A 70,864-nucleotide genomic window follows, 5' to 3' on the forward strand; every position below is an offset into this window, starting at 1 on the left:
GTCAGAAAAAAAAAATAGAAAAATGCAAGATTAACATTTCAGTCAGCTCATTGGCCACTTGAGAAACCTCTAATTGTCTTGCTTTTTTAAAGATAGGCCAACTTCAGAAACAGCTCTAACATTTCTAAAACAGAAAGGGGCTGAGAAAAAACTAGGTGAGTCGTGTCTGACCTGGTTTTATTGCACTGCGTGGTATGTCAGCCAACTACAAAGCACCAGGTTGTGTACAAACCAGAGACAAAACAACAGGCTGTAGTCTGCAGTTCAAGTTCCTCGTCTGGTTTTGTTTCCGAAAGGCTTGACGGTTAGGAAGTCATCATACGGGCTCACAGCTGTTCACCCGGCAGCTCTACTTAGTGACCACGGCTGCGGACACGACTGCTGCCTTCAAAGGCGGCCATCGATCAACGGACGAGCTTCCACAATGTGGGCTGCTAGAGCCATCTAGCGATAAACTGATAATACTGCACGCCTCCGCGCGCTCTGGCTTCTTCTGCTTCTGCTGTAGTTTACCGACCACGCTGTGGTTTGCAAGCTAACCAGTGACCTTATAATTCCGTATAAATCATTACCGAGCTGTTCCGTAGGACATACAGGTTACTTCAGCAAATTTGCTCATTGCTCACAGTGGTTGGTGCAGATGTTACGGAACAACAAAATACTGAAAAAAACAATGTTTTAAACTACTTTGAAAAGTTACTCGTGTAGTCTTACACTTCCTAGCTTCCAATAATAGGTTAATAGAATGTAAACCACATATTATTGTTCTGTTAACTTACTATTAGAAAATCAATTTACTCAAAATGATGAGGCAAACATGTTATGCTACTTTTTAAAAGTTTAAACAGCGAATCATTTTTACAGTCAAAACAATGCATAGTCGAACATTTTTAGCCTTAATTAACACTTTGGTTGCATTGTCACCTTACATACACTGTGCGCTTGTTTGTACACTCTTAGCAGAAAGGGTTCTAAATAGCACTGAAGAAGGGTTCTTGGACTCTTAACAATAGTGGAACCCTTTTTAGTGCTATAGAACCATTTGCAAAATTATTTTCCAACATAGAGAAGAACCATTTGACCATACAAAGACACGCATTTAGATGGTCCTTTGAGCGTTTGTGGTTCCATACAGACCTATTGTCTTTAACAAGGAACAAATTTTGAAACAGAAACATGTACTGTTGGTATCCGAAAAGTGAAGGTAAAACATGTATTAAATATATTCTTTAACGAAAGTCTAGGTCTACTGATTCAGTTTTTGCACCAGCTAATAGTTCTTTTCTATCTTTGATAGTTTCTACAACTAGGAAATTTTAAAATCAGGACGTTTTGTAGTTTTTAGTTTACAGATCGCCGTGTCTTATTTAAGATCAGCCTCTAAATCGTTTTCTGACAACAAGGAGACCAGTGTTCGTTCTGGCAGGCTGTGAGAAGAGTATTTTCCATCACATTATTACTGCCTTGCTAATGGAGCTCGACTCAGATGCTAAATTACCTACCTTAGCTATTAAAATGTCTTATATACATTATATACACGACTTGATTGCTGTGGACCTAACCAACACATTTTCTTGTTTACAAAAGTAGGTAATCGGATAAACACACTCATTTTAATGTATTTTCTGATGTTTAAACATCACAAACACAAGACATTAAACAAGTTGCTGTGATGTAAAAGTTGTGTAAAATACATATTCTAAATAAATTCATCTACGAGATAAGATTCATTACAACAGTAGCCACAATATATTTTCAATCTAATTATAAAGGAAAAGTTATTCGACTTATTTAAGTAGCTTGTGACTTGGTAAGCAACCGATTTATTGCTGAATGTAGGTCTAAATCAAAAGCTAAGGCCAAACACGCTAACTCCAGCTAGGATTACTGCGTACAGTTTCAGCTGAGTCAGAAATAAATAGCCTACAGTTCGCCTAACTGAAAGTATATGGTAAGTAACGAGTGGAGAGGTTTCGGGGGCTTTGGCTCAATAGACTGATTTGGAAACAGGATGTCATGCCTAACGATGATGGAGGCTGTTAGAGATTCCATGCTTTAGTATACTGTTAAGTGTTAGTTAGCTGGTTTTAATCTATTCTAAAATTAATAGATTTAGGTGGATTAATTATCTAGTTTAATATATTCACTTGTAGTCCCAAATAGGCACAAAATATCAGAGAACAAACGCATGTGAGAGTAAAACACTGAACCTATAAATATAGTTAAGCATAGGCCTATAAACTCAGGCTTCAAATGCACTCGTTAAAGCACTCGTACGCATTGCGCTTAATTGGGGCATCTACAGAACATGTCAAGCTTAAGTTTTTTAACAATTCAGAATATGTGAAATGCTGGTTTATTTGTCATTGGTTAGCATACAGTATCAAAAAATAAGAAAAAATAAGAATGTTCATTGCAATCATCTCATGAATCTTTTTAAAAGCACAGCGTAGTATTTGACAACTTCATTATTTATTATTTATTATTATTTGTTGATAGCCCAGCATAATTGTCGATGTCCTAAAGCTCATTTAATTTTGAATAAGAAAGATCCTTGTCTCAAAGCATATTCCAGGACTTTAATATGTGTAAATATACATAATAAATGGGTAATTATGTCAGCAACAATAATAATAACAAATACATAGAACTGGTATGCGGCTTGCTTGGTTAAAAACTGTTTTGGAGAATTAGTAACCACATCTAAACATTATCGAAGGTCAACCTAGTTATTTGCATGTCACATGACCACCAGCAGCCAATCACATTTCAGGTTGTCAGAGTCCTGTAATTAGTCCGGAAAAATATAAAAGCTTCGCTGTCAACTGTATTGGTTGAGTGCTTTGCCCTACTTGCCTGGTCTGGATTAGCAGAGGATGATGGTTTTAATTAGTGTCAGGTGTAATCTCACGTATAGGACTGTAAGGGTGGTCAAATAAACATGGAGCTGGAGGAATTAGGCGGGGAAACAGCCTCGGTTGCCAACAGAAGTTTTTATCCGTCTGCTTTTGGACAACACTCGAATCGGTCTTCCTCAGGAGCCGCTGTGTACCCACTGTCGGAAGGAACAAGCTCTCTGAGCCCGGAGTGTTTCACCCCTTATGTGTCTTTTCCCAGCTCAGCGACCGGTGCCAACACGCAGGTCACCTTTGGGTGCCACTTCGCCAACAGTTGCTACACTTGCAAAGCCCCTCCAAGCGCTGCGTTTCAGCCGAGTGGCATGAACCACGGTGCCAATGGGAATGTAGGTGGACATTCAGCTGACAAGCAGGACACAGTCGGGTTCGGCAGGGCCGCGCTTCGCTGCGGTGAAGTCCCGGGTAGGGTTCGGGACTTAGGGGTCTATCAGGGCTACACGGGTCCCTACTCATACCCAAGGATCCCTGGATACATCGATGTGCCTGTAGCGCAGCGGGCAAGGACCAGAGATCAAAGACGTGAAAGTCCTTTCGCAGTAGAAGGCTACCAGCCATGGAACTGGTCGAGCAGTTGGAGCGGCCAGGTTTATTGTCCTAAGGAACAGACGCAGAGCTCGCATATCTGGAAATCATCACTAACAGGTAAGATCTGTAGCCTAACTCACATCTCACCTCCCCTTATTAGCCAGGGCCAATCGTAAAGGTGGGCTTTTCTGGCTAAAGTACTTATTTGAAGCACGGAAATTACATGCATTCAACGTGGGTGGTTTTGTTGAACTTAATGTACTGTGACGTATGCTACGCATTTCATTTCAGTCAAATAGAATATTGTGAGCATATAAGAACCAAAAATTAAATACAGCAACTGCGATGAACGTCAACATAGTTTAGTTTGTAAGCCAAACAACACTTCTCTTCGTTTTTTGAGTGTAAGGGTAATAAGTCACAAAGTAAATACAGAAATAAGCCATTACAAATATATACAAATATATATATACAAATATATATATATATATATATATATATATATATATATATATATAAGTCTTCAGTAGTTTGTTGTTTGTGTGCAGAGGACACAGCGCTGTCTCGGTCTGACCCTCGGCGGGTGAGGAAGAAACGGGTTCCCTACACGAAGCTACAGCTGAAGGAACTCGAGCATGAGTACACCATTACAAAGTTCATTACCAAAGAGAGGAGACGGCGGATAGCCTCCTCCACCAACCTGTCAGAGAGACAAGTGACTATATGGTTTCAGAATCGCCGTGTGAAGGACAAGAAGATCATTTCAAAAATATCTAAAGACTTTGAACCTTATCAGTGAATTAACAGCTGAAATAATGCGAGATCTTGCCGCCGCTCTTCAAATTCTGCGGTGCATTATTTATGGTAATGTGTGTGTCTATGTGTCCAGTCCTTGTTTGGTAAGGGTTATAGGTTAATCCAAATGTTATGATAAACAGATCTAAATGTATTTTAAATATTCTGTCGACCACTATCCGTTTTACAAAAGCACATATCACAGTTTCGGACATTAAGACTGCGACAGAAGACCATTCATTTGTTGATGCTTTTAGTCTTCTATGGCAAGACTAAACAGTTTCTGTTAATAGTTTTTTTTCCATAGAGATGTTTAAAGCGCACTGCTTCAGTTCACTGTTGATGCACCACAATAATTAGAATGAATTATCGTAAAACCACAACTTTATAAACTGGGAGTAGCCTGTGTGTTAGACGATACCACAATCATGAGGAACAATAAGGGGACAATGTATTACATGAATCATGACGCTTGTTACTGCTAAAGAATGGATGTCTAACACCTTAAATTTAATCACACATTTTTGGTAAATTATTGTTATTATTAATAATTTTATTGTTATTATTACTATTATTATTATTCGTAGTAGTAGTAGTGTGATTTAATCATAGTACTAATGCGACTGACAACAACAACAACAACAATAAGAAGAAGAAGAAGAAGAAGAAGAAGAAGAAATTATTACTTTTTTGTCAAACAGACCAAGACTGAGCACCGAGCGCGATTTGCAAGGTGGAGACACAAGCTGGCTTGGCTTCTGTGGTCTAGAAGAATCAAACAGTTCATATTTTACTGTAATGTTAAATGTGAGTCTCCTAAAATGTTCTTGTTTTGTTTGGATTTGTAATCTGACGGATCCGAGTCGGGAGCATTCAGTTCTGAAATGCTGAAATTCCAGTACAAGTATGGGCTAAAGCACGGCTACTGAAGTTCAGGCACGAGCTTTGTCCCTCCCCCCAAATCAAACTCCATCAGCCTTTAAAAGCCTTCTCGGTTTCTGTAAAGCGTTTTTTAGGACAATTTTCAATCTTTTACTCGGAGACTGAATCTTATCTTTACCGTTGACCTTGACACGCATTCTCAGACACGACCTTGACTGAAATGAGACTCATGAATAATGAAACAGCCCCCATTCATGGAACTGTCGTGCCATCTACTGGTCATGTTGTGCAACTACAGTTCAGCAGTGCTTTAACGAAAATGCCTTGCTCGTGTATGTTGGAAGTTAATTCAGGCGGCAGAACTGTATAATGTTGGGCGAAGGAAGGTTTCTCTGTGATTTTCCGCATTGTTAAGACATGAAATGCTCTGAAACAGAAACGCTGTAAAACAGGATTATGATGCTGTACCCACCGTTTCCTGTGGTCACAAAACACTTCCCACTCACACGCTGGTCCAGACACAAAGCGGCCGAGTGGCCATAAAGCATGCGGAAGGACTTAGCAACGGCTAAACCCCTGCAGAAAGCATCCTATATCATGTTGATGTTCTTCATCATTATCATTACAACAACAACAACAACAACAACAACAACAACAACAGTTTCGTCTCATGTCCTACATAACTGTAAAGGTTCATTCTGCCTGCAGATGCAGTGTGACATTGTGATAAAATGCACTTGGACTTGTTTTGGTAAATGTGAGTCTGGACTTTGACCTTGAACTATCTGATATTTTTTATACGGTCAGTGATTATGACTGTCCTTTTCTATGAAATAAATGCGATGCCTCAGCTTGCGTCATGCCTCTGAATACCGAGCAGATGGAAGAATCTAATTTTAATGGTTTGCATGAATTTACTAGACTCATAAAAGCTGGGAGGCCGAACTGTCTCTGCTCTTTCCGGCGCCTTTACAATTGTCATTTAGTCAACTGAGGATGGGGATACTTGGGCAACGTTTGGGAAACCCGCCTATAAGGTAAGGCAAGAAACATTTGAACATTGAACCAGACATTAAATTAAAGCACTCAGTTCGCTCTAGAGGTCCTGTAGTGTCTAAATATTTAGTCTATTGGCGAGTCGGCTTCTGTTGACCATTCACATTTTTCTGCTGTCTCAAGTTCAACAAAAGCCGTGGAGCCTTGCGTGCTGAATTCACCATCTGTAGACGAAGCTCTTACCGTTAAATTATATTTAAAAGTAATACAATTCTGTGTTTCAGGTGCTTAAATTATTATACAGAGTAATGCAATATCTAGCATGATATTATCGAGGCAGAGAATGGTCTGGGGTGGGTGGTCTCATTAATTCGAAAATGAGGAAAATACCGAGAGAAACACAAACTGTGCCGCTAACGTAGACGTTTATTTTATCTTAGGCTGAATTGTTTATTTTTTGCACTGACCTGTTTAACGAGATTAATCTGTGAAACGAGATAAATGAGTCTTACAATTTTTGTAGTGAGTCTGAGGTCGAACTAAATCGAAATCTTATAAGAACTCTTTAGATACTCACTTTTTAAATAACTATACCTCATAATGAGACCGTAAAATATGCAATACAATCATAAATGTAAAATTTTAGGTGAGCCTAAATGTTTGAGAGAGAATGACTGAGCAGGCCGTACAGATATAGTCACAATTTGCCTTTTTATTAACCTTCAGAATGTACCACATAGACTAAATAAACGCTAAACTGTACACAGATCTGTGAAACTACAGTATGTAAAACATCTTTTAGATATAAAGAGGTTAAGCATTTTAATGTAGAAATATTAAAAATAACTGAATAGGCCTACATTGATGAGAATAACACGCTTATAAATATGAAATAAACGAGGAATAATTCGAGGTGTGTGCTTGCTAAATAACAAGCACATATTACTAGCGAGGTGCACGGACATTTGTGTAATAAGGAATAATACTGATACATACACCATTTCTAGGCTATTTATTTGGTCCTTATTCATTATGTATTCTGTTAGAATCTATCATTTATTGTGTTTGCTTTCTTTCATTCTTTCACTTTTTTGTGTATTAAAATTTCTATCAAATATAAACAGACTATAAAAGATAATTAGACTAAAAAGGTAATAATTAAAGTATTTTTTCTCTCTCTCTCGATATATATATATATATGTGTGTCCAGAAAATCTCCAAAATGGTAACTTTACAGAAGAAGAAAAAACATACTTTACTTTTAATGTACGTCAATGGAACCAGACGTTTTTCTAAGTAATGTTGAGCCGTTTCTTTTCGTCTATTCATCATGAAATTAACACACAACGTAAAGAGCAACAGGCATTTTCAAATAATGCCAAAAACTGAAAAACGACAAAAATGGAGATACGAGGTTTTGTTCCGACAACAACATATATAGGAGAGGGTTAAAAGAGTTTTCTACACGGTTGACAGTCGTTACTTACAAGTAACCTAATTTTGTAATAACAGCATAATAAAAGCCAAAGAGAAAGGCTATTCGACTACTAAGTTTGTTAGGAATGTGGGCCTTTTAGTTATTACGAGAATTCGAGTGTATCTCAAATGTGCATCTGAGACATTATTTCGAGATAAATAAAAAATTGAAAAATAATAATAATAATAATCAAATTCCTACTCGCAAGCTTTGTTGTTGTTAATTTAATGTGATCATTTACATTCAACGTGCTGTAGGTTTTAATACATTTTTTTTTTTAATAATACACAGTTTTCTTGTGAAACCCACTGATTTTTCCCCCTAAAATGACGTAGCTCCTACGTTAGTTACGCAGCAGTACTGCGGTCAGGGCGAAGGCGGGGCTGTTTTGCATGTCACGTGACTGCGCATTAACAAATCAACAATTATCCTGGCTTTATTCTTTAGGGGTAACTAAAAAAGGTAGTAAGAATCGTTTGGGCGAGCTTCTTGGAAATGTGCGAGCCCAATCTTTTCAGTTCTGGCTATGTCGGTCCTCTTTTGAATTTTCCCTCTCCGGACTCCTTGCGTTTCTCAAACTTGCGGGGCAATGGAGCCCATCACTCCGCGCTCCCGCACATCTACGGCAGGAGAGAGGTGTGCTCGCTCCCGTGGACTTCCCCAAGCTCGTGCACAAGCCCGCCACAGAGCCGCGCCTTCAGCGGCTACTCTCAGCCGTTCCTCACCAACTCAGTGCCTGTGACCACCAGCACGCAAAACCACAGTAAGGGTCCGCTGGGGGACTCCAGTAAGTACTACTTCGAGGATGCAAACCACAAAGCTGAGGTGCCGGACAAAGAAACGACAGCTTTCGCCAGAGAACATGGACTCACGGCTCCTGCCGACTCTAGCAAATATGAGTTTTCAGGCTTGGACAGACGGTTGCAAATCACGGTGGCACAGGCTGAGCTGAACTCCTCTGACCAAGCAATAGCCGATGACACTAAACAGTCTGCACACACCACTGTCCCAGTTCAAGGCTTTTCGAGTGCGCAGAACACCAGAGCAGCCTTCTCTGATGGTACGCAGCTTCTTCTCTGACCTGTTATGGACCTGTTATGTCATATTATGTCACAAAATGCTCATTCGTTCCTGATACAGTAGACTTGGTGTGATGTTTATAGTGTTTAGTGCATTAGGTTGTTTTACTTGATTTGTACAGCTGGCTTGTTAAAAATATACACCAGCAATCATTAGGACGAGACTGAGAGCACGCTGCATGCATGTGGTTATTGAAAGAATGCAGGCTGACCATTCATTCTTACAAAATAAATAAATAAATAAATAAACAGTACACTCCAAAAAGTCAATTATTGTATCAACTTAATTCAATTACGCACACATTTCAATTCAATCAAACTGAGTAGAGTCAGTGCACACAGACTTTGTTACCTCAACATAAAGTTCAATCGTTGATGGAAAAAATTGAAACATTTCAGTACAATTTATCTGTATTTAACTGGAATGAAATTCTCTTTCGATCAAGACAAAAAGTTTTCGTATAATGCATTGTACTTTCATTTATTTTTGTCCTTTTTATGTAAACCAGTAACTCAAAGCCATCACGATGCATTTATTTAATGGCGACATATTTTCAGTTTGTAAACAAACCCGTTTTAGTGCATGTTCAGGGGTAGAGACCTTGAATACACAGTCTAGGTATAAACAACCATTGTTGTATTTGTTCTTTTTCTAGGAGTGCCGTGGTGTCCCGCACAAGTGAGAGTCAGAAAGAAGAGGAAACCTTACACGAAACCACAACTGGCTGAACTTGAGAAGGAATTCATGATGAACGAATTCATTAACCGGCAAAAACGGAAGGAACTATCAGACAGGCTGGACTTGAGTGATCAACAAGTCAAAATCTGGTTTCAGAATCGCAGGATGAAGAAGAAAAGACTGCTAATGCGCGAGCATGCCTTCACTATGTACTGAACAGTAAATATCAAGGCTCCCTTGCTGGTGACCTCTGTGCCCCAAGTCTTCCGTGTCTCACGCGCTCCTCACCTTGACAATGATTTACCCGAGCGGTTTACTTCAATGCATATGTGCTTTTTAACGCACTTTAGCTAGTCTGGAAAGCATGAATTTAAAAGCGGTCCACACTGTTGGACTTCTGGCGTAAATGTTGATTGGACACAGTTTACGTAAAAGCCATTCATTCAACTTCAATTCGAGATCTAACACTTTCGACTAACGTCGAGAAAACTCTGGTAGAATGTGTAGGGTTTGTGCGTGCTTTTTTATATACATAAACAAAAATGTGGCCTATTTATGAGTTGTAATGTATGTCTTGCATTCTAATAAACAGTTTGATTACTTGCACATGCTTTTTGGTGGATTTTGTGTTTAGTGCTGAAGTGAGTTTCAACTCATGTTCGTTTATGTCCACAGTTGGGCAATTTTCAGAAAATGTTCTGTATCAGGAGTTTTCACACAGCCTGCATAACCGTGTTTACCTTCTAGAGAATAAAGATGATCTGACCTGTTCTAAAAGCATTACGCGATGCAGGGATGCGGGTTGTCTTCAAACGCTTTTCTGTTTTAATAGAGTTTAATAGTGCATGTAATCGTTATATATTACCCCACTTTCTTGTCTATAGTTACTACGGTTTGTGCGACACTAATAATAATAATAATAAGAAGAAGAAGAAGAAGAAGAAGAAGAAGAATCGTTAATGTTTTATGTTTGTTTATTTGAGAAATTATAATGTAATTACAGAAACGTAGCTCGCTGTCGTCTGTGTACTAAAAGCTTCATTTAGGAATGTATAGTCATATATATATCCGTTTATCCATTTATAACAATTTCGGCTGTAACAAGTTTTTGAAAAGAATAACAGCTCACGGCTAATAAGGGGAAAATATTTATCTATTTATCTAATGAATGTGGTGTTTATGATAATTTAGTAGTGATATTTATTGTCTGTGTAAAATCCACTCCTACAATTAATATTATTAAAAAGTTTTGAACGTGGTCTGTAATGCGCTTTGGAACGAGACGCTTCGTCTGTTAGTTAATCGTATGTAGAACAAGGCTACATTTGAAGTGCGAATTTGTTTCAGATCATGTTTCAGTGTGAGATTATTATGGATTATTTGTTCAGTATAAGTGATTTTGTTGGGCCAGAAGGCTACACTAAATTATAATCATTATTTTTTATTATAATAATAACAGAACAACATAGCATGGCAGAATGTCTTCTATGGAATTGCTTATTAAAGTTAATATTCCTGCAGTTACAATGAAGATTACAGATTACACGAGAGTAGATTTTGGGACTGGCACAAAAATATTGGAATAAACTCGCCAAGCACACTGGGCCGCTATTTTTGAGTATTTTCGCAGAGTTTAAAAGTATATACAGATTTAGATCAACGACATTTATTTTGTTTGGTCGATCATGCATCACACCTATCTAAAACTTTTGTTTCTCTTAGCTTCATAGGCCAAAATGTTTATTTGTGCAACTGTTACAGCTTCAAGAAAAAACGAGCCTGCTGATGATATTATTACATGACGCAGCGAATTCGTGTATTGGTGAACACTGATGTGCGCATCGCTCCTCCAGTTTAGAAATGTTAGCATTGCGCAAATCTGACAGGACTAACGGATACTGTGAAACATGTTAAACATACACAGTAAATATTACCTGGCGCGTAAATTAAATGTAAAAAAGGAGTCTTTACTCCTTTCACTCGTCTTTCTAATAGGAGCAGAGAGAGAGAGAAAGAGAGAGAGAGAGAGTAAGAGAGTAAGAGAGAGAGAGAGAGACGCCGCCTGCTCCGCGCGCCAGATACGGGGGCGCCAAAACAAAGTTAAGGTCAAGTTAGTCTCTATTCTAGCACTAAAAATCCGTTGTCTCAAATACGCATCCACTTTAAATACACAACACGAAAAGCTTTAAAACGCGTACACTTTTATAGAAAAACGACCTACGTCTAGAAAAATGAATCATTAATTAAAAAATCTCGCAAAACAAGGCCAAACGCCTCCACCGGGTGGTTAGCTGTGTTTAAGAAAATAACAGGAATGTCTCGACCGCGGCGAAAATCATTTTAACTACGCTCGAATAAAGTGTATTAAAACTCGTTGCTTTTACTTAAACATTTTATCCACAGTAAATTGGACGGCTGGCCTTCAGATTACATTACAGTGAGTAAACAAGTGAGCAGTGCACTCATAGTCTGCGTACTCACACTTAACCCACCCAGCTGCAAAGAATCGCACAAATATGCACAAATGTACTGTGCAGAATTCGGTTAAACAATTACAGAAAAACTGAAGTAAAGCCACGTGCTTTAGTTTACGAAAGAACAAATATAACTGTGGCATTCAATACTTCAACCTACTCAGTGCATTACTGAGTAGCATATTTAAAATAGGATTGTTTTTGTATAAGCTAACACAGACACACAAAGAACGTGTCGCTGATTTGCATGCGTAATTACGCAGACATTTGGACGTTCTGTGACATTCAGAAACAATTCGTCTAATTCGTGTTTTAAAGCTCTGGTGGCTCTAGTGCAGCCGCTACCAGGTTCTTCCACTCAGCTTGCTCACAGGACATTTCAGCTAGAACGCATCCTTTTGTCTGAGCGGTGTCTGAGTAATAAACTGATTTGGCTGCTGACGGTTATTGGAGATTGCGAGCTGTGCATCGTCTCACACCACAGACGTTCAAAGCCAGAACAGTTGTTTTGTACTTGGCAGTGTGAATCCAGTGTCTCTCCCATTCCTGGATACTTTCTGCTTTTACGATGAAACGACCAACAAAACAGGCTCAGAACTGGAATTTGGATTAAGGCACATCGAGGCTACTCAAAGCTTGAAGTGAGTAAAAGTCATATTATTATTATTATTATTATTATTATTATTATTGTTATTATTATTATTATTATTACCATACGCTTTTGTTCGTATGTTAAACACTTCGGCGATAAAACACAACAGGCAAATTTAGATGAACGGCTCGGAGACAGCAGAATCGAGAGAAGTTTGCCCTGTAGCTAAAACAGGATTTTGCTCCAGTTAGAAAGCTTATGCATGCATGAATGCGCCACGTTATTCTAACCGTTAAAAAGTCTTTAGATCTCTCAAACGAGCTTTGTTTCTTTCTTCGGTCACTTTTCTATATTAACGCACTTTTTGAAACTGTTATGTAAAGATGATGCAAGAGAAAAGGAATGTTTTGGGGACTGCTGTAAAACCAGGGCTCCAGGTTTAACGAGGACCAAACAGAGTGCATAAAATTATCTTCGTTTGTGAGGTTAAAAAGCATAGAGGATAATCATGTAAATGTGTAGAGGGAATAAAAGTTAGCTGTTAGCGTTTATGCTGACTGGTGGACGACCCATAGCTCGTCAAATGTGAAGTGTGAGGGCTTGTGTGGAAAAAAATACATTCCTAAACATTACCGAATGGAACTTAACGTCGTTCATGAGCAACGTAATGCACTGACAAAAACGCCATTATATACGTTCTTTATTGCAACGGGCAGCGCATATATCAGGATCGAGGTCTCCGATGCAGTATTTCAGCGATTGTTTACTAATGCCTTGTTATGCACATGGGGAGAACGGGGGATCAACATGGGAGTTTCAAAAAATGCAGGCAACCAACCAATAACCTGTGGTGTGCGTTTACCTCTGAGCTGCTCCAGCCCGTTCTTAATGACTGATATTGATATATGGTAATTTCTTTACTGGATCACATGACACAATTACCTCAAGAATCGATCAAGATGAATTGCACGTCAGCCTACGTTTCCGATTTTTTCTCCCTCCCGGGTCCTGTCCATGCGCCTATGGTGCAATAGATGGACAAAGTTTAACACAGTCAGGCTGCTTATTGCTGCTCTCTAACGCCAAACCGAGATATGACGGACTACGATGATCGCAGCAGCTGCGCGTCTAATATGTATTTACCCAACTGCGCGTACTACGTTTCGGCGCCGGATTTCTCGTCGGTGTCGTCGTTTTTACCCCAGACCACTTCGTGCCAGGTCAATTTCCCCTATTCTTCCAACATAGCTCAAGTCCAACCTGTTCGAGAAGTGGCTTTCAGGGACTACGGACTGGACCACCCGAGCAAATGGCATTACAGGGGCAATTACGCTTCCTACTACTCGACGGACGAGATAATGCACCGAGATCTTCTCCAGTCATCGAACAGGGCGGAAATGATATTCAAAAACGACTCCGTGTACGGCCACCACGGCGGCTCGAACCCCGCGTGCAGCTTTTTCACCGGCGTCGGCAGGAACGGAGTACTCCCCCAAGGATTTGATCAGTTTTTCGAAACGATTAATTGTGAGAAGCCTAGCCCTGAGCATTCCAAACAAAAGACGGAGTCCGGCGTCCCCGGAGATGCCGCATGTCATAAAGTGTCTCCAGACAGCGCGGAGCAGGGGAAACGAGACCCAGCCGAGACCACGGAGGAGGAAAGCTCACTTTCAACTTGCGGAGAGGACAAGAGCAACGGCCCAAGTAGGTACACGCACTGTAACGAAGGCGCTTAAAGCCGCTCCGGTTCGGTTTTTACGTGCAGCTTTATAAGCATGCAAAGGGTTTTATATACCCAATAAGATTTGCTTTGCCCTAGTAAAAATATATTTACGATGGGAAAGCTGTTCTGGTGGGCTACAATAGCCATAGCAGCGACCCTATGCATGTTTTTAAACTGATCGGAAGTTGATCGATGTACAGAATGTTAGTGTACAAAGGCACCTTAACCATCTGTAGGGCTGGAGAACTTTCAGCCAAACTCGTGTTTATTTCCAGACTGCTGTATTTGCTTCAGGAGTGTGAAAGAGTGCCGTGATAGATTTTAATATTGAACAGCAAGATTTTCAGAACCTAGACTCGTACAAGAAGTGCTTGCATGCGCTTGCGTTTGCGTGCGCGCGTGTACATGCGTGTTGTGTCAGTGCAGTGTGTGTGTGTGTGTGTGTGTGTGTGTGTGTGTGAGACTTTTTTTTTGCTTCTTGTCAGTTTGAATGTGTACATCTCATATAAGTGGTTTAATCGCTGTAAGAAAAGTTCTGATGAGCTGTAAGCTTGCTTTCATATTTATTGCTTTGTTAAGCTCATTGCAGAAACCATTCAGAATGTATTTCATGTCAGCCACCTTGACAAACAAACTTTAGCACAGTTGCATGTGAGCTGCATTGTTAATGTAACCCAGCTACGTTTCTCTTTGTAGGTGCAAAGTCCAGAAAAAAGAGGTGCCCGTATTCAAAATACCAGATCCGAGAACTTGAACGAGAATTCTTTTTCAACGTGTACATAAATAAAGAGAAACGCCTACAACTGTCAAGAATGCTAAACCTTACAGACCGACAAGTGAAGATTTGGTTCCAGAACAGAAGGATGAAAGAGAAAAAGCTCAACCGAGATCGTCTCCAGTACTTCACTGGAAACCCTTTATTCTGAAATCATGACATTGTCCACTTTGGCAGACCACGTTCACGGTTCCTATGGTGTCACTGTTATGAGCGTTATTGGGACATTATGCATTCAACCGAAAAAGACACGCAAGTTAAACAAAAAAATAAAACATTTAAAAAATCTTCATAGGTCTGATGTATATTTTTAACTATGCAAAGCTTTTGGTAAAAGAACAATGAACTCTTACCTCAGTGAAGATTGTTTATTTAAGGCGGATGGAAAGTGACATTCTACAACAGAAGGGTACCTCGACAATCTTTTCATACTTTGCTGTTTTAACAGTGAACGCCACTGAAATGTTACCGCATTGTATATCTATTTATTTATTGCAATTTACATGGTACATTGAAGGCTACATAAGTCACATCCATTGCAGTAAGCAGCAAATAATTTTGATTACAGTATTCAGTACGTTGTACGTATAATTTCCATTATAGTAGAATTGTGTATGCATTTGTTTGATAGCAGCATGTGATGTATTGGTGTATTAAATAAACCTAAATACTACACATTTTTCTTTGAAGGTTTGCCTTACATTTTTTAAGAAATAGTGTTTATCTTTGTGAGGTATGAATGTGTACGCGGACGTTGATTCGTTTATAGAAAAAATAGTAATAGCATAAAAGCTAAAAATGAATATAAAGTATTTGTGAAATACTTTACATTCCTTTATATTAAAAATGCTATAATACTGTAGTTTTGGCACGCCTCTAGCGCAAGGAGATCAAATCTGGAAGTAGAATAGGAAACGCGTGAAAGTAGGCCTAACTAACGCCCGACGCACCAAAGGCTTTTTAGACTTTTTTGTTCTTTTACACTAAGGGGTGTTTACCAAACCTTGAACTGCGTCTAGACAGTTCAATAAAGTGTAGCTGTAAAGGTCTAAATTGGGGGCTATTGTACTGTCTGGCCAGTCCAAACGCAACTTTGGCCCTAAAAGCTGCCCATGGTGCAGATGTTCTTCCCTAGAATGGGATGTGGATGTGCACAATCCAGAGAAAGAGAAATAGAGAGAGAGAGCCAGGGAGAGAGTGTGTGTGTGTGAGAGAGAGCACCATTCTGAAAAATAAAAATAATAATCAATTACGCAGTGGATAACGAGAACACTGGATTACATATTTGGACACAAGCCATCGCGTAGTTTCCGTCCAAGGTAAGAGTAGAATATGGACAGAAATGGTCTCGCTTGCTGTGCGTTGAAAAATGTGTCTAGAAATCTGAAAATCGCATTTGAACTTCCGTAAAGTCAAGGTCGTCACCCTTCACCTTTTTGAATAAGTATAGGCGCCTTTTCGCGGCTCTGTTTGAGAAACTGCGCCCTCTGAGAGATGCCGCACTGCAGCAGGATCCAACATGGCTGCGCCGCACCGCCTTTCCCAACACTGAAATCAGGCGCTTTCCTCACACTGCTACGGCCTGCGAGTCCCACACTGCAACCTGTAATGATCACCAGCCTGAAGGACGACTGCGGCCCAGTGATCGAAAATAGAGTAGCTAAGCCTCTTTAACAGCAGCTTTCCTTCTACACAGTCTACAGTGACTAACTGAGTGAATAACTCGCCTTTGTGTCCTTTGTGTTCGCCTCCGTGAACTAAAACTACAGACCTAGTCAGATAAGGGTTTCTGTTACAAGCCAAAACAGTGCTGAATACAGAGCAGAGTCCCTGCACAGTCCAGCTATCCAGATGTCTTCTTGTAGGGAATATTTAAGCTGCAATCTTAAAAAAGAAAAATAGTGGCAACTAAACGCAACAAAGAACGCGCATATATATCGAAACGTTTTACTGGAGTTACGATTATTTTAATATTCAAATTCAGTAATATTTTTTTCAGGAATTCCAAATCGTGTTGACAAATTTCCCTTCCCTCAATCATCACTTGTATTTACATGGTGCTGAATATTTGACCAAAAATATCCAAGTCGAATTAATCAAACTGACACATACGTGTATTTATGGCACGATCTAAAAATGGTGCTTTAAACTGACTTGATTAAATGTGTTAAGTGATTGTACGTGAATAAAACATATTACATGAACACAATAACTTCCCAAACAAGTGAACTTAAATAAAGCAACTGGTAGCATATTTTCTTTGCGTGCAACCACTTATAACCACTTACACAATAAAACCGTCAACACTTTTTGTCAGTGCATGATGGAAAATGATGATCCCATCTCTATTTCTTGTTAATCTTTCAGAGCGCAGTGATTTATGTAAATGTACATTCGAACAAAGGCTGTTCATGCTGATTGTGTCCATATTTTTCTAATCAGCCTATTAAACACGTGGTAAAAATGTTATTTCTAAACAAACTTCCCACGTTTACGAGAAAATAATTCTTAGAGCAAATGATGAACATATTTTGAGATAATTGCATCATGCAAACCCCCAGCCACTGTCATACTGTTTGCATTTGTATAGACAGCTGTAAGAGCTTTGTTGTGTTCTTTGCAGCTTCTGTAGGTTGTTAGTGCGGTTTGCCCCCACAAGGGGGCAGACTTACAGCAGCGTTTGAGCTTTTGCTGCAATGAAATTCACGTGTTTGGTGTCTAACAACAATGACTGTGATCTTGAGGGAATGTACTTAAATCCTTACAAGCTATGTCCTCTGGAGTTTTTAAAATACCTTTAAAGGATTTCAGGAAATAAACAGATGTCTATCGTACTTCTAGCAAAACTCTGTAAGCTTTCAAGCTAGTTGTTAGTAGTTGAGTGGGCTCTGCGTGTCGCTTGGGTAAGTCTGCGTGTAAAAACATTGGTAGAAATGAATGTAGTTCTCAAGTGGTCAATAAGGGTTAATTGCATTTTGGTTGAACGTCATGCAACTTCGAAAATGAATAAGGAACACGTCCACGTCAGCAGATTGCTCTAACTGTCTGTGTACTTTGGTCAGAGTAAATAACGGCAAGACATATGAAATACTGAGTTAGTACTATTTGGATGATTATAATTCGGTTAAGAAGCAAGATTCTGTACAGCAGATATTCAGATACTGACTCTCACGTTTGGTTGACTTAAAAATTGGTTTAGTATAGATGCAATTATACAGGCCTATAGCCAAAAGTCGACACGCATTTAAACAGGTTTTTACATTTTTAAATCATTTTAAAATCTCTTTTTATTTCAGATTGTCCACCGAATCAGCGGTTTACTAGTGCTCTGCATATGGCAAATGCATGCAGGAGTTTAACGCAAAAGCTATACTACTTATTGGTTACGAATAATTTAATCTTGGTTTATTCTTAAATGAAAAGGTGTAATTGTGTGCGCGTGTCTTGTCTAAAAATCAGTGTATCAGTTTATTTGGAATAGCAAAAGATTTTTTAAAGTCAACACAGCAATCGACTCCACATTAAATGTTCATAGGCCAGTCTACCTTAGATAAAATAATAGATATATGATTAGTATACTACTATATTTTTATTAATATATCAGAGGAACAGAAATCTGTACACACACACACACACACACACACACACACATATATATATATATATATATATATATATATATATATATATATATGTATATATATATATATACATGTATGTATATATATATATATATAAATATATATATACATGTATATATATATATATATAGATGTATATATATACACATTGCTGTGATGACTTTAAAAAATCTTTTATATATATATATATATATATATATATATATATATATATATATGTACTATATTATATGATGTAATCTTTATTATCAGACAAACGCAATAAAAAAACAATTTTCTAAATTTGTGAATATTTTCTGGACTGAGCTCCTTTTGCTGTCTACTCTCTTGTCTAAGACTAGAGGCTCGGCTTTAGATGACGACGTATGATCAACACTCGTTATTAAAAACTGTATATTATCACATTTGCCATATACATGCGCCTATTGTTATGAAAATCATGATTATAACCAACATACAACGGCTATCTTTGAAAAAGTGTTTTAGATGCTTTTTTGCTCTTTGGTCAGATGTATAGATGACCGATGGCAGAACGTCGTTTATTAAAATGTATTTAAATGAAAATTGCAGAATGGGCCGCAAACACAATTTCAGTAAATTCCAAAAAAATAAATAAATGAATAAACAAATATTTATCCAATGTAATTATGGGATTTTTTATTCTTGTGCAAACGCTTGGCTTAAGCTTTTTTTGTGTTTGAACATGCATCACATTGTTATCACACATAAAAGACAGTGAACGCATCTGCTACATTAATAGATGAAAAATGTAAAAAAAAAAAAATTCTAAACAATCACACTCACTTAAACCAAAATAAACCAGTGACCAAATCCTGACACAACATGAATATAAACGTTACTGCACGTAAATGTAAAGTCATATTCAATGTACATTCAAAATGACGTTAGCAGTGTCAGCAGTAATTTGGATTATTTTGTGTGTTTCTCGTTCATGAGACAAACTCTTATAGAAAAACGAAAAACTGGTTTTAGGTTAAACACTAAAGTATTCTGTTTAAACGCTGTGTTTTTGTTATTGTTGATGTTTTTTTTTCCTTTCACAAAAATAATAATCATTTTCTTTGTGAAAGGCTTTTAACCAGTCATATATAACCACAAAAGACTCCTGGAGAGAGGACGTTACTACAAAGCGTTACATCGCATGTGTCTTGAACATATGAATGAGTAAATTTACTCAGGTCTGGTATATACGTCAACCATAAAACAATGCATATAACAAAAAAAATGCTATAGATAAAGTAACAAAGTACAAAACATTGTAGACCAGGACTAGTGTACATTTTAATGAATATACTGTTCTGCAACTCGGTCTGCACGTTTTCTTCATGGGAAAACACAGTGCTGTCAAGACCGTATCTGCAGCACGCTTCTTTTCCACTGAAAGAGCAGCCTACCATCCCCTGCGTCTTATGAAATATACTTCTAAATGCTCTGTATGGTTGAAATACCTCTGGAGAGATTTCTCATCTTGAACTTGAATTGGATTTTCAAGTCAACAAAAGAGGTATGTTTAAGGGGACAGTTTACTTTTGTTGTCCTAACAGTCAGTGAAGCGGCATCTCTCTTCACCAAGTCTTGGCATTTTCCTTTATTGTTTATATCAAACTGAAAGAGCTGTTTAAATACCCTCAGCCTTTTGTCTGTCTTGGAACCAATTTCAAGTCCGCGTTCTAGGTGTCGCTGTTGACCACGTCCGAGGCTCCAAATCATGTGTCAGCGCGCACACGTGACGGGGAAGAGCCTGCGTCTCAAGGCCATTTTCAAATTTCATTGGTGAGATTGTCATGTGGTTGCAGAGAGACCCTCTGGGTTACGCGGGGATTGTTTTGCTAGATATGTCAGCTTACAAAGGACATCTCTCTCTTCTTTAAAACCTCTCCAAAATGTCCTTTCCCAACAGCTCTCCTTCTGCTAACACGTTTTTGGTAGACTCTCTGATTGGTGCGTGCAGAACAGACAGTTTCTATTCCAGCAGCAACATGTATATGCCATCCAGTGCAGAATTGGGAAGTTATGGAATGCAAACCTGTGGACTCCTGCCGTCTCTTGGCAAACGGGGGGAAGTAAACCACCAAAATATGGGCATGAACGTCCACTCGTACATACCTCAGATTGATAACTGGGCAGATCCGAGCAGGTCCTGCCGAATAGAGCAAGCGTCTAACCAGATGCCCACTTGCACGTTTTCACAAAACATAAAAGAGGAGAGCAACTGCTGCATGTACTCCGACAAGAGAGCAAAGGTCAGCTCGTCCGAGATGCCCGCGTACTCAAATCTGATCTCCGAGCCGTGCAGTAGCGTTGAAGGTCCGGAGATTCCGGTCCCGGGTTACTTCAGACTCAGCCAAACTTACACGACGGCGAAAAGTCAGGACTACAGCCACGAGACGGCCAGTCCAAACACGTTGATGCAGTTGAACCGGCTGACTCCCAAACCACAATCTACGCCTTTCGTCGAGGTGGAGAAGAAACTGGCGGAGATTCCGCGCGAGCAGGAGCCGAGCCCCCCGACCGCAGCGCGAAGCCCCGAGCCCAAGGCGAGCTCTCAAGAGGAGAAGAACTGCTCTACTGAGGCGTCTGTCTCCAGCCCGGAATTGCCACACAAGGAAGCGAAAGGTGGGTACAATAAAAGGATTAATCGCGTCGCGGTGTAATACGAACGCTCCAGCATCATAAAACCCAATATAAAACACAAACAACCCGAAAGTCGTAATGTTTAATGAGAGGCTTACTCAGGTTGCAGTAAAAGACTTTACAGGAAACGGCGCCGCGCGCTCACATAAAATAGCCTCAGCTACCTTTTGTTACCGGCTGCTTTAAAGCTTTTTTTCCTCTTTGGGCAGTGTGTAGAGCCGGCGAAACCGGGTTTGTTGTTTTTTTTTTTCCCAAACACAACCACATGCATTTTTATTTGAAATGCCTCTCAGTGATTTGAGAGTGGCTAGAGGGAATCTTTTAAAGATGCTGGTTTATGAATAGGTGTAACCTAAATGTCAAGCATTTAAAATGATCATAATTTCATTTGGTAATCAAATGTGAACACGATAAAACAGGTTTTCTATTTTTATGTCAGCTTTAAGCTTTTTTCCATTATAAAACATGCAGCACCTTTTATTCATTTTTAATATTTGCTATAGAAAACAATAGCCCTTAAATTCAGACACTACTATGAGCCGACCTTTTGTATTAGTCCTAATTGCCCATACAATGACAATAACAATAATAATTGTTATTCTTATTACATGTTTATATGTGACCTCATGCAATCCACCCCAGGCTTGGGGAATTTGTATGATTTTTTTTCTGCAGTATGGGTGTGCACCAAGACACAGGACAACAGAAAAGCCATCCTGAGTAATGTGTCTGCATCTGTTTGTTTTCCAGAGTGCAAAACAGATACACCGACCAGCAACTGGCTGACTGCGAAGAGCGGTAGGAAAAAGAGATGCCCGTATACAAAACACCAGACCTTGGAGTTAGAAAAGGAGTTTTTATTTAACATGTACCTGACTCGAGAGCGCCGTCTAGAGATCAGCAAAAGCGTCAACCTCACCGACAGACAAGTGAAGATCTGGTTCCAAAACCGCAGGATGAAGCTCAAGAAGATGAGCAGAGAAAACCGAATCCGGGAACTTACCTCAAACCTCACTTTCTCCTGAGCATGCAAACAAGTGCATCCCCCCAGCCACCCAGAAAAAAAATCACGCTCTGCCTCTTTCTGTTTCTGTTCAAAATAGTTTAAAAATGATGCTGTCGAACATGAACATGGGACGTTGTCTTATTTCACCTTCACATACTGTGATTGTTGCTACGTAAAAAATAGTGTTTTTTAAATTCTATTTACTTGATGGTATTCAAGTGACATTATTAAAGTTATGCATTGTGTATAGCCTCTGTTCCACAGGGTATGAAGTGGTCTTAACTTATGAAACTTAAAGAAACACAAAGTCGTTGTGTGTTTGTTTTCATTGAGGACAAAAGATAACGCCGTACGGGACAGCAAGCACTGAAATCCACGGGAAACATGACTTTGGACCTGAAAGCACACGTACTGTTTCTAAGCGAAGCCTGTCCGATCTCCTCCGGCTGAACTTGTACATTTATGTGAAATCTCGCCGTATAAAGGGTTCTGTATAGTAAATGTGAAATCTGTTACCATATGTACCTCCAGTGCATGTTTGTGGCATGTATCCTGTAATAAATAGACTGTCAAAATATCTGTTTATGTGACGTAAACGGTGTTTCCTTTACCGCTCTATAAACAAAACCGCAGACCGTGAAATGTTAATGTGCTGCGTTAATGTTTTTTTCCCGAGTAAAATGGTCAAGTCCATCCTTAATTATTACCCTTAATACCCTTAATATTTGGTTACTTCAGGAACACGCAATAAAAATCGAGTCTGTGGTTAATCGGTTATCCACTGGTTTAGTAAATAACGCGGAATTACATTGATTTGTAATATAATCTAAGGAAACACTCGACTTCCAAACACCTGACATTGCTGCAGTAAACCGCATGTAATAGTTTGCATCAAATGTTACGAACGAATAGTAAAATAAGATAAAGAGGCGAACGCTTTCTGTTGGCGCATCTACGCATCACTTCTCAGCTCCACAGAATATTAGTTTTAAGTTAATAACCTTTTTATTTTATCTATTCATATTCATTTCAAATCCACTTCATTACAGTTACAACGAGTTAATAATATGTGTTACAATTGGAAAACAGATTTATTTATTTATTCTAGTCCACAATATTTCAAAACTTCTGGAATTTTGAACAATGGATAGGAAAGCTAGTTAGGATTAACGTAAGAAACACTAATAAGCTGTTTATTTCGCATGCAAAAGTGTCTACCATTGTACCACAGACACAAACTAGCTCAAAGATGTTGGCAGCGTGTGAGTGGAAATGACTAAGATAGTCCATATCACGCTCGATCTCAATATGAGGAACTACAAGCGTAATAAACAAGGTGTGTTCACACAGGTCCAACACTGGTGCAGCAGGGATTTCTAAATCACTTCATTTTTAAAAAAAGATCAATATCCTTCCCTTATTTTTGACTCGGGTTCACGTATAATATGTCTGAATCTCTTTCTCACACACACTTACACGTACACTGTAACTGCCCATGTAGTGGTCTCAGCCCCTTTTTTACAAAAAGATGAAAAAAGTCCTCATAGTATGGTTAAATAAAACGACCCCCTCAGTCAGCCACTACTTTTGTGATTCTGTGTGGGTAAAAGTTCTTCTGACAGAAGAAATCTGACAGATGCATAATTCAGTAATTCATCTGAATAAGACACGCTTTGCAATAATAAAATCATCACTGACAAAGAAAGCGCTCACAGATTACTGTTAGGAATCAAATTCACATCCGCCAGCCTGCGGGAATTCTGAAAGGTGTTCAAAACTCAGACCACGTGAAGGGCGATGATAGACCGAATTTTTTATTATTATTTTTATTCCATTAAATACAGTCATAGACACATATTCTACTTTGCAACGCACAGGGTCCGTTTTATTAAGGGCACATTAATGCACAATCAAATGCACCTCATAAAGTTTTTATTGATAGACATAAAAACATTATGGCTTTCTTCTCAATAAATACAATCGGTATACAAATATGACTTCCTGTGTCAAACTTACAAGACCACCTTTACAAATATGAGCCCTCTGGACAAAAGAAACACAGACAGTTTATAAAATATGAGAATGCGCGAGGAAACGGGCTTCGTTATTTTACAGCATGTTATTGCATTTATTTTACGAGGGCTTAAAACTCAGTACTCTATAAAATAGCCTGCTTTACAAGGCCAGAGTATATGACATATCTCATGACGAGATCTTGTAAGATTTTACACTCAGCTGGAATAATCTGTCATGCAGGCATCAATGCTGCGAACAGAAAATGAAAAAGGTCGAAGTATTAATCTAGTTTTGTTCAAAAATAAAAATGAAAAATAAAAAAAATAGTCCGGAGTCGCCTCCGTTTGAACAGTGCAATAAAACACCAATATTTTCAGCTTAAAGTGCCATTATATGAACTTTCTTCTAAAAAAATACTGAATTTTATGATTAGACTAGTGAATGAGACAAAATCAAACATACCGTTATCAGCGGATTGATTTACTCTCTGTATTGGTAAATATGATCACGTGATTCATGTAACCAATCACTGAAGATGAAGCCAGCAAAAATACTATGATTGTTCGGAGGCAAGGTTTCCGTAACAGTGTAACCTTTTATATGGCTACGAAGGCATCCAAAAATGACGACCAGTTCAACTCTTAGCAATTATTATGTGGACTCTATAATGGGACACGAGGCGGAAGACGTGTACGGAACGCGTTACGTCCAGGGCTCGCACTCCGTGTCCGCCAGGCCGTCAGGTGTTGGGGAAAATGCTGATTTCTCCTCCTGCAGCTTTGCTCCCAAGACAGCCGTGTTTCCCACGTCCTGGTCCTCGGTCCACCCGCCGTCCACGGCCACAGTCTCCGGCATTTACCACCCCTACGTCCACCAGTCGCACATCGCCTGCACAGACAGCAGATACGTGCGCTCCTGGGTCGATCCAATCTCCAGCCATGTCTCGTTTTCCGGTTTCCACGCGAGCAGTCGGCCGTGCGGGACAAAGGCTGAAAGTTTGCCGTCGAAAAGGACCGAGAGCTCGATGTTCGAGGCGGAGGCTCCGGGAGCCCCCGACTACAGCAGCGGCGCCGCGTCCGAGTGCGCGGAGAAAGCCAGCAAAGAAACCGCTGGCAATGATATTGCGAGTCAAAGCGAGCCCAAAGACGAGAAACAACAACAACTTGACCCAAGTAAGTAAAAGAAATTGCTCCGTGATTTACAACCGTCAGAACTGTACGACCAGGGTGTGTAAAGCTGGAGGTTTTACTAACCAATAAAAGTGTCTGAACTCTTACCACGGGCCCAAAGAGATGTATACGGCTGTAAACCGGGAATTTAAAACAAACGCGTCCACATCATTAATGGTGACCATTGCTAATCCCTTAGAAAGGTCAGTAGAAATAATAACCATAAGAGAATAATAATGTTAATAATAAAACCAATGATATCGCGCGCGGGGTATTTTTGTTTACGTGTTTTGTTTGCTTTTGTGACCTTGTGCATTTACTGGCTTCTTCCTCATTCGCAGGCAACCCTGCAGCAAACTGGATCCATGCACGTTCAACGAGAAAGAAACGCTGTCCCTACACAAAATACCAGACTCTGGAACTGGAGAAGGAATTCCTTTACAACATGTATTTGACGAGAGATCGCCGTTACGAAGTTGCACGAATTCTGAATTTGACCGAGAGGCAGGTTAAAATCTGGTTCCAGAACAGAAGAATGAAAATGAAGAAGATGAACAGGGAGAGGGGCAGTAAGGACCCTCAGTGAACAACAATGTGTGCGAGCTGCTCGCCTTGCTAAGTGTCCTCTCTGTATATGTGTAATATGTTCTGTTTAGATCCAGGATATTGGGGCTTTTTTGTGTGTATTTTTGTCAAAGTAGCTCATAAAAGTACATTGAGTGATCTTAGACTGGAGGCGTAGCCTATAACGAGTCTTAAAATGATTCTAATTTGTGTGTTCTTGAAACAATTGTTCAGGATTATTTCGGTCCAGAGCATTTTACTCCTTCAGCAACTGTGCACGCGATAATCATGTTAGATGCAATTTAGACATTTGGCGGTAAAAGCCTAATTCATCTGAACAGTGCAGAGGGCGCTGAGGAAGGAGAAGTATTGGCTGTATTGGAGCGTAGAGGCTGGAGAACAAAACACTCACCACACTTGTGCACATCGTACATATAGTATTAATTAAGCAGGCCACGCTGCCTTTGGGCCTGGCTTAACTCTTGAAATTTGAAGTCAATTTTATAGGCTTATCAGGTTGCTGTTAGAATTATTTAGGGTCTAAATGTCGTTGGGTAATACTCAAAGATACAGGGCCCGGTGTTCTTAGCATCAAATTTAGGTCTTTGTTCTCAGACATTAAGATTTTTTTTTTTTGGAACACTACATGGCATCATAAATGCATTTATCAATTACTACGAAAGGCCAGTTCTATTTTAAAATGGTAAAAAAAAACAATCGGCTGCTTACGTTTGTTTTCTTTTGTTCTTTTTTTCCCATAACAGTGTTAACTGTATTGTAAAAGTCTGAATTAACAGTAAAATAATAACTTTTTATAACATGTAATCTTCTAGTTGGAGAACTAAGGTAATTTTTTTTTATTATTATTAGTATGTTTAGTAACCTGCTGTTTTTTAAAATCCCTCTGGGCGAGGTTGCCAAAAACTACAAATATCTACATTTTTTTAAAACAGCTATTTGGTCGTTGCGCCTGACTGCACACTTTTGAAGTCCCTCTCATGCAAAATTAAAACAGCAAATTAAAGAAAGTTGTAAAAAAAACGAACATCCACCTATTTAGTTTAACTTTGCAAAGAAATTTCAGTTTATGTTGAGAACAAGATAAAAGAGAAGTTTATTGTTAGGGGATAATAAACTATTCATTATTGAGAATTTTGTGTTGTAGAGAGCCCTCATTTATTTTAAACTTACTTTAGAATTGCTTTAAAGCAGGAAGAATCCGGGTCCAATAAAGCCATAGGCCTGGCTAGACGTCTGGTCTAAATGAGTTTATGGTCTAAGACAGTAATTGCACTCTGCTTTGAAAACATTCGAGTAGGGTGTTTGTGTCTGTTGCTGACAAACAAAAATGCAGACACTTTTCTACGGGGTGTCTGGTCGATAAATTGTCTGTCGGTGAGACAGAAAAGAAATCGACCTCCAACACACGGAAAGTCACGTTTATTCACCAAATGCATTTCCACTCAGAGGCGGCGACACTTAACTTTGACTGTCGCTTCAAATTCCAGTTTCTTATTAATTAATCTAATTGTTGTGAGCACCCATTTGTAGCACAGGGTTTAATACATAAACATAGTACACATACCCATTCATCAAAGCAGTAACAATGCATTTGTTGCATACATTTTTTAACAAGCATATTGCTGACATTGCACTTGAATCAATACAATTTATGCTGCAGTTCTAAGTTTCTGAGTCTGTATTTACAAATCTACTGCAATAATAATAATAATGTATTTGTAATTAAATTGATCAATTAATGAAAGGTGGAAACAAGGTGTGCATTGTTACCGCTAGAGGGCAATCTAGATCTTTGGAAATGGAGGCTACTGTCCCTATTGCGTGTTTCATGGCAAACAAGCATGCTTCAAGTTGCTATTTAAACAACCTTATTGTGTGGGTGAAGTACAAATATTTGGTTGACAAATACAATCCACCTGTTTATTAATCTGTTCCTTGCAATCCACTACAGCAAAACGCATATGAGCAAGCTAAAACGCAATCATTAGTGGGTGTTAAACCGCTGTTCGGGACACTGAGAATAGTGTCTGTTCTGAGTTACGTAATGATTATGATGGTATTTCACGGTGGATCTAAATAAATAACTAGGCCAGTAATAGCGCACAGAATTAAACGCCATTGCAGCGGCAATGCGGCTAGATAGATAGATAGATAGATAGATAGATATCCTCTACACAACATACGGGATCTCTGTGGCATATCGATCATCTTGCAAAGTCTTCATTTATTTGTAACACGTTTGTGTTTGAGCATGACCGTGGTAATTCAGCAAACACATGGTCAAGTTTTCTTCCTTAATTTTCCTTTAATTCGTTAAATATAGCAATAACAACACAAATGGATGAATAGCCATTAAATAAAAACATGTCACAAATACCCAAAGCGTCGGCCTTTTGACAAAGTCCCCACCACTGGACACTGAGCTGGCTACCTCTGACAGTGAAACTGGATGGCTACGAAACTTTCTGCTGTCGCAATAAGCTAATTAGTTATTTCAGACTAGGTTAATGTTGCTAGTATAATTCATGCCAAATATGTCTTCAAATGCAAAAGGTTTTGTTGCATACCAATACAAAGTGAAGTCCAGGTTTTCTGTGTTGCTGAGGCCTAGAGCTACTGCTGTATAATTCATATTTATTCGATGGAAAAGAATTTCATAGTAAAGCTTTGTGAAATATTGTATTGATTTGCATTGCATTAGTGATTAGATTTAACCATAAGCGGCCAATCAGTTTACCAATATATCACTCCTTTTGTGAAACCCATTAATGTCCATTTTACATTTTCATTTGGTCAAAATGTTCTTTGAGCTTGCCTAAGCACTAAAAAAAATAATCAATCCGATCAAACCATATGGATAAAAGTGTTTTTTGCATAATTAAATGTAATCCTTTGGTCACCCGAGTCTATTGATTTTTAACACAAAAAAAGAGAATAAAAAACATTTCAACCTGGAAATTACATGTACTAAATAAATAAAAATGAACAAATAAATTAAAATAAAAAATGCTCACCATTCAAGGCATAATTACAAAATGTGTAGTTCTGTGTGGTTTATTCTTATCATAATAAACATTCTAAATATTTTTTTGTTGTTGATGGTGGGTTTTTTTGTTGTTGTTGTTTTTGTTGTGTTTGTTTTTTTTTGGCCATGAATGGGTTTATTAATAGCTGTTTTTCTGCTAAGAAAAATATAAGCATTTCGGAATTTTGCAAATATATTTAATTCAGATGAGATTAGAGAGAGATACATATAGCCACTAAAGACCAGCCTAATCTGGGGCGACTAAAACCTTTTAAAGCAAAATCTCCTCCACATTCGCTTAAAGCTGTCAGTGCAACTGTAGGAGAGCCCCGCCCGGCCGGCCATGCCCCCATCCTCTGATCCCGCTCTTAGAGAAAATGTGTTTTGAGGTGTGCTTGAGTGCTGTAATTGTGCGCAATTGCTCCCCTGACCGCGGGCACCGAGTTGCGCAAATGCGCACCAACTGCTCGGCTCAGAGTAACGACACTCTTCCATCACAGTCTGTTCCTCTGACATCCATAAGGAGCGGTGTGACAGTACAAATGAGTTCCTATTTTGTCAACTGCTCTCAGCGCGCGCTGTGCGATGCAGTTTCCTCCTGTGGGACTGTGTTTTTTTCAGTGAGATGAGATCGCTTGTGCACCGCGATGGCGCTGGGCACCTCTGTCCGTTCCCAGCAGCGCAGGAATCTTATCTTACGAGGCAGGTCTCGGCACAGGGTGCGAGTTATCAGCCGAGTCCGTGTGGAATTAGGTGCCACAGCCAGCGCCCTAAATTTTTTACGGATACGATAAGTTAAAAAGACAGCAGCTCTTTACGGCACGGCGAGAGGCCGGCCTGCTACAATACCCCGACTGTAAATCGTCCGGTGGCGATACTGGCACAGCACCAGCACGCCTAAATCAGCGCACACCTCCGTCTCACACTCGGTCCGCTGCGTGAGAGCTCAAGGTTGGTTGTCATTCAATCTGCTTTCAGATCACGCACGGGCCTCTGCAGCTCGCCCTGTTTTTGCAGATAGCGGGGCATCGCGCGTTCAGTGTGAGCAGGCCTGCGAGCAGACCTTTCATCCCTTCCAAAATACCACCGCCGTTTGGAGTGGGATACTTTGCATACTGTTTTGTGAAATATGAACAGACAGGAATAGACAGGATAGAATTGGAACCGAGCACATTGTTTTTGTTTCCTCAGAGCCGTGCGGAGGAAGCAGAACCAGGCAGACTTGCCGGCCCCGGCAACTGAAGAGGGAATTTAGGCTCAGATTCTCTCTTTTTTCCAGTCTGGAGGAAAAAAGAATAATAATAGCAAAGGAGAAGGTTTCTTTCTCACACACAAAGCCGGACCTGCGCCCAGCAGCGGCGGTAGCAGCTCCAGTGAAAATCGAGAAGGCGAACGGAATTGCTTTAAAAACCGAACACCCACAATTTCGCAGGAATGAAAGATTTGCAACCACAAAAAATAAAACTCTCCGCCACCACTCTATCCGTTCTTCCTCCACAGTTTCAGTCTCTAAAATTCCTGTTGGTATTTGCATTATTTTAAAATCCACACGCTCCCAAATCCAGGCCATATTCGATTATTTACGTTAGTAATGTCATTTCATCATTTCACATGTGAAGATTAAAATGACCATCAAAAACGGTTTTCAGGCGTCACTTAAAAGTATAAAGCTTTTTTTTTTCCTTCGACCGAGTTCTAGCTGAATAACAGCTGTGAGCTGCAGTTAGAAATAGATGTGCATATATAATTCGTTAATTCGTTTCTGTAGTCCACATTTTTATTGACACATAGAACACACTAATATGATGTGTGTATATATATGTATATATAGTATCCGTCATACGTATCACACCGAGAGAAAAAGATTAGAGAACAACAGAGAGAGAGAGAGAGAGAATTTGATATGAATGTAAAACCAGGGAGTATTTTTTCCACTATCTACGCCAAGTGCTGCATTTTCTCTGCCCTATAAGTCAGCAAAAAAGTCTGAACTACATTTTGTCTATTTCTTTTTGTTTTTTCCGCAGTAGAAACAGAGAGCAGAGAGCACAGCTTTCCACCATTATGCGCAAAAGCCAGAGGGTTTGCAGCAGCCCCGAATTCCTTTTTGTTAGAAGACAATTTACAGCTTGGTAATAGACCTTTTTATGGGCCTGTATCGCCTGTCATTGGATGCCACTGGTCATGTGCAGGAGGCAAGCGTCTTCATGGCCCCCTTTTCCTGATTTCTCCAGCGATTTTTTTTCCGCATTCTGCAGCTAAAGCGTCCTAACCCAAACACTTATTTCTCTCCTCGCATTTATATTTTATATAATGATCAGACTTACACAGTGAAGTACACGCACAGTCAGCGAAGGGCCTCTATAGCTTCAGCAGTGCTAATATGTGCTGTCAGGCGCTTCATAGCTGCTCCTTGTGCAGAATCTTTAAGGAGAGCTGCTGTACCGCTCGCTGCTGTTACACAACAACAAGCAGAAGACTTCAGACAAGCCGCAGACGGAGGAAAACGGAGGAGGACATGGATTATCCGGCTGTGTTTGGTAAGTGTATATTTTATAACACATTATTCTGGTCTAGGTAGGACCTCTGATTCACTTAGACAGGTCAGGCATGCTGTTCAGAGAAATTGCATTAATAATCCCTAATGACAGCAACGTTAGATTAGCCAGTAAATAACATTCGATGGTTTCGATAAACTAAATATGAAAGAATCGAAATAAACGACTTCCTACAGAGTTTTATGTTTGTAAAGTGTAACATGACGGTTATACAGAACAACATAACATGACTGTTACAGTGATTTACAAAGAAGACTGTTTCATTATCTAATTTCTCATATAATGCCAACATCTACTATTATGATCCACTTTTTTACTATTTATTATGTAACATTAATTTGGAGACTATTGCATGTCACATGACCTGAACAGAGATAGCTTAAACTGTGTGCGATGTAAAGCATTTTCCAATGTGATAAAATATAAAGCAACCCATTTGGTTATTATTATTATTATTATTAAATAATAATAATAATAATAATAATAATAATAATAATAATAATAATAATAATAACAACAGACGACATCACTGCAGATTTACTTATTAATTAATGTACAACTCCTTTGCATTTCCTTTCTCACACTTAGATTCAGAAACTGTTTATTTGTGTGTGTGTTTTTTAACAATTGTTCAATTCTGTGACAACATTATTAACACTGGTGTTTGACGTTTGGCTACAATATGATAACTCTAATGTGACAACTTGCTGATAGCTACGTCTGCATGTAATGTCAGCCTAATATGAATGAGTTTTTCGTTGTGTATGTGCCAGACGCTGGAATACACAGTGAAGTGCTAAAAAAGGTGAAAAAGAAAGGAAACTGTGCACTGGTTTAATATATGCCTACCCATTGGTGAGAATGGTGCAGTTCTGTGGGCAGTTGTGAGCTGCCTGGAGATGGGGGCTGCGGAACAAAGACAGTATTTCACCACTGGCTGACAGGCAGCTGCAAAAGTATTTACAGCCTTACTGCAATGCGGCAAGAGAAGCAGAGAAAGGCGCATAATCAGAGGCCTGCTAGCTAGCACACAGCTAGAAACGCATTACATTCGCTTTCTTTCCAGTATACAAGTCCATAGCGTTTTAATTTATTACTGATTATTGAAAATGTAATGTAATGTAGCGCTAACCGTAGAAACGTATTTATTAACCGTCTGTGTGAAAATAAGCTACAAATATTGCTATAATTAACACATGCTCAGGAAAATAAATTTACTGAAGACTGTTATAAGTCTGTGCCAGCGTGATTCATAATACATACCGCTGAATAAGAGAGGTGTTCATAATCCTACAGCTAATCACCTAAAATACATTTTAAGCCTTCAAGCAAGATGTCTTTGGGTCTGAGGATCTGAATCTGATATGGATATTACTGTATTTAATATGTACACACACGTGCATACACTTACAAAATCAGTGCATATTTCCCTCTTAAAAATGCTGGATATTGGAAAGGAAATACGTAATTCCACATTTCATATACATGCTTCTTCTTTTCTCTTCTTTATTTTACAGCTGCTGTTGTATGTTATCCTAATGTGTCATGAAACCGAGAACTGATCCTTTTTCTGATACGAGATGTTTTATTTCGTTTGCAAAAATGACAGCTGATCAGCGCAATAGTAAAGACTGCACTTCTGCATATGATATCAAACAGCACGTTCAGGTGTCTTATTATCAGGCTTACGCCATGCCTAAGGAGGGAAAAAAGCCTAGACTGCAGTTTGCCATGCGCCAAAGGCACACAGCAGTACCCGTACGAGCCGACAGACGGCACTGTTGTCCAACACTCTGAGACCTGCCAAGGCCTCTGCGTCGTTTGTTTCCGAGGTCGTTTCTGTAAATTGTGGTTGGCTGCTGGAGGCATGTGACCCTGCTCAGCTTTTTGTCTTGAAGTGTGATAGGAAATATAGTGATATTCATTTCAAACCACGACCTTTAAACATAAAAGTTGACTTAAATGTGCCTTACTTGATATAGGCTAAGGTAGTCACGGCTCAATAAAAGGTGTGGGATTTCAAAACAAAGCCTAAGTAAATATTTAATTTCTTCAGCAAATCCTCATTTTGCTAAATGATTTTTGATTATCTAAATCATTCTAATATATGTATATATTGGGCGCATTTGTGTGTTAGCAAAGTAGGCTTTGCTCAGCTTTACTAAGAGAGCTAGAATAACAAATAGCTAAAATAATAAACCATTTTACAATGGTTCAGTGATTTCAGTGTGGATGAGCTTCTGTAAGGTTTTAAACTCTCGTCTCTAAAATAAAGCCTTAAATATCAAAAGATATGTTCAAATCCATTTGGCTTTTTATGAAGGCGAGAAGTCGACATATGGGGCTGCAATGTGCAGTTCAAAGGTTCTCACGTTGGCCGCAGCGCGGTTCACCCCAGGGATGCGTTTTATTGCTTTATTGCCTTAAAATTACAGTGAGAAAAACACTCACAGAAGTTCACACGTCAGACTGCTCAAACGCACCTCATTTGCTCCGGGGGGAAGGGCTACGGCGACGTAAGTAGAAAAATGAAGGAATTATCACATTCAAAATGTCTTCTTTTTTTGGCCAAGTGCGTGTAGCTACTATTACTTTGGATTCTTGAACAATAACTTTCTTCCTCCTCCCATAGAGAGAAACGTTTTCCCCTCAGAGAGCAATGAATGCTTTTATTTCCTCCTGACATCAGTGTAATCGCCATTATTGAATAAGTGCAACTTTCAGGGTTATTTATGGCACCCGCGCGCTGTCATGAATGGCTGTGGGGAAGCACGTGATACCATTAAACTTTGTTTTATGGCCAGGGAGTTGACAAGCCAAAATATAATTCACATTGTATATTAGAAAGGCCTTGCAGACGGTTTAGAAAAGGTCCCAGTCTCAGTGCGGAGCCTGAATTAGCCCTGGTTTTGTTCTGATCATGGATATATTCGCTTATCGGCGTGCTCTGCGTGCTCAGCCGAGCCCTCGAGGTAAGACCGCTTCCAATACGTGTCACTGAACTTGTGCTGGGTTGAACTGGGTCACTCCGCTCGGTGTGCTTTCCCTCCATGTGTGTGTCTCGCAGTGCGCTGCTGGTTCGGACTGCTCGTTTAAACTCGCTCTTTGTGGTATGTTAAGACTGTTAAGACTGGTTGAGTGACTACCAAGTAGAAATAAACGCGGTGTAATGAAAGTGACGTAGCGTAATTGTAGTTTAGTAGTTTTGGTGCCACGTTGTGAGAGAGAATGACTGTACCGGGAGAGTGCTGCCTCACCACCAGATCCTGATCTTACATATATATATATATATATATATATATATATATATATATATATATATATATATATATATATATATATATATATATATATGTATGTGTGTGTTAAATAGATATGGACAGAGAGATAAGAAACTAAATGATTGTGCTTTTTGCTTGTTTTGTTTGTTTTTGTGTGGTTAAAATGAATCCTGGCATGTTACTTTACGGTCAGTGAAGTGGGCAGATTTTTAGTGCTCATATTTTGTAATGGGCTGTGTTGCAACTGCTAAGATGTTATTTTTCACAGAACTAAAACTGATAAAAGTACTGATCTAGTGATGTGAAAAATGTCTCTCGGGTTCATGAAGAAAATAAACTAAACTAGAATAAACGAAATTTCTTATATTAGTAAACAAAAGCTTCTAAAAATGTGATATAGTCTGTATAACAAACCTTAAAGGTGAGCCATTTTCTTTATTCTGATAGACATGCTCTCTAGCGCCCCCGCACCGAGAGAGGATGCATTTAGTCAAAAAACTGCTCAACACATTAAAAAGCAAAATGTAACAGTGTGCTAAAATGTTGAGGTTAAAACATAATATTTTTTCTCATTATTAAAAAATAAAACTGCACAATATCACTTATTTAAATATATTTATTTTTAAATAAATTTACGGCGCAATAGGGAATGGGCCTTAAGCTTGGCATTACATAACCTATACTTTTTATTCGTACTAATTTTTGCATGAAACACGGCCTATCTCCATATGCACAAGTTATTTTCATGAAAAAAATGGAACGAATACTATAAAGAGCAAGAATGGGCATTTTACAGCATTTAACACCGACATCGGCGCAGTTTCGTTTATTCCAGAATAAACTGCAGTGTGTTTGGGTTTTTTGAGCTTTAGAAGCTGCCCGCCGAAAAGTGAAACCACATAACGCAATGGCTGTAAATCATGAATTAGGTTTATCTGTGCAGCCTATATTTAGGTATGAAAATAATGAGTTTATAAATCATTTTTTAAAAAAATGCAAATATGGAAATGCACACAATTTATAAGAAAAAAACAGGGAAGAGTCAATGAGTAAAAACTCTAAACTAGCTCCTCTATATGATGTCACATAATCAACTCCCCCGTTTTTGGAGTAGCATTTGATTTCGCTGCGTATGGATTTGAAAATAAAGTGAGATTTTTGATAAAGAAATGCGGCTGCTGTTAAATTTTAAGCCAGAGGTCATGAAGAGCGGTGGCTTCTCTATTCTTTTGTTCATCAGTAACTCGGCTTTGACCCGCATGAAGAAGTCGCGAGGGAAGGTGAACCGCAGGTCAAGCTGTCTAACATATATTAAAATGCAAAACGCTTTGAACAGCTCACCTCCAATCACTTATCTTCTCTGAAGCAAGTATCAGCTCTACAGAGGCACACAAATGAAATGAAAGTGATAGAGACTGTGTCTGTAAATAAAATAAATGTACAGAAATGATCAGTTGGGGTTCCGAAAGTTAATTACCAGACATTGTATTTAGAATAGATTCATTCAAATTAGGCTGGGTATATATTTTAAATAATTACAGTCTGGCTATTTTTCCTTTATGATCTGTGTAGTGACAACCAGCTATACTCCAATGTGAACATTAGAAATCCTCCATAAATGGAGCGCCGTCTTGCAGCAGCGAAAATACAGCTCAGATTCAGTCTAAGTCAATTTTCACGTATTTGGAATCCAACTATTCACAATTGAAATGAATTCTATTTCAAAATAACTCTTCTCTTATTTTCTTCTTGCGCGATTCTGTGGTATCTGGCTCTCGTGGCGGGAAGCGAGAACACCGGAACACTGGAGATGGTTATGGAGAGGTCATGCAGAATTCATGAACTTTAGTGCTCTTCCGATGCTGCTGTCGCTGCGCTCAAAAATAATGAAACTTTGTGATGTGTGTTGTAAATGATTTCGGTTGACCTCTCGGCCTTTAGTCATTTACTTATACGTGTCCACTCAGTGTTAAAAGTGGACAGTGGCTAAGTGAGACCGCCTGATTTACTTTACTGGTATGGAAACGTAGCATATGTGAGTAGAACAGTCCTTCTATCCTCATATTAATCGATACACATTAGTCTAATATAATGACATGATAAGTCGAATGATAAGTGAAAGACTGGTTATAATTGACTGAGCTTTTTAATTGATGTGAGTGAAGCAGGGTGTGTTGTGATAAAAAATATATATATATTGCCAAAAACTGTATGTATGCATGTTACTTTTTGACTGTATAATTAGACCAAATTGAAGTTTGCTAATTGATGAATAAAGCTGTCCGTAAATGCAAGGTTTCGTGATCGATAATGACTTCTCTGTCTTAAAGCATTGTCAGTGAAGCCTTAACAACAAGCAGAAATTGGACCTTTTTATCCCGTCGTCTATATATACCCTGTAGAACCGAATTTGTGTGAAAAAATCACAGTCACAGATTCGATTCTAGGGGAGTATATGGTCGATGCAAAAACTTCGAATAAACTCAACTTTTGATTTAACGTTTAATTAAATATCAGAACAGTAAAACAACATAGTCGCACTTGTAGTTTTGGACAGATGCATATATGCTCTATAGAACATTCAGGCTGGTAAAATGTAGATTGGTAAAGTTCTCCATGCAGAATATAATATCTATAATATTCGACACCATCATGAAAAAGAATGCACTTTAGTTCCTGATAAAGTCGCTTGCCTTACATTAGCATGTCCTCATTTAACTGAGATTCGGAGATGCCCTCTTTCGCCAGTGACCCCTTTAAGGTTACTGTGGCCTTAAGTGCTATTTCCATTTTCATAAGACACAGAATATGAAGCTTGAAATCGGTACACGGGTAAGATATTGTGTTTTATGCTGGAAAAAAACGTGAACTTATCCATGTTATGTGCCATGCTAGTGTAAACCAGAGGCTCTCCACGCTTCAGCTCTGTATTATTTAGAGTTTGATTACTGATTGGCACACGGCATTGATGGCGGGCCACAGCAGTGAAAAGCACTGGGACGATGAGAGTCCTGTAACTTTTGAATGACCTCTTCATCACAAAGACGGTCTCCATCAATTGTCTCCCGGCTTTATTCGCCCCTTTTTGTGCCTGGGGTCGTTTTGTATCTCCTAATTGTTTACCAGTCAGAATCCCTGGCTTGAGTTTGATTTACTATGGTTGAATATTAATCCTGCAGATGGAAATAGACATCTATAGTAATGTGCATCTTTGTTATGTGTATATATATATATAACCTTTCAACATGATAACTCACATGTTATGCTTTGTTCATAAGCACTGGAAAAGTTCTAATTAATGGAGCAATATATTGCATGCATTGTCAATTCTGCCCCGCTACATTTTGTGTTTCATCAGTCCTAATTGTGATATTTTGCGAAGTTTGTGAAATTCGCTGCTAGGTGTGTATGACTTCTTCTGCGTTAATAGGCTTCCTTCACCTCGATTGGCCGAGCTGGTCACATGGGTGCCCAACTTTATTCAGTTGACAGCAAGTAGGAGGGCTTTATGGAGGGAGGAAAAAAAGACAACTCGAGAAAAATTAGTATTTTCTACCTTCAGAAATTAATGGCCATGAGTTCGTACATGGTAAACTCCAAGTATGTGGATCCAAAATTTCCTCCCTGCGAGGAATATTCGCAAAACAGTTATATACCTGAGCAGGGCTCGGGCTATTACAGTCCATCGCAGGACACTGATTTCCAGCATCCAGGGATCTACTCACGGTCAAACTACTCGGAGCAACCCTACAGTTGTAACACTGTGCAGGGCTCAACGGTACAGCCGCGGGGTCATGTGCAGGACCAAGCCAGCAACCCCAACTCTTTTCCCGCACAGACCGAACAGTGTTCCCCGGTCCAAATATCCGGCCCGAGGACTTGTGGCCAACAGCAAAACACAAAGAACCAGAACGGGATACAAAGCACGCAGCCTGCAATAGTTTATCCCTGGATGAAGAAAGTCCACGTTACTACGGGTAAGATTCACTCTCTTTCCTGTCTGTTTCTGGACCGGCCGAACTCGGCGATATAAACCACGCTAAAAATCACTCCGTGAAATATTTATGGGTTCTTCTGAAGGGGCCGCCAATTACACTAGTCATAAATTTTTATTGCTTAGGAAATAGGCCGCTGGCTGAATGGGCTGCCTCTGCGCTATTGAGACGTCCACTTGGACTATTGAGTTCTATTATTTATTCATGAAAATCAGTGGAATATCTCAGTGAAAATGTAATTTTGAATTGCATTGGCTATTTTTTATTTAAAACAAAGCGGAATCGCGTGCAGATATTCAGCGGGGAAAGCCGCATGTGGGAGCAGGGCTGTTTTCTTAACTGGGTTCACTTGCTCACCCAAGTGTGTTTTTGTCTTTTCCAGTGAACCCAGATTACACAGGAGCGGAGCCCAAGCGCTCCCGGACAGCCTACACCAGGCAGCAGGTTTTAGAACTGGAAAAGGAATTTCATTTTAACAGGTATCTGACCAGACGGCGCCGGATCGAAATCGCGCACACCCTGTGTCTCTCTGAGCGACAGATCAAAATCTGGTTTCAGAACCGGAGAATGAAATGGAAAAAAGACCACAAACTGCCCAACACGAAGGGGAGGTCGACGTCGGCAGCAAACCAGCACGCAAAACACGTTCAGAAGGACAACCAGACAGATATCACAACTTTATAAGCGAAGTGGAGCGTTCAACTCGCTCCTGAAGTCCAGACGAACTGTGTATAATAGACAATGCTTCATTTGCCTTTGCATGGTCTTAAAAGATGTCTTTTTTGACACCAGTGATATTTAATGTGAACCAGAAGCACACATCATTACCAAACAGTGTGAGTGGACTGGATGAGAGGACTGAAAGCTGAAATATCTCCATTTCCACCGTTGTAAGTATGAAAAAGAATAGGAGGGCATCACAACATGCTTCCCATGCTGCCATGAGGTATAGTAGATAATAAAGCTTGCCAAATCTATATAAAAGCACGGAGTTGTTCCTAAAGCTATTCTTCTTTATTAGATTTTCTCTTTCATTCATTCTTATCCCTGCAAATGCATTGCAGCAGGTTTACGACTAAGACCTGTGAATTTGTTAAATTATTTCTCTAAGGAAGAGCAGGTTTACGACTACGGCCTGTGAATTTATGCATTTGTTTTATTACTTTCGTACTCTAAGCTTCCGTTAAAGCTCACGGAATTACAAATGTCTGACCTATTTCTTACTTTCGCTTCACTAATTCTTAAATTTTGTATTAATCAGGAATACGGTTCACAAAAAAATCCATATTTACATAAGAATTCGAAAAATCATTCAGAAATTGGAATTTAGAAATTGCCCACAACGTCACAAAATTCAAAACGTTGCAAAATGTGAACCGTTAATTTTTTTTTTACAAATACTGGATACTTTCGAACGAACTGCTCTTTTAAAATGAATTAAACAGCCAGTGTGACTTTTTAAAATCTGTTAAATTTCGAAGCAAAAATCCCAGTGTGTTGACCATACTATTGGATATCTTTACGGCTATAAATCTCACTTGACAGTTTTGTAAACAGTGTACAATTAAAGAAGCTGCATATCTGTCTTCCAGATGTCATCTGAAATTCCTAAATAATAGTCCATTTATTGTTTCACTTACTTTTGCATTTCTAGATACACCTTTAGATCTTGAGTACTTTATTTATTAAATTTCAGAACGAGAATGCTTAAAATGTTGTGTTTATATTCTACGTGAATTTAAGTGATCGTTCCTTAAATCTATTACGTTCATTTATGAAAAGTGCGTTATTTTTATTCTATATATTTCTGTATTTTGTGCATATTTTCTACAAGCACATTTTGTAGTAAATGAGTAATAGAGACCATTAAGAAAAGGTTTATTCCCAAACCACTTCGCATACTCTGTTGAAGTAATAACATGCTGTGTACTGTTTGAAAAAAGGAAATAACTGCTCTGCCGTTTTTACGTTTGATTAAAAAAAGAAAAAGAAAATATTTTTGGCAAAAACGGAATGGGTCTGGGTCTGAAATGTGAGTCGGGCCATTCACGCCGTGATTAAAGATCGAATGTTCTACTGTCATTGTGGTGTCTTTGTCTTCTTGAACAAAACCCATGAGGCGCTCACACATCGCCAAGACGTCTTCTACTGAAGCCTTCACGTTGAGAGCACTGAAAAGGTATTTTTACAGAAGTTCGACAAAAGCCTTGCGGGCAGGTTCATCCAGAGGACACAGTTTCTGTTGCATTGGGCGCTTTTCAGCCGCGAGCACTGACCTCTACACCCCCTGACCCGCAAGACCTACAGGCCTTTCTCGCCCAGACGGTTTTAACATTCGGTTGCACCAGCATGGGAAACCAAAGAAGCAAAGAATTAAGTTATAAATAAATAAATAAATAAATAAATAAATACTTTACTTTCTTTACTACGAAAAGGGCATATGTAATCACACTTCAAATATAGGCATTCTGTCTATGTTTCACTTGGATGTTAACAGGAGTCTAGTAAATGTGGATTGAACAATCAACAGTAACCTAATTACAAAGGCAGGCCCTGAATTTCTCACTGAAATGCACACAGTGAGAGGCAGGTGTGCACTGAACGGCACCTCCGCACATTCACTGTCCTGTGTTCCAGATTTTGGGACTTTTGGCGACTTTACCTTAATGCAATTTTCAATACTGTGTTTGTTTTCACTATTGTGCGGCGAGGATTTTTATTTATTTATTGACTTATTGATTTTTGTCATGAGAAGAACCCCCCTAGATTCATTTCAGAGGTCGCATACATGCTTTCATGGATAGCCCTAAAAATACCCTTAGTGATTCCATAGTATTTGAGTCATACCTTTTGTCCTCCACTATTTGAGAAATTTGCATAAAGCTTTATTTTTTGTAACTTTGTCTTATGTGTGTCTGTTCTCTGTGTAGTCTCTCTTCTTTTTCATATCAGTACTTGTATATGTGTGTGAGGGGGCAGAGAGGGGGAGGGAGGCAGAGAGAGAGAGAGAGAGAGAGACACAGAGAGAGAGAGAGAGAGAGAGAGAGGGAGAGAGAGAGAGAGAGAGAGAGAGAGAGAGAGAGAGAGCATATAACAAGCTAAGGATAAAGAGACAGCAAGAGAACAGAGAAGGGCAGAAAATTATGCATGGGTATAAGGCTGGGTATCAAGCTTGCACGTCTCAAGTTGAAGGGTTGTCAGTTTTACCAGCGTCCACTAAAGTGCTCAAACAAGTTTCTTTATTCAGTAGCTGTAATGATATTTTTGTGCTTTAGCTTATCAAAAGCACAGGCTGGGCAAAATAAATCTTCCACAATCGTACAAAATGGTAAACACAAACACTAAAACTACAATCATTTAAACTACGGTCACTGATTTGCATCCAAATATAGTCAGGAATGAACGCGAGGACTGTCTTAAACACCCTGTGTGTTTTTTTTTTTTTAAAGCAACCATCTAAAAGCATGTTGCCCTTCAAGGTTACCAAATATGTGATCAAAGGTTAAAAATTCTGAAATTCCGGCCGGTTCTTTGAGGCATCTCTCAGTGTTGACCTACATGTACGAAGAGAAGAAATGGGAGCCATAGGCAGTTCCATTTGCAATGACACTGCGCCGGCTACCACCGCCGCTCTCACAATGGTCCTCAAAACGGCCATATTTGATTTCCAGCTGTTCGCAGAAAATGTCTTCGCCTAGCGAGACAGCCCGTTAAGATATATTAAACTGCGCTGTCGACATCCGAAGATAGAATTTGGTGACTATATGGTTCCGTTCTATATCTTTTTTTTCTATTCGACCACGTGATTGTCTAAATAATTAATGCAGCACGTCCCCTAGAAACACGGCGTCGTCATTAATCGCGAGGACTCTATCAGACTTGAAAACTGAAGAGATCCAAGAAAATAATATCCAAACGGTCCGGTACCCAACGCAACCGTAGACCGCACGGTTGTACAGCATTTCAGCCAATGGACGCTTGGTAGGTAAACATTTAAGATTCTTTTTGAGTAAGGTGGTGGATGAACATATCTGTCAGAATTTTGATAAATAGCGCCCTTTGATAAGTGCGCGAAGCTTCCTCGAGGACAGCCTGAAGTTGGAATAAGCAGAGTAATAACTCTTTCTTTTGTAGAAACCGTTACGACCACATCTAGGTCTGAACCTGCATTTACAGACGACCCTTGTGATTTTACCGTATGACGGTGGACTGTAGGCTGATTTAAACACTACCACTCTCAGTACAATGACTGCATTTGTGAATCGGAGATTTCAGGACAAGTGGAGAGGGGTTGGTTTGTTATTGCGCGGTCGTCAGGGCTTCACGCGAGGGCCTCTTAGTGATTTATAATCCGTCAAAGATGCGACTCTTCCCGGCTGGACTGGTGGCTGTTTGTTGGGATGCGGTGCTGTGTGTTTGGCGAGAAGACTGCAAAACAAAGGCTAACAAAGGCTAAACGCACCCCAAATAGTCAGGAATGAAATCTTTATTAGTAGGTATTAAGAGTATTTTTTAATTCTTCAAGTTCACTGAAGATAATTCAAACAAAAGCATCAACAACCAACAATCCCATAAACAAACAAACCAGAACACTGACGACGATCCAGTACAACAGACTTTTATTTGTATTTTATTTGTGATGGTGCGTAATGATGGTGAAATTATTCCGAAAAGTAGTACAAGTTGCTAGAGAGGAATGATGGAGATCTGCATCGCTGTAAATCATGCTCAGTAATTCCTGAAAGGGTGAGAGGCTGTTGGGGGCCGGGCGTGGACTGTAAATCTTTCACTTTTATTACCCCGTGAACATATGCTGCAAAGGGAGAGTACGCGCATTCTCTCCTCAGGACAAGATCCCGCTCGGCCGCCTTCCCAACTCGCTCCATCTCCATCCCTCCTGCAGCTAACCCACCATCCAGCACACTGGCTGGGAGCAACATTAATACACCGTAAACGTCAGAAATACACATTCTGAAAAATAAAGTACTAGCAATATTGCATAATAATTATTCTTGTATCGTAATTATTCTTGTATCGAAAAGATCTATCCTACATCAGTGTGCTGGTGGTACCAGAAGAACAGTAATGATTTTGATGAATCTCTCCAGATGACGGGGTCATACATTGCTGTCATTGCCTGAGCTATAATCGTCAAACAATATTTCGATGCTTTCTAAGAAGCTATTACAAACACATTTACGAAAGAAAAAAAGGGGTAAAAAATTAGGTACACCAAGACAGCTCTTTCTTTTTCTTACGTTTATTGCAAAGCACAATAATCTATAACGATATAAATGTATTATTATAAAATGTTATGTAACAAAATATAACCTCAATATTGTAATATAAGTGAACAAAAACAACCCTGTTCATCCACTGAAATATGTTTTCAAACATTTCACTTTCTCAGACTGTATTTTTTTTTGTTCAAATTTAGTAAAAAAAAAAGAGCATTTATTATTACCACAAACCTCTCAAGGAGGATAAATATGAAAATGAATACACTGATAATCTTCTCAGTGTGGGAAAAGGAGCAATTCTGGATAAAATAAGATGAGGGACTGGAGGGTAGCTTAGCGCTCTTGCTTTTAAAAATGGATTTGTGAGGTAAGGCTTGGTTGGAGTAGCAGCCTCAATCAGGACAATCTGCTATCCAGATCACGTGAACAAATATGCTTGTATTTTAAGGCAGCGCCTTTATTTGTCATGATAAAGGTTTCTCAAACCCCAATATCCTAATGTTGACTCAAACGGTGATCCTACTTCTGTAAACCTTCGCGTTTTTTTCCAGTGGGAGGTTGACTACCAGCAATTTTGTTCGTTTTTGGAATAAGGATACCTACTTGGCTTTTTATTGGTAGTTGAGTGAGTGGCTTCCATTCTTTCGGGAATACTGTCTGCATTGGTATATGGAAATGTCTGAAAAAGCGCAAGATCAGGTTTAGGACAGTACAGTGCACAGACAAAGGGTGAAGGATATATCCGAGGCACTGCAGGGAAAGATATTGAGACTGAGAAGCACGGCTGTATGATAAATTGATTCACAGGTAAGCAATTGCATGGCAAAACGCAACCTTTAACCATGAGCTTTACATTAAGGCAACAGTAAAAAAAAATATGATTTATTCCATTCAGAGCAGCTGATCTTTATTAATGCCGCCGCACCTTTAACTAAGCACAATTTAAGAACCTGAATACACGAATTCTGTGGAACTAGTTTACACTTTTGAGCAACCATGAGCACTTTCGAAAGGTTAGCCTGGACTGCATGTCTGATTCACACTTTTGACGCTGGATTTTAGCTGATTTTGCGATTTGACATAAAAAGACTAAACGCAAAGGGGAAAAGAAGCAGCGCAACTTCTTGTTCTGTCTCATAGCCTGCGAGATCGTAAATCACTTTAATTTGTTGTCTTATCCTCACAGTAATGTTAGACATGATATATGTGGTTTAGGACATATGCATTGTTAAGCAGCGATGCTACCATATTCAAATGAATTCAGTTGTTTTATTTCGGATTGGGATTTTTACAGATTGCAGGAAAGCAGTCATCTAAAACATCATCGCAACGTTTTCTAAATGGAACAATACAATCTCCAAAAATAGAAATAGCAAGGCTCAATTATTTTTTCATTAAAACAAAAGAAATAATAACTTATGAAAAAAACATCATTTTTTGCTGTAATTTAAAGGACTTTTTAGATAATCTACTATTATGCATAGCGTAATTAGTATGATATTTTAACTGAAATTACAAAGCCCGTTTAAAAGATAAGCTATTTGTATTGGTTTTGTGCCTGTCATTACAACATTCACAATGTCTTAAAGCAAAATCAAAAGAAACTTATTTCTTAATCTAAGAATAGATTAAGAATACATTTAATAAACTTAATAACATCTACATTTAATGAAATTGTACACATTTTTAATGGAACACTGTCATTATAACGTCGACTATATAAACAAAAGCACAGACGTCTTACGGATTTTAAACAGTTTATTTCCTGACTGCAGGACCAAAGTCGCTGTTTTGACTTAGCTCTAAAAAATACATTTTATGACCTTGGAGCACATGAACACCCTTACAGCTGTAGAGAAAAAGCCTCCGTCCATTTTGTCTCCAGAAGGCTTTGTAAGAGCGCGGCTTTGCACTTAGCAAGACAAGACAATAGCCTGCAATATAATATTTTTCGAAAATGAGCGACCAGACTTGGAAGAACATAGTTAAGAGTATTTAAATCTTAACCGAATCAGACTCCTATGCATATTTTAAGAGCTCCGCATCTTCAGTCCATTATTTTAACTAACCATTGTGCCATTATGCACACCAAACTTACCGTAACAATGCGTGGGCGAAAACATTGGAGCCTGAGAATGGCTGAGCTTGTTAAGCAACAGACATAGCAACGTTTATCCCATTAAGAAAGACTTTGAACATGAAGAACCAGCTTAAAATGTACCACTTTTTTCAAAGCTGCTAGGCATTTTTGAAAACGCAGTCCATATTAAAAAAAAAAAAAGCCGGGCGTGCAGTCCTCTTCCCACGGTTTTCTACTCCTGTTATATCCTCCCAGCGCCGAAAAGCAACTCGAGTCTTGTCTGGAGACCTAGCTTAGATGAAGAGCTTAAATATCTCATCCTCACGGGCTCTTTCGGTTTTAAAAACACTGGAGGAAAAGTTGTGCGGTGTGGATTGCTTTGTGACTTACTTGAGCCCCTTCCGCCCGTTGTTCATTAATCAGTGAGTTATTGCTGAAGAAGCCAAAGGTCATCCAAAAGGCTTATGAGTGCTAAATATTTTGGCCAGCTCCTCTTTGTGTGGAATCGCTTATGTCAGTTTTTTTAAAGCCCAGTTTTAACATACATATACAATTGTACATCCAGAAAAAAATAAAAGAAAAAAGAAAAGAAAAAAGGGGAAAGATAAAGGAAAAAAGGAAGCACACATTTAAAAATGTTTTTTTTTTAATTAAGATTTTGAATATGAGTCATTATATTGCTGTATTGTAAATATCAGAGCTGTATACAATAGCATGTGAAATTAGCCAAAGGACATAAACAGGACATATAGTTTTGCTCTATACCCTGTGTGGTAAAGACTGAAGACAAAACAAGCGGCATCCAGCAATAATGTAAAGTTTCTAGTAGACCTCAGTGATCAATGAATTGTTTTCATCCTCCAGGTCGTGGTCCGAATAATGAGGAGCGCTTGAGGGAGAAGAGAGAACAGTGCGATACACACTGCGGTGAGTAAATCTTTCCTTTAATGAAACACACAGGTCGCGCGGAATTTGATATTATTTCTGCACGTTATTATCAGATGCTGCATGTCTTCTTTTTAATATTTATCAACGGTAATAATCTAAAAGTGTACATGAGTCTAAACAAGCTAAAATAAAAATGTTCTGATCCCAAAAGACTTAACATCTATAGAAAAAAACAAACAAACAAACAAAATATTACGTACCTATTAAACAAGTATCATTATGTTAACTGAAACGTCAACTGGATGAAGCCCTGAGACATGCAAGAATAAAGGATTCGTACATATTTCACCCTGATGGGTGTTACAGCGTTGAATGTAATTTTATAGTTCTTCTCACATTTCTCTCAGTTTATCCAACACAAAACTACATGGCTTAAAACGCTCAGTGCTTTAAAAATCTATCTTTTTACTGTTGTAGGTGAAATTTCTGGTAAAAAAAGCAATACATAAGGCATATACATCTCGCACAAGAGCAGAGGATACGCATCTCCAGTCTTCAGGATTTCAGAACATGTTCTCCGCTTTTTTGCTTCAAGTCCATCATCCTCTTCGTAAAACTGTGAGATAACGCAGCATTACTTCATTTCAAGACAACGGTATCTTGTGTGCTGGGTGGACTGGACTGAAGGACTGGTTTTATAGTGGCGGCCTCATCGCTCTCACTATGGGAGAATAGCAGAGTAGGGCATTCTTTAACCCGGCCATCCTCCTACGCTTGGAGTTTATACTGCGGACTGTAGCACGTCTTTGGCAAGTGTTGTGCTTTACACTCCTGTGGTAGGCTCGTTTTTTTATTAGTTGGCCAGTCATAAATTCTGTGGGGGTCCGAGTGACAGGTGCATTGCTATGCAATGCGCGGAGCTTCAGGCCGTCTAATAACTACAGTATTGAGCTGTCCTGTCACACGTTAGAGTCATTTTGGTGTTGGTCCAGCTTAAAAGGGAAAGAAAATGATAATAAAAAATAAGGTTTATAAAGAGAAGGATTCCTAGTCCAGCCTACATGCTGAATTGTAAAGCACGCTGTGCCCGAACACGCTACAGGGCTGGAAGGAGCAGATTGCACCCGCGCATTTGCCATGCATTTGTGAGGTTATTAGCATAGCTCAGTGACCCTCCCACCCACCATCACCCATTCCCACAACGCACAGCGTCGGTGAGAATTGAGGAGCAATATCGCGCGCCTATATCATCAGTTAGGAAAGTTACATTAGAAGGTATAATGTGTAAAATGCATTAACTTGAAGCATCGCATTAAAGCAATAGTGCGGGATGATAAAAGTAGGCATATACATGATGATAAAAATGACACTAAACACTTTATATGAAACACTTCAGCAGTTTGAACAGGAGGAGAAGGAGAAGGCTGCCTTTGCCGTTATGATTTACAGCCCAGCCTTTGGGTGGTTCAGATAAAGTTCACATACAAGCAATGTGACAGCAACAAACGGACGGTATAAACACACAAAAGACGAAAAGGATGCAACAACACCAATTAAGCAGTTCATTTAAGAAATATTAAAATACACTGCGTAAAGGTTGCTTCAATTGAACTATCCAGCTTTTATGAATCCAATTACATATGGTATCAAGTTGCCTTCAACCCGACATCTAACCTGAGGCGGTTTCCAACATTTAGGCCTATAACTTCTCATCTTTGATTAACATCTGTAATACGATCTTCTGTGGCTAAAAATAGTAGAGTAGATCACGTATTTTCTTACTTTTATTTCTTTGTTTATTATATCCCTGGATAAAAGCACTCATACTTTGTGTTGAGCAATGAAATGGGAAAGAAAGGGATATTGTTCTTGCCAAAACTGCTGATTCGCCTTCTGCCTCCTTTAGACTGGGCTCAATAGGGAACTTTCAGAACTAGTTAAAGTTTAACCCTCTTGTTGCATTCTCGCCTGAGGTCCTGAAAACGAAAGGCTAAAGAGGTTGGGGAGGCAAGCACGCCAGAAGCCTTGTATAGATCTAAAAAGTCTGAAGAGGAGCTCAGGTGCATGATGGCGAGCTCACTCATAACGCCAGCCAAAAAAGCACCAATATGTAAGAAAATGTCTGAAACAAACGAGTGCTTAGGAGAGGTTCTTCTGTATGTATGAATGTGGAATCATTCCTTCAGCAGCCTCCACTTGTTTCCAGAGCGTTGAACAGGCTTCAAATTAATGGCTTTACGCGCGGATCCAGTAGAAAACTTAAGCAAGTTTTAACTTGACGCAACTTGACTCACTGTTTCTAACATATTTGTCAGGCATAAAGCTAAAGTTCAAATGTGGTGAAAACGTTTCAGTTAAGAGATGAGTGAAGTCGGAGAACGCCCAAATGTTCACGTGAAATCAGTGTCTTATCATAATGTATATTAATTCACCTCACCCCGAACAAAATATTGCATTTCTCTGCCTGCCACAGATACTATGAACTGTTTAAACAAGCAGCTAATCTTTTCTAGAATACGCCCAGAGCAGAGGCAGTGGAAAATGGATAAACTTGCCACCCAACATCACAGATTTGGAGGAAATGTTTGGCATTAAGATGCAGAGTAAAGAAGCACTGTGCACAACCAACATGGAAATTCGAAACTCTTCAGTCGTTACTGATATGATTTGTAATGTTGCTTGTCCCTTTGCAGGTCAAAGTATAGAGAAACAGTGGGAAGCCCCAGTCACGTGACAAAGGAGCCCATGCCATTGGACAAGGGTACAAAAGCCCTCGTAGTTTAAAATCTTCACAATGCAGAAAGCCACTTATTATGATAACGCTGGACTTTTTGGAGGTTACTCATACCCTAAGTCTGACTCGTATACGTATGGGCCTGCACACCAGTCCTACCCCACTTCCAGCATCGAGAATGACTATCAAGGCCCAATCTGCTCCATTCAAACTAGCACGGTGCGGCCGCCGGCGCACAAAAACAGCGACATCAGTGGCAGCTGTATGCGACCAAGTGGCAGCCAGGGCAGCCAACCAGAGAATGTTGGTGACCAGCAACAAGCGCCTCCTTTAGCAGCCACCTCGCCTAACTCCAACAGCACCACCACCCAGAAAAAGAAATCTCCCAGCAACAATGGCTCCAACACTGCCACCCCAGTCATCACCAAGCAAATATTCCCATGGATGAAGGAGACACGTCAGAACTCAAAACAAAAAAGCACCAACTGCACGGCTCCAGGTAGCTATACCCTGTGTGGATGTGGGGTGCGTGGGCGGGTGGATGTGTGCGTACAGCGGGGCTGTTTGTTTGGGCAGAGGAAGGGACCACTCCAGTTCATTAATGATGGTGTCTCAGATTCGCCTTGAGCGCTCACCAGCCTTATATTGCTTTCAGAGCACTAGAGGAGTGGGCTGCTTTGAAATAATTCCATCGATTACATATGACATGGCTAATCCCAAGTATTAAAATCAGTTCCTAGGCACTGCAATATGGATTGAGATGCCAGTCACTTTATGATAAATATAGCCAATCGCTTTTTTGATATGTTTCCCCATTCTGTTGCCTCTTTAGCCTTACTGCTCACAATGTAGTGACCCGAAAACTGTCGCTAAGCACTAAAAATGTTTATGTTACGTTTTCAGGAGAGACCTGCGATGACAAGAGTCCCCCTGGACCGGCCTCCAAGCGGGTGCGCACTGCCTACACCAGCGCCCAGCTCGTGGAACTCGAGAAGGAGTTCCACTTCAACCGCTATTTGTGCCGTCCCCGAAGAGTCGAGATGGCTAATCTACTCAATCTCACTGAGCGCCAAATAAAGATCTGGTTTCAAAACAGGAGGATGAAGTACAAGAAGGATCAGAAATCCAAGGGCATAATGCACTCTCCCTTAGGACACTCTCCGGACAGAAGCCCGCCGCTAAGTGGCCCCAATCACGTTGGATACTCTGGTCAGCTTCCAAATGTAAACAGTCTCAACTACGACGCGCCGTCGCCTCCGTCCTTTGCCAAGCCTCAGCAAAACATGTACGGCCTGGCTGCGTACACGGCGCCGTTAGGCGGCTGTATACCGCAGCAGAAAAGATACCCGGGTACCGAGTACGAGCACCACAGCATGCAGGGGAACGGAAGCTTTGCCAACGCTAATTTGCAAGGGAGCCCCGTGTACGTCGGGGGGAATTTCGTTGATTCTATGCCAGCCTCGGGCCCTATGTTCAACCTCGGCCATCTTCCTCATCCCTCATCCGCCAGTGTGGACTACAGCTGTGCCGCTCAGATCCCGGGCAACCACCATCACGGACCGTGTGACCCTCACCCCACATACACAGACCTCACCTCTCACCACGCTTCTCAGGGAAGGCTGCAGGAAGCGCCGAAGCTAACGCATTTGTAAGGATTTGGTGTGCGCGTGTGCCCAAGCGAAGTGTCGCTTTTTATTACCTCACAAGTTAAAAAAAAGTAATTTATATAACTACACTCCGAGAGAGAGACAGACATAACGTATTACCCCTGTACTATTATTGATATTACTATTACTGCTATGACTGTAATTATTTTTTAAGCTGTGGTCCATTTCTCTTGACTGTTGGAGATGCGCAAGAGTGTTTGTTGTCAGTCGTTTGAGATCTTGAGAGAGCAGTGCGCAATATGAAGGCAATTCATATCTTATTACTTGAAGGTAAGTCCTGTAGATTTTACAATATTAGACACCCATCTTTATAGGGATGGAATTTGTAGGGAAAAAAAGAAGAAATCATTGCCATTGTTAAGTCGTCTGTTTAGTCATTGGTACCTATGAATCTGTTCACACTAAAAGTGTCACTATTATTTATTATTTTCTTCTGAGATTGTATGGACAACATTTATCCCTATTGAGTATTTATTATTTATCAGTTTTGTAACGCACATTATTTATCTTTTCATGTGGACTATTTATATGGACTATTGTAGAATTTATGCATCAGAACTGAACAGACTGCGTGGGCTCTGTCATTCTCCAATTTCAAACAAAGTGATAATATGTGACTGGTGTATTTCTGTTTATTGTTTTTTTTTCCTGTATCAGAAAACTTAAAATCTGAAGACGACACATCTAAACATTTTGTTTTATTGCAATCGAGAACCTGGCACTTGACACTTTTTTTTTTGGGGACAATGCTTAAATGTTTTAGGCTAGCTTAAAAACACCAGCACGTCATTTTACCATCTTTGCCCTCATCACTCTTAACAAATATTATTTTGTAAGTGAACAGTCCACATACACAAACACACACACACTCAAATTGATGAAATGGTAACGATATGGAAATGTTATATTTTGTTGTGTTATACATTTTGTAAATAAAGTGCTTAAATTGAATGAGTGAGCTCATATCTGTTTTGGAATCATAAATCTATACGAATAAAGACGAGGATCACACGCGCTTTTCTAATAGCAGGTGATATTAGCACATTCCCACACTGAGTATCTCATCGCCTACAGGGGCAAGACGCCATTTTGAAATGATATCCATAGTAAACAAAGAAGGCTGTGTGGTTTTCACCAGCATCCAATTCCCGCGCCTGCGCGCCACCGCGACTCACCCTTCAGCAACAATAGGCTAACATAAACACCACTAACATATTAAGGATATCCCATGAAAAGTCCATTTTAACATTATATTATCAATATTATCCCACGTTAACGTTGATATAATTCATATGAAACACCTTGACTGTACATTTCCATCCATTCTGTGCTATGGTCATGTTTAATGAGCCACTAGTAATGCACGTAGAGAGACATTCAGGTGGTCCTTTAAAAAAAGCTCATGCACTCAGGTTCTTTAAGCATTAAAACACAAGGAACTAGACACTGGTGGTTGCTTTCCACTTTATTTCAACAGCAATTTCTAAAGGCTCGAGGCTTTGCAAATGCTTCTCTACATGAAGTCAAACATCTCCAGTCATGGCCACTAGACTACATATCATCTCTCAAACACCACTACACCACTGCACAAGTACTTCTACATTCGTGTTTTCCCCCCAAAAAAATTCACCTTATAATATGGTAATAAATAGTACTAAGACCAGAAGCACTGCTGCGCATTGCTAGCTTTACAGGCATGGCAAGTCTTCTCTAACTGAATAGCTCGCTTGCCCGCTTCCCCCTAGCGAGGCATTTCAAAGCTCATTAATCAAAAACTCGTCGCTTTCAGCCTCGCCACTGATTCCACCTCCTTATGAACAAAGCTTTTGCATTCCCAACTCTGGAAACACATTTCAAACTGTGAGAGGCCAAACTTTGTGCTGAGAAAAGGGGAACGTGACAGCATGCTGGCGGTAGGACCAGGGCATGGATGAGAGAGCGCTGGACATTTCTAAGCTACATGCTGGTGATGAGAGGCGCGCTGCTTTCCTCCGCAGAGGGTAGGTAAACTATATTCACAACTCATGCCGGACTGCTTAGAACACAAATCAAGAGTGCGTTATTTAAAAAGCTCAGGCATTTAGACGGTAAAGTTCGGTGTGATAGACAACTGTTACTGTGCAAACCAACACTGCCAGCAGCCTGAACAGTCAGCAAGCTTTTAAATGGAAAGCAAGCGTTTAAAATGACGAAGGAGTTTCGTAAGGAGTTTATTCTAAAATTGGGCATTTCTCCCGAGTTATTCGTTTCCCACGGTTACGTTTCGGTCGATGCGCAGTAATGGCAGCCATTTTCCTCCATCATTATAATGAATTGGCGTTTCTGCTATTTGCTCTAAATTCCCTCCCTCGGATAATACAAGCTCAGAAAATCGCCCAGCTAACCTTCTGACATCAGGAGAGAGCGCGGCTACTTGTGACAGGCAAGTGTTTTTTTAAAGAAAAGACAGTGAAATGACTACAATGCATGCTCTGTTTAAAACCTACAGGCTGCAGATTCACAAAAAAATGTGACGAGATGTCTAAAGACGACATTTGAGATCTTAGTGCTCTGTGCTTTTCCAAACTTGAAATAACATGTATATGGGCGTCGCGATAGTTTACTGTGGGCGCGTGAAAATGGAAATGAAAACGACTGTAACATTAATAATCGAAGTTAGGCCTATGAAGTATAACTTATTTTTGAGCTTCAGTTTAATGTAGACTTCTTTACCTTCTCACTTAAACTGATAAACACAGTTATACATTTATAGAGGTGAATGATAAAAGAAGACGACACATGTTCTTGTTCTGAAAGTGGCCTCATTATTGTTCCATGTTTTATTTAATTATATTAGTAGCTTATATATATATATATATATATATATATATATATATATATATATATATATATAAGCCTATGCTGAGCCTATTGCGTAAGATTATTTATTATTTCCAAACAGTTCCTGCAAAATGGTATTTAAATACATCATTACTATGTAAACCTATTGCACTTGCCCTTACAGTAACTAAACTATCCGCTCTTCTATTGGAGGGTTCCAATGTGTTAAACTGAAATAGGCTATCTGAAGCTTCCTGCTACCTTGTGCATCAGGGCATCAGGGATCTGAAGAACAGAATATATACAATGAGGCCTTAAAATATTAATAACTGGATAATCAGTATGACCTCACAGTTCCACATTATAGGCATCTTCGGTCGGGCTGCAGGCTAAGTACTGCAGGCTTTCAGACGTAAATGAAATGGCAGATCGATTGGCCTAATTCAGATGGCTAACCTAGATCTATGCTATATCGTTTCTGATATTTTTGCATTTTTAGTCCTTGTTTTCTTCTCAGTGTTCATGTCTCTCAGTCAGAGACCTTTTCTCATGGTCTGACCGCACAGCAAAGCAGCTCATCAGAAGTCTTTGTTGTAGGCTAAGCTGGTCGACTCAGGTGGTACATTTACTAGCCTGGCTAAAATTTCGCTGCCTAAACAGCTAGAATGCAAAAAGTAGCCAAAACCCAGTAGCACCTTACTGAAAAACAGTGCCAGAAAGGTTACAGAAAACAGTGCGCGGCTGAATCGGTTACTACAGCTGTCGAGAGTATGACGCAGCTTTAGATCATCAATCACTGATCGGGCACAATTTTCCTCGACAGCCGTTTCTTGGGGACACGGCCAGATGCGGCGTGGCCATATTACACCCAAAACGAGCCACATATAAACAACAACAACAAACAAGCCAAAGCAAACAGGGAGCAGAGCAATCACTGCCTATGACGTATAGCAGCTTTATAATATATAAGGTATTATTAATTTTGTTAACAGAGGACTATCTCTGATTTCTAGTGAGGCTGGTAAATATCTAAATATCAGATTGCAGCCAGTGCAATAAACAAACGCCTGTTGCAGAAGCACGTAAAATGCGTCTCCCTGCAGTGTGAGGAAAACATGAACCCCCTTTTTAGTGAAACAGCTCGTGCGTTCGAGTAGAAATGGTGTGGTTTAATTTCACTAGGCCGTTTAATGAGCTGTTAATATAGTACAGAGCCCCCTGGGCATGAGAGCTCCTAGTAGGTTAGCGGCAGCGAGTCAGTTTACAAAGCAAAACAACACAAAACAAAGCATGGAGTTACTTTCTGCTGACTTAGCTTACATTAACTGTTTTTCTCTCTCTCACATTAACTGTATAAAGGCTTATTCCGAACTGCAAGGGCTTTGTTTTATGAGGAATAAATAAATATAAAGGAATAAAACAAATTGTGTAGCAATATGTGTAGTAAAAACAGTTGATTTCAATAAGTAATATACAAAAACACACGGAAAGCCAAAAACAATATTCATTATTCAATATTCAATATTCATAAGTTTTAATATCTAATCCTCAAAAATGGACGCGTTATGGGCTCCGGTTGAAGCCAGTGCGCAGGGTCTGCTCACAGCCAGAAGGCAGGCCACACGTCCGTACTCCTGATTGGCCAGCAGGCAGAGGCCACGCCCCTCCGTAGTGGTGGCCATTATTTACATGTAGAGCCTCAAAGTACAGTAAGTCATGAAGACAAGCGGCAGTGGCAATCATTCACCCTGTAAACTGCCCGTCTCTAATAGATGCACCTAATGTCCTCGTGCTCAGACTGTTACTCAGGCGGAGACCTGACTTTCAGAGCGAAAGAATGCGAGGAGGAGTGCGAGGCTGAGCCTCTGCCGTCCACAGGAGAGCCCCGAGGGAGAGCAGCGCCCACTCCCCTGGATCACGATACTGACATCCATCTAACATCGGGTCTGGAGGCTGGGCTGCACTGGCCCGGCTTCGCGATCGGCCGTGCTGGACTCTGGGGGTGCTGCACAGAAGATGAGGACTCAGAGGTGCCCGAACAGTTCATGGTCCCCGCGCGCCCAGGCAGCGCGTCCTTTTGCTTCCAGGAGCACAGCCAAAACGGGACAACTCCACTCGCCTACATCAGTTCCCAAAGTTTTACTGCGTCTCAGGGCAACTGTTCAGAGGGCGCGTCTCGCTCACAGGACACGAGGGGTGTAGTTATTAACACGTTCGACTGGATGAGGGCTAAAAGAAAGGACACACAAAGTAAGTTTTGTATGGAGATGAGAACATGCTGGATGAGATATTCTAAGCTTACCTCGTTGTCTGGGTCCGGTGTTTTTAAATAGCCTGTGTATCGTGTCTATACTTTACCTCCATTTTCTTTCCTTTGTCTCTTCTTCACGTTACAGGTTGCTCACTGGCGTGTGAATTAACCAGAACCGCTACTGCGCGCACAAGCTTCACCACCCAGCAGCTGACCGAGCTGGAGAAAGAGTTTCACTTCAACAAATACATCAGCAGGTGCAGAAGGGCCGAGATAGCGAGGAACCTGCGCCTGAGCGAGACGCAGGTGAAGATCTGGTTTCAGAACAGACGGATGAAGCAGAAGAAGAGAGAGAAGGAAGGCCTGATGCCCCGCTGCTCCAGCCCGGACTCCCTGCCCCGCGCGCACCTCCTGTTGCGCGAGCTGCCGCCGAAAAAGTGCCTCTGTGCTTGAATTGAACTCATTCAAACTTTCCTGCCACTGAGCAGAATGCGTCCTCTCAGTTACTTGCTTGCACTGATTTTAATCATTTAATAATATTGCATTATTGCCTTATTAAGTAAGTTATTACTGCCTTATCACCGTGCCTCTTTGATCTTCAGTCTATTGATACTACGTGCCTCAGATATAACTTTTGAGTGCCTTTAAAAGCTGATGTAAATTATGTCTGCAGTACTGAAGTACTCACTTCGTTTACAATGCAATGCATTTTTTCCATTTATATACGTTTGCAAAGATTTGCTATAACCTTAGAAATGACTAAACAGTGTCTTAAAGAAAGCCTTTCAGTATGTAGATGCACTGTGTCCCAAACCTGTACTGTATATCTGTACTAACATTATGGTCATAATAAATGCAGAGAAATCATACGTACTGCTCATTAACTAATGCTAAGTAAATAAGAATGTCTATGTATGGAGTTCAGAATCATTAAGTGTTTCTAACCATGCTTATGATCCTTAACTCCATACCACACCCACAGTCACAGTAAAGCACATTTCTGTTGTTTGCACAACTCTTGTCAGCACCACTAAACCACTATAGATAAATTCTACAGTACTACTACTCTAGATTCAGGCTAAAAATCACATGCAATAGTGAGAAAAGCAAATGTGGCAGCCTTCATTCCCCGACCCACTAACCTAAGACAAGTGCTCAACATTCTCTTATGTGTATTGCCATTAGTGACTAATGTTGCGATGAGTCTGCAGGCACCAGGCTGCCCCAGGCTCAGCTAATGGCTAACAGAAGACAGCATCCTCTGCCACTTCTCACCTCTGCTAAAGATAATTACTTCACTGCCAGGATGATAGACTAAGCACTTGACCCAGACATCACACTCCTGGAATAATGTACAACATTCACTTTTTTTAAGTAATCCCTGCAATCACAGAATTATTAAGCACAAAACAGCTTAGGTGTGGGCTAGTTGCAAGGTAACCATGTCTATTTCCAGTTTAGTACAGAAAAAAGCTGTAGGTGTCCTGTTCCTGGAAGTAGAACCCTTTTTGCTGTCAGTCTGAAACCTTACGAGGACATTCTATAACCTACCACCAGGAAATGATTCTGCTCGGCACTAAAACATCTCTGCACTGTAATCCAAAAAGTGAGAATTTTGTTACATCATCTCCTCACAACTAGGTGACATTCTTACTAAAGGGAGAAGTCAGAGGGTGCAATATAAAGAATAAAAAGGGAAAATATATTAGAACCTGGAAGCTTATTTCTTTGACATACTATAAAAGGACATCAACCTGTAACTTTGTGGCACTTACTTTACAAGTTATCTCTCATAACCACACCTCTACTCAGGGAAATTTTATTTCAACAAATAATGATAAGGAAATAAAATGATAAAAATTGTTGAATTCAGAATAAAGTTCAGCTTGTTATGACCACTCTTTAGACAGAATTGTATGTTTCATTCAAATAACATCAATATTGTTTATGAAAATGCTGAATGAATCATTCCTAGCATACTTAAACCTCTTTTAACCCCTTAAAATCTTGGACATATTCCAATTTAAGTTTTAATATTCAGTAACTACACGGTAAACTGTGCAAACTAGCAGGGTTAATTAAATGTTAATTAAATTCTTAAGATGTAGAAAAGATCATCCAGTGTGGTTTGATATGAAATGCTTTGTTCTAAAGAAACTTTCAGAGTGAGATTTGTTCACAGTGGTAATGATAGGAACCAGACATCCAAAGAGCTTAATGCCCTAAAAAGCTACCACACAGGAAAATTATTATATTAAAATGTTACAAATGCACTGCTTCATACCTGAGACATTGCCTCCTGATAGTTTTGAGATCAGATTCCAGCCTAAAACATTTAAAAATATATTCATGACAGAACAATTTTACTTTGATCAACATATACCTATATAAATATACATATAAAAAACTCTCACAGTAGGGATGTTTTGTTTTTTTTTGAGAGTAAAAAAAATGGCTATAGTTGTGTTGTACACATCGTAAGCCCTGCTTCCTATCAGCATTGCTGTAAAAATAATCTCAAGTCAAAAAGTTTCTCTACATTGAACCATTTCACATCTTTGTTTACATCTCTGTGATTGAATTATGCAGCAAGTCCTTTGATTGATCAAAGTGTGTTATAAACGTCTGGACCTGCCAGTGTTCTTGTCTATTTCAGAAGTTACTTCTTCTTCTGCTGATATTTAATCAGGAAAACCTGTGTGAGGGTACGACTGTGGGTGGCTCATTTTTAAATTTGACTCCACCCCTTTAGACTAAACTGATATATAATAAGAATATATTCCATGTTTACCAAACACAGTATACACTTACATACACTTTCCAGATGTCACATCTACAGTCAAGTGTAGATGCTGAAACCATGTACGATTACTCTGATTTTGCATGGTTCCAGTGCTGATGCGACAGAGCAGTATCGACACTGCTAAACAGGATCACTATTATTGTTGTACAATATGCACAAAGTCAAGGTCAATCCTATGCTTTTTTTTGTTTTGTTTTCCTGCCTTCACTGTTAGCATGTAAGGATCCTTAAGGATTACACTTGTATTAACAGCATATGTAGTAATTTTGCTTACAAAAAATCAGGTGAGAAATTTTTCACTACACTGAATCTGACACTCCTATCATTTTCTTTCAAGACGCACAACACCTTCAGAATGTATTCAGCTCAGCAGTAGTTGATGATTTATACTTATCATTAGGAGATTTAACCTAGCAAACGTGATGTGGTGGCTCCCTTCCTCAGAGGCTGCCCCATCCCTCTCTCGCCACCTCCTCCAAACTGACAGACAAACTGATCACGCGGGAAGGCTGCCATCAATTACTGCAACGATGTCTATACTGCTCCACACACAAATACCTCACGCATCCCCTTCTCCCTCACTCATATCCATATGGACATCCTTTATAGCATTTTCCCAGGGAAATTATGACGGAATAAAACGCATCTTCATTTATCTTCTCCTCTGCTGCGCCCTGTGATGAGAGAGATCCAGTCTCTTTGGGTTTTTACAGTACATCATCATATTAGCCCTCCACCATAGTGAGAAATGGATTATCCTGGAAAATGAACTTGGCTTTACTATAAATTATAACTATAGATTCTGAGAAATGTGTTATTTTGTTTAAAATAGTATCTAATATAATTAGGGCTCTAATTTATGTAAAGCTACAAGTGTGCCTATTACAGTAACAGGGTTTGGAATTTAATCTGTCCACAAGATAAAGAATGATTCCCTGTGCTTTTCATTTGTAATCCCAGACACGTTATTCCAGTAAAGTAGCCTGTGACCATTAGATATGAAAAATGGCTAGCGGACAGCTCCATTCATGAGTTTGGCTTTTAAAGTTAACAGTCCCTTCACGAACGTAAGCGTAAAAATGGGTAATTAAACAACTTATCATAAGCCGGAGACACCTTAAGCACGTGAGAGTGGTTCTGTTTAAACGCTCACCTGAGGAAATCTTTGTCATGCTCACTGGTCTAGCCAGGTAGCTCCCAGCTCTTTAACCCTGCATCACTTCCAATCACTTAGGCAGCCTAACACACCTCAACACACTTACAGGGATAGACCAGAAGTAAACTACACCATCCATAGTGCCTGAATTACTCAGAGTTTTCATACATAATAATATACACTCTAGTACTCCTGAACAGCTGTTACATAGCAAACTTCCTCTACTTGAGACTTAATTGAAGGCTATTCTTACATTTATGCTGCATGTTGCATTACATCTGTAGTTATAAGGAAATATCTGCAAACTCTAAATTTCTCATCTAAAAACTCATCATAAATATAGTCAATATATCTAATATTGCTCACTATGAGATTGTTCTAAGGATATTATGATTATTTAACTTACTTCTAAAAATATTTTACTTTATATCTTATTAAGGTCTTATTCCACTGGCAGATGATTTTATTTGTTTCAAACATAACTTCGTGAAATAAGCAAAATGATCTGCATCATGTCTTGAAACAAGTAATCTGCCAATGTGATAAGACACTTTCACTAGATAAAATTACTTAAGTAAAAAAATCTTCTCCCAAGTATATCATAATGAGAAATATTAGATACATTGACTACATTTAAGATGTTTCCACTTGCTATTTTTGCAGTGTTGCTGAACTCTAATTAAAAAGCTGATCCACAAGCTACATATGTTCAATGAACAATGAGAGGGAGAGAGACATGGAGAGAGAGAAATGCTAAGTCTCCAAGCAACAGTAGATGCTAGCCTAATAGCTACCCGAATGCCCACTGAAACTGACAGTTGTTTGTGTAAAGAGTATTGATGTATCTGTGGATTTCATACGACTCTAATCCACATTAAGACCTCCTCATCTCTCCCAGGTCTTATGTAGAGGGATCATAGCGAGACCGAGGTCTCTGTGCTGGGGTGAGGGAGCTCATCATGGTGGGAGCTGAATGGGTAATTAGTGGTGGTGGGCAGAGTCCATTATGATCCATGTTGCAGTCACACAAAATGGCTGATGAGTCCATGCGGTTGTCTGTATGGCATCCCAAGAGTAAGAACTGATTGTCTTCATTAGAAAAGCTGAATCTCAGTAGACTCATACACTCAATAGAGATACAAACATGTGCTTACACACATACACACACACATTATAGAACTATTCTGGGGTGATGTGTTGTAATGTTGAAAAATAATGTGCATATGTGAACATGGGGGTTGACTATTTAAAAGAATTCCATTGAATGTTCAAAATGTCTTTATCAATCAATCATTGAGACGTAAAAAAAAAGCGTTTCAGAGCAGTTTGATGTGAAATGGTGACAGGAAGCAGGGGTCACACTGTATGTAATGCAAATAGCTATTTTTTTTTACTATTCAAAACAGCCTATAAACCTACAAGAGTGTTTAGAGCATGTATATGTAATGTTGGCAATGGTATAATATTGGTAAATCTGGAAAAATACAAGTTTTCTTTGAGGACTGTTTCACCTCACAGTTCCTCACCACCATGAATGCATTTAAAAATACATTTTAGGCCAAAATCTCATTTCAAACCAATGCCATAGGCATTAAGCAACATCACTGTAACCAATTCTTGTAGTAACTTTCTGTGAGGTAGCAGTTAAAGGCACATTAAGTACTTCAGATGTCTGGTTCCTATCACTATTACATCCTAATGATTTAATAATGCAGACATCTGTGGAATTCCCTTTTAATTGTTTCTTGGCAGGCTTGAAGCAATTGTCCATTAAACAGACAAAGATACTGTAAGTTCATATATTGTGAATTCATTAGGACTGAGCACTTACTGTACAGAGAATCCAAAGATACAGCAAAATCTTTATTGATAGTAACTGTGCTGCAGGCAGGACTGAAATGACACTGATATGGAATCCCCAGTCTATAGATCAGTAACCATTTGTTATACAATCTGGGAAATCATTCTAAGTGAAGCTTTGGTTATAAATACACACAGTTACAGTATGTTGTATTTTAATCATGGTGTGCACACACAGATACAGATGCACAGACACCCACACACGCACAGTCCTTCTGCAGGGTTAAATTATTCCGCTCAGTGGCAGCAGCCATTTGATTTCATTTGTAGTGTGTCTAGTGGGCAGCGGAGGTGAGAGCACCTTTGGCTGCTGAGGGACTGGAGCAGCACACATATCTAGTGTGTGGAGACACAGAATTGACAATGCATTTATCTTTGAATAATGTAAATGTCGGGAGACTGCAGTGGCTGTGGAGGAGAGAGGCGAGTGCAGGCCGCTGGGGGGGTGCAGTGGGCCTAGCCTGACAGGCTGCTTCCTGGCCCACATCTCCTCCTCCTCCTCTACCTCCTCGATGCCCCCCATCCCTCCATCCCTCCTCTGTTCCCTCGCTCGCCCGAGGCCTGCTGCACCTCCACACAGCTCATTTCCACTGGAAACCGATGGGGAATTCACACAGAGAACGCCGCCAAGCCCACCGCTCACTTCTCTCTTTTTTCTTACTCTCTTCTTTTTGTTTTCACTTTTTCTTTTGCAGTCTTTTCTGTGCTGTATTTCGTCTTGCTCACTCATAACGCCAAGACATGAATTCCAGATGGATAATGGGGGAAAAACTACATGAACTTTTGCAATGAAATCTAAATCATATATGTAGTCACTATTGCCTCATTCACACCTGGCATTAACATGCGTCTTCGGTGATGTGTTCACAGGTGAACAGTGCTAATTACAAGTATGAATGGGGTCCAGTGCATTTCGCTTGCATTTCGTTGCAATCACTCAAACTAATTTTGAAGGTGGTCAGAGATGCATTTCACTACATAATATTTGTAGTGTGAACGCTAAAGCATGCAGATACACCCCAACAGCATCAAATGACTGCTAAATTAACTGCATCACTATAGCAAAGACGAGAGCAGCTGCGTCTTTCTTCATTCCTTCTCTCGTTTATTTATACGCAAGGTCATGCAATTTAAACATACAAATACACAAACTAGGACTTGCAGTACATTTTCACCTGACAACAAACGCAGCAAGAGACTGATATAGTGAATGTGCACAGCACCTTACTTCCAGTCACAAAACCCAGTGTGGACACTGGAGACCAGTGCTGGGGGGTAACAAGGTACAAAGTAACAAAGGAACAGCTCTGTAAGCTTTACATTTCATACATATTCATTACGACTTTCTGGCCCATTTCTAGTAGCCATTCTCTAGTTTTTTTCAAAAAGCATTAGCTATTTATAAAGTTAATCAGCACAACTGGTTGTGCCTTTTTTAAGGCAGGGATGGTGACATGCTTTTTACATGACAGTTGCTGTGATTACCTAAATTTTCTTTGTAAATAATGTACAAAAGGACTAATAAATTTTGTACCTTTAAGTTTGTACAGACTTACATGGGCTTAGAGAATTATGCTGAAGTAATAAGTAATCCCATTACAGTTTGAAAGAAGTATTGGTAACACTCCCTATGATTCATCCTTTATTCATAGTGCATTTATAAGGCATTATAATGCCTGTCATAAGCTTGCATAATTGCTTATAAGTAGTTATAGTGTGATGCATAACAAAGTAATAGTATACAACTTCATAATGTCAGTTTTTATAAAACATTATAATATCTGTCCTTCAGAACTATACACATGAATGTTGCAACGCACTATCCAGGTGCGCATCCAGGTAAACATTTGTTGGGTATAATCATTTCCAGGACATGGGAGAAGATTTTGTATGGAGTGGATTTAAATTCTTTTCAAAAAGAACTAGTTTTTTGATAATAATTTTTAACCAACTGGAAACTGTAATGCTAGGCTAGCTGGCTACAAGTGCTAGACTCTTAGCAATCAGCAACCAAAGCTAAAAGGTTAGCAACACAGAAAGCTGCTTTATGTTAGCCAGTAGATAACAACAGAATGACAGCTGCCTTATTAAGGAATACAGCTAAAGATAGCAATGGCTTCAAGCTTGCTTTGCTTAATTCATGTCATGAGTTTTATCTTAAAATGTTGTAAACAGCATGTGACACTACTTTTGTTCCGATAAACTATGTACTACTGTACACAACTAAGTTGTATGTCCTTTATTAACAGTTAGGTTTAATCATCTCACTTCACTTAAGGCCTGTAATGACTTGGCATCACTACAGTATGACACTATAACATTAGTGTACACAGTGTTCTTATGAACAGATACAATGTGTTATGGAACCTGACTATATGAAGTCATATGCTCTTATTTTATGAAGTGTTATGCAAGTAATTACAACTACATAAGAGCAATTATACAAGTTCAGGCATGGCTTTATAAGGCATTATATATGCCATATAATGTCTTATAAATGCATTCATAATATATTAGGAATATGGGATTATTTGGAAGTTCGTTACTACAGTATTTAGTAATTTGTAATGGATTACTTTTTTAAATAACTGCTGTAACACTTTTTGAAGCAATGGAGACACTTGAAAATGGCAGATGTTCAGCTTGTTTGGTGTGCAAATTTATTTTGTGATTTGTCAATAAATATAATCGGACACCCTCTATTACAACCGGTTATTTTTGCATAAAAAATCTCTCCAAATAGGGATGCAATCAAGTTTCTATATACTATTTTGGACCACCATTCATAAAGTGCACTGAGAATGGCCTTGGCTTTATTTCAAAATAGGAAAAAGCCTCACCTTCACAAGGATGGAACCTGTGTAGTCGCTGTGCAGAATTAAAGAGGTTCAAGCCACAGCACACAGCATGATATAGTTTCACATGACATCTGTAAAGGTTCTCTTTCTCTATAAAATGACTGACTACACTTTTCCTCACACTGAATTAAAATGCAGTTCAACATAAGAATAGCACTATATGAACTCCTACTTACATTGTGTGTGTATTGTTGCCAGTACTGTGCTGTGTTTGTGGTTTGTCTGCCTGTGTGTGGCTGTTTTGTATTGTATGGTGTGAATAGTGAAATGGATGGCTGCTGGCAGGCAGACAGTGCTGCTCAGTGAGGCAAAGTGCCAGTAAATTGTTTGTCTTCTGCAGTGCAATCCTATAATTCTTCTGGGAGCAGATGACATTGTGCTTGCCAAAGAGAATAATGATAAATGGGCTGAAATCAAACAGGGAAATTTTGGGAAGTGTCCTGAGCAGCAGGCATAATCTGAATGTGCTTCTCCCTAGGCTGGGCCCCTGCAGCCACTCAGCTTTGTTCTTGCCTTAAAGGTGTCTGACCTGCCTTTTGACACACAACTAGAGGACACAGACAATAGTGCAAACATTTACATTCCATATCTGTGCTATTAATCAGGATCCAGAACAATCTGTATTGTTTCCCGGCTGGGGTGGGTACAGTTACATGGTAGAAACACTACGTATTTTGTTCCTCCCTCTCTTTCGCAGACACCATAGGATGCTCTAGCTGCTTGTGTGAGGTTTCTGTTGACCCAACAGACACTGTATGTCTGCGTGAGGGAGACCATCTGCTTGTTCATGGCCACATGGTCCCACCTTGGTAGCATGAGGAGCTTTGCGGGTTGTGTGGCTAGTTCAGGTCTACACTTTCAAAAAAATAAATGTGCAAAAAGGGTTCTCTGGAGTGTTGCCATAAAAGAACCGTCTTTGTTTCCCTGAACAACCTTTCAATGGTCGGTTCTTCAACGCACCACAAAGTGCAAAGGTAAAGAAAGACTGTAAAGAAACTGCACATAATGAAAATGTTCTATACTGATAAAATGTTTTCACTAGAACCACAAATCCAAGCCAACAATAATATATTAATAATAATTTAGAAACCTTTATTTTTAATCTGAGCAAGGTTGAAGATCAGTTAACAGATCTGATCACTCAGGGCACTAAACGTCTTTTAAATGACCAACATTTCTCTAGGACACATTCAAGAGTAAGGGAGGGCAGGTTGTAGACCACGCCATTAGAGGGATATGATCTGTTTCAAGACGAGTCATGTCTACTGGGGAGTGGTAACTCAGTGAGGTGTGTCCGGCAAGCTCCCTAACACAGGAGGATATGCCTCGGGCACTACAGAGAGACGAGCACAATGCAGTCCATTTAACACACCACTGCCAGCATACAACCACAGACTGCAGATCTAAGCACACAAGAGAACAGCTAGGTAAATAAGGCTTTTAAAACATAGTGGTTACAGATTTGGTTAAATGTATAATGGCAAGAAACGCTGGAAGAGCAAATCTATTTTAGTTCACTGAAAGATAACAAAATTCTCAACACTCACTAATTTCATCTGGTTCCAGTAATTACACGTCTCAAACAAGAAAAATGTATTTATATTTTGATGTGTGCTTTATGTGTAAAAGAAGGATCAATTTACTGTAAATTGCAAACTGCAGTGCTTTCTCTATAATGCCTTCCATATTCATGTAGTCTTGTACCATAATATATAGCACACAAAAACATGAGTGTTTTTATACACTGTATTGGGATTTCAGAGCTAGTACTGAGCAGTATTGAAAATAATTTAATATTAAAATATTTTCCAAATATCACATTATTATGTTGTTTGATGATCTATTAACACAGCAAATGGACTCTAATACAGTTAACAGACAGAAGCTAGATGACCAAGAGATTTTTGTGTGCTGTAAACTGTCCTTTCAAAACAGTCTAAAGCATCCAGCAAATTACATTTACTAGTATTCAAAAGTTTGGAAACAGAATTTTAAAAAGTGATCGAAAAATGCTATAAACAAGTGAAATAAATGATTCTATTATGAAGATACTATTCTACAGCTTTCAACTAATTAGTAGGAAGCCATAAAAAATATATAGCTTATATGTGTTCAGAAAGAGGAAAAGAGCTGCGGAGATTCCTTAATGACTGAGAACGCTGTAAAACATTAACAATGTTACACATAAATTAACATCCAGACAAGTTAATCAAGTTTTTATTAAATTAATAATCAATATGGGTTACACCAATACCCACATACTGGTGCAGACCAGCTGTACTGAGGCGTACTTTATTTCACCATTTTTTTTTTGCATGTTTCTGTGTGAGCTCTGGCAATAGTTGTAGCTTTTTTGGCACGCAACAGGCCAGTGGAAAATATATGCTTATTTTGCCCAGTCTTGCTCTGTGGTTTCAGATCCCCTGAAATAGTGGAATTCAAGTATGAAATAATTCAGCAACTTGTCATGAACAAAGATCAGCAACAGTACATTCATTAGCAGTATTCTGTTAGCCACAGCCACGAGGTTTCACATGAAGCTGTTTATGAGGAGCATGTGTGTGATCGTGGTGCTCAGGAGGCGTGCCGAGTTCAAAGCTTGTGTGTGTGTGTGTGTGTGTGTGTGTGTGTGTGTGTGTGTGTGTGTGTGTGTGTGTGCGTGTGTGCGTGGTAGGCCCAAACCAAACTGTCATCTATTGTCCACGATATAGTGTGTAGCCTCTGTGTGAGTCTTCGTCTTATCAATAAACCAACCAATGATGGACAGACAGCACAAGGCCTGAGCATTCAACACAGCCTTCTTACCTGCTGCCCAATGAACTCTAACTAAACTACTTCTCACCAAAAAAACACTACAGACATGAACACACACAGCTAAGCTATCAAAGTTAAGCTATAAAACTGCCAAAGAAGCCAGCCTGTCACAATACACTTGAGCTTCATCTGCCAGAACTGATTACATCAGGCTCTACAAATTGTGTTTGTGTGTGTACAATATTACCAAAGACCTGAAGGCCTACCATAATTCATTTAGAACAAGCACAGACAAAGGCAAGCTCTCACAAGCCAGTGAGATTTGAGATATCAAAATGACTGTTTCTTTTTTTTTAATAAAAAGTTCAGTTAGAGAGTTGTGAATGGGCTTGCCTATACAATGAACCCAGCAGTGAAGAACAGCAGCAACCCCCACAATTCGTCTGTAAGTGACCAATCCAAGTCTGTGCAAAACATACAAGCAAATCACACTCTTACATTAAAATTAGACTTGGATATTGCTTCTTCTCACATAGCTGGCAAACACGTGGATAGCCAGAAGGTAAAAGAGCTTAATAAATCAGTATTTCTGAATCCACCGCAATTTATGCAATTATGATAGAAATAACTTGCAAGTCTTGCAAATTACTCATCGGTTATTCTTGAACACAAAAGTACATGTCTAAAGCAACATATTCTATAACTTCTGACACTTCCACAAGGCTGTGGAAACGCCTAGAAGGCCTAATGATTTTTGTGAAAAGTAAATAAATATAATATAATAAAATACACTGCATGTCTAATTTGTACCTTTTTTAATAGAATCATCATGCTTACCATGCTAATTCTCTTACCTCATTGTTAGGTTTTGGAATTGAAAAGCTAAAATTATACAATCAGGATTTTTTCAATGTGGTTTCTAGGCAGACACAGCTAAGTGAGCTCTCTCAGGAACTGACAGTGGAATCATTTAAACATGTGATCTCTTATGGCTGGTATGAATTTAGTGAGGAAAAACATTACTCTAGGCCTTCTAGAAGTCTCAGATACGTCACTGACTGTATGGATGAGTGGTAGCCTGACCAATGAATTTCAGTCCGATGTTAGAAATGGAAAATCAGCTCTACGCCAGACCTCTGAAGGAGTCAATGCAGCTATAGGTTCAAATATATTGTTGCTGCCGTTTACACTTTCTCGAAATGTCATGATGATTAGAGTGATAGAAATGGTCCAAAAATATTTTACATGAAATTTTGTTACATTAATTTACATTAAAAGTTAAGAATGTTTTTTTCTTCTCCTCTAAAATTACTTTTTTGACAAACAAGGTGCTGTTCTCACAGTAATGACATGGTAATATATCTAAATTTCAAATAAAACATGGAATGTTTTTACAAGCTGCAAATGTCCACATTTAATCGAGAATGGCCAGAAAATGTTCATGTGACTCGCTTAGCACTAACATATTACTAGAATTTCACACGGGTGGCAGAAATTACTATCTTAGGGGTGTTATTTCCTTGTTTTTTGACAGAGTTTTGATACTTATGGGCCAAATTCAAGGCCTAGCTCTAATAGTCATGCTTCGCCACTAGTTACCATATAACATATACTAATGAAGGGAATCGTCCTTAAATACATCTTTGTGCATTTCTATGCAGTAGCACCCATAAGAATGCACAGTTTAATGCAGAGCAGCTCAAAAGCTGCAGCTACCTGAATAGAAAATGAAATATCATGCACTGATGCAACATATCCCAGCTGATCATAAGCAATATTGGAATTGAAGGCATGCTATGCGTTCATATGAGTGATCTCTGATGCATATGTGTTTTTTAGTAACCCTTTGTCACAGCCCTGCTAGGCCAATAAATTTAGATATACAGTATTTTCTAGCAGTCATACAGGGAACTCTCTGTCTAGAGTTAAATGGGAGTCTTATAGATTTTTGGAGACAGAGAGGAATGTGCAGTCTTATGTCTTGGTGCAAACAGAGACAGGACTGTGTGTCTGGAGCAGAGCTGCAAGCCACTGGCAATATTGTCTCAGACCTTGTGCTGCTATATAAAAAGTCCTCGGACACAATTTAATTTCTGTCAGCACTAAGGCAGTACCAACACAATGGATTTCTTTTATGCTGTGGCTTCAGCATCTGAGCGGCTTTGTACAGCGGAACTGCATCACCACTCCTCCATCTCACTCTCTCTCTGTCTTTAACTCGTTCGTTCTCTCTGTCTCTCAACTTAGAGAACTGGATGAATACAAAAGTGTAAACATGCTGATGTACAGACAAATGCAACACACTGAAGTAGAAATATTCCCAAACAAAACAGCGTTGATATAAGTAGTGAGTAACACTAGAGTAATGTCACATTCTCCCTCTCTCTCTCTGGAGCGTAAGGTAGCAGCTGTAAGTGTGTGGACTGTCATAGTTAGCTGTGTGCAGTAGTTTAGTGTACTGAGGAGAGTGTGTGGGGCTCAGAGCTGTGTGTGAGCAGCCTAGGCACTTCATCAATCACTCCTGACACGCTGCACCAAAAATCGATCCCACAATTTGTGTCCAAAACTGTATAATAACAGCCCACATCCCTCCCCTCAAGTCCTGCATTTACCAGAGATCCCAAACATGCTGCTGGAAACCGGAAAAAAATCTCAGAGACGTCACAGAGAGAAATACTGAGTTTTTCTCTTTAACAGCCTAAGGATATGCTTTCACTAATGCTTGTGGAGAAGATAAATCTGAAACGCCAGTATTTTATATTGGGGGGGAGGTGGGGGGGGGTTCGAGGGAAGAAGAATAAAAGTGCTCTAGTTACAGTTGCAGATGTTATCAGCTCACTCCTTCATCTCTATGAGTGCCTGCACACTAAAAGCAGCGCTGCAGCCCGCACGGCCCGCGCTATTGAT

General features: G+C 39.5%; 8 protein-coding genes across 11 annotated transcripts; all 8 read left to right on the forward strand.

Annotated features, from left to right (window-relative positions):
- The first annotated feature begins 2,805 nt into the window (after positions 1 to 2,805).
- On the forward strand, positions 2,806 to 5,970 carry hoxd13a (homeobox D13a). The gene is made up of 2 exons (XM_036566792.1): positions 2,806 to 3,560; positions 3,992 to 5,970. The coding sequence occupies exons 1-2, from the start codon at positions 2,942 to 2,944 to the stop codon at positions 4,240 to 4,242; spliced, it is 870 nt and encodes a 289-aa protein (XP_036422685.1). The 5' UTR covers positions 2,806 to 2,941; the 3' UTR covers positions 4,243 to 5,970.
- A 1,699-nt stretch (positions 5,971 to 7,669) lies between these two features.
- Positions 7,670 to 9,955, forward strand: hoxd12a (homeobox D12a). The gene is made up of 2 exons (XM_036566805.1): positions 7,670 to 8,653; positions 9,329 to 9,955. Exons 1-2 carry the CDS (start codon positions 8,089 to 8,091, stop codon positions 9,565 to 9,567), a joined length of 804 nt encoding a protein of 267 aa, XP_036422698.1. The 5' UTR covers positions 7,670 to 8,088; the 3' UTR covers positions 9,568 to 9,955.
- A 2,650-nt stretch (positions 9,956 to 12,605) lies between these two features.
- hoxd11a (homeobox D11a) lies at positions 12,606 to 15,203 on the forward strand. Its single transcript, XM_036566830.1, has 2 exons — positions 12,606 to 14,121; positions 14,837 to 15,203. Exons 1-2 carry the CDS (start codon positions 13,512 to 13,514, stop codon positions 15,064 to 15,066), a joined length of 840 nt encoding a protein of 279 aa, XP_036422723.1. The 5' UTR covers positions 12,606 to 13,511; the 3' UTR covers positions 15,067 to 15,203.
- Positions 15,204 to 20,396: 5,193 nt separating this feature from the next.
- On the forward strand, positions 20,397 to 22,794 carry hoxd10a (homeobox D10a). The gene is made up of 2 exons (XM_036566816.1): positions 20,397 to 21,193; positions 21,962 to 22,794. The coding sequence occupies exons 1-2, from the start codon at positions 20,461 to 20,463 to the stop codon at positions 22,234 to 22,236; spliced, it is 1,008 nt and encodes a 335-aa protein (XP_036422709.1). The 5' UTR covers positions 20,397 to 20,460; the 3' UTR covers positions 22,237 to 22,794.
- Positions 22,795 to 24,391: 1,597 nt separating this feature from the next.
- Positions 24,392 to 26,599, forward strand: hoxd9a (homeobox D9a). The gene is made up of 2 exons (XM_036566843.1): positions 24,392 to 25,405; positions 25,744 to 26,599. The coding sequence occupies exons 1-2, from the start codon at positions 24,856 to 24,858 to the stop codon at positions 25,986 to 25,988; spliced, it is 795 nt and encodes a 264-aa protein (XP_036422736.1). The 5' UTR covers positions 24,392 to 24,855; the 3' UTR covers positions 25,989 to 26,599.
- A 4,848-nt stretch (positions 26,600 to 31,447) lies between these two features.
- Positions 31,448 to 52,324, forward strand: hoxd3a (homeobox D3a). 4 transcript variants are annotated; one of them, XM_036566880.1, is made up of 5 exons: positions 42,565 to 42,602; positions 42,686 to 42,827; positions 47,031 to 47,093; positions 49,748 to 50,287; positions 50,692 to 52,324. In XM_036566880.1, exons 4-5 carry the CDS (start codon positions 49,849 to 49,851, stop codon positions 51,438 to 51,440), a joined length of 1,188 nt encoding a protein of 395 aa, XP_036422773.1. In that variant the 5' UTR covers positions 42,565 to 42,602; positions 42,686 to 42,827; positions 47,031 to 47,093; positions 49,748 to 49,848; the 3' UTR covers positions 51,441 to 52,324. The 4 variants fall into 4 exon arrangements, with proteins under 4 accessions (XP_036422748.1, XP_036422764.1, XP_036422773.1 ...); XM_036566855.1 differs by lacking the exons at positions 42,565 to 42,602; positions 42,686 to 42,827 and adding an exon at positions 31,448 to 31,552; XM_036566871.1 differs by lacking the exons at positions 42,565 to 42,602; positions 42,686 to 42,827 and adding an exon at positions 34,414 to 34,542.
- hoxd4a (homeobox D4a) lies at positions 34,383 to 40,247 on the forward strand. Its single transcript, XM_036566893.1, has 3 exons — positions 34,383 to 34,542; positions 38,282 to 38,828; positions 39,229 to 40,247. Exons 2-3 carry the CDS (start codon positions 38,360 to 38,362, stop codon positions 39,528 to 39,530), a joined length of 771 nt encoding a protein of 256 aa, XP_036422786.1. The 5' UTR covers positions 34,383 to 34,542; positions 38,282 to 38,359; the 3' UTR covers positions 39,531 to 40,247.
- A 3,655-nt stretch (positions 52,325 to 55,979) lies between the features above and the next one.
- LOC118810238 (homeobox protein Hox-B1-like) lies at positions 55,980 to 57,037 on the forward strand. Its single transcript, XM_036573846.1, has 2 exons — positions 55,980 to 56,525; positions 56,672 to 57,037. The coding sequence occupies exons 1-2, from the start codon at positions 56,048 to 56,050 to the stop codon at positions 56,977 to 56,979; spliced, it is 786 nt and encodes a 261-aa protein (XP_036429739.1). The 5' UTR covers positions 55,980 to 56,047; the 3' UTR covers positions 56,980 to 57,037.
- Positions 57,038 to 70,864: the final 13,827 nt, after the last annotated feature.

The sequence above is a fragment of the Colossoma macropomum genome, unplaced genomic scaffold (genome assembly GCF_904425465.1).
Source record: "Colossoma macropomum unplaced genomic scaffold, Colossoma_macropomum, whole genome shotgun sequence".
Lineage (NCBI taxonomy): Eukaryota > Metazoa > Chordata > Actinopteri > Characiformes > Serrasalmidae > Colossoma > Colossoma macropomum.

Bases quoted from the DNA above. Each gene is read 5' to 3' on its own strand.
- hoxd3a (XM_036566855.1), top strand. From the start codon at position 49,849: ATGCAGAAAGCCACTTATTATGATAACGCTGGACTTTTTGGAGGTTAC. The intron at 50,288-50,691 runs GTAGCTATACCC...TTACGTTTTCAG, and splicing joins CACCAACTGCACGGCTCCAG to GAGAGACCTGCGATGACAAG.
- hoxd12a (XM_036566805.1), top strand. From the start codon at position 8,089: ATGTGCGAGCCCAATCTTTTCAGTTCTGGCTATGTCGGTCCTCTTTTG. The intron at 8,654-9,328 runs GTACGCAGCTTC...TTCTTTTTCTAG, and splicing joins CAGAGCAGCCTTCTCTGATG to GAGTGCCGTGGTGTCCCGCA.
- LOC118810238 (XM_036573846.1), top strand. From the start codon at position 56,048: ATGCACCTAATGTCCTCGTGCTCAGACTGTTACTCAGGCGGAGACCTG. The intron at 56,526-56,671 runs GTAAGTTTTGTA...TTCACGTTACAG, and splicing joins TAAAAGAAAGGACACACAAA to GTTGCTCACTGGCGTGTGAA.
- hoxd13a (XM_036566792.1), top strand. From the start codon at position 2,942: ATGGAGCTGGAGGAATTAGGCGGGGAAACAGCCTCGGTTGCCAACAGA. The intron at 3,561-3,991 runs GTAAGATCTGTA...GTTTGTGTGCAG, and splicing joins CTGGAAATCATCACTAACAG to AGGACACAGCGCTGTCTCGG.
- hoxd10a (XM_036566816.1), top strand. From the start codon at position 20,461: ATGTCCTTTCCCAACAGCTCTCCTTCTGCTAACACGTTTTTGGTAGAC. The intron at 21,194-21,961 runs GTGGGTACAATA...TTTGTTTTCCAG, and splicing joins GCCACACAAGGAAGCGAAAG to AGTGCAAAACAGATACACCG.
- hoxd11a (XM_036566830.1), top strand. From the start codon at position 13,512: ATGACGGACTACGATGATCGCAGCAGCTGCGCGTCTAATATGTATTTA. The intron at 14,122-14,836 runs GTAGGTACACGC...TTCTCTTTGTAG, and splicing joins GGACAAGAGCAACGGCCCAA to GTGCAAAGTCCAGAAAAAAG.
- hoxd9a (XM_036566843.1), top strand. From the start codon at position 24,856: ATGACGACCAGTTCAACTCTTAGCAATTATTATGTGGACTCTATAATG. The intron at 25,406-25,743 runs GTAAGTAAAAGA...CCTCATTCGCAG, and splicing joins ACAACAACAACTTGACCCAA to GCAACCCTGCAGCAAACTGG.
- hoxd4a (XM_036566893.1), top strand. From the start codon at position 38,360: ATGGAGGGAGGAAAAAAAGACAACTCGAGAAAAATTAGTATTTTCTAC. The intron at 38,829-39,228 runs GTAAGATTCACT...TGTCTTTTCCAG, and splicing joins GAAAGTCCACGTTACTACGG to TGAACCCAGATTACACAGGA.